Source organism: Grus americana, chromosome 27 (genome assembly GCF_028858705.1).
Source record: "Grus americana isolate bGruAme1 chromosome 27, bGruAme1.mat, whole genome shotgun sequence".
Taxonomy (NCBI): domain Eukaryota; kingdom Metazoa; phylum Chordata; class Aves; order Gruiformes; family Gruidae; genus Grus; species Grus americana.
In genome coordinates, this window is record NC_072878.1 from 511,837 (window position 1) to 576,953 (window position 65,117).

A 65,117-nucleotide genomic window follows, 5' to 3' on the forward strand; every position below is an offset into this window, starting at 1 on the left:
CCTGAGCACCACGTCTATGTGTCTTTTAAATAGCTCCAGGGATGGAGAGGAGGGGACAGGAGGGACCTGTAGGACAGGCAGGGACCTGGTGGCACCTTTGACTCGTCACAAAGCAGGAAGCAGGGGGGAAAAAAAAGGAAGAAGAGGGAAAAAACCCTGTCTCTTTCCTTTGGGAAGCGACATCGCCATCCCACCACGCTGGCAGGAGCTTTTGGGGTCTTGCAGAAGGTGCAGAGTGAGGTCCCTGTTGGCAGCAGTTCCCCCGGGGGGAGCTGAGCCCCTTCCTTAGGTCCTGACTCAGCTCGGCTGAACCAACTTCTTTTTTTCCACCCAAAAAGTTCTTCTTAGAGTAAAAGGCTGAGGGGAGACCTTGTTGGTCTCTACAACTACCTCAAGGAGGTTGTAGTGAGGTGGGTGTTGGTCTCTTCTCCCGACAGGACAAGAGGAAATGGCCTCAAGTTGCATCAGGGCAGGTTTAGGTTTGATATTAGGAGAAATTTCTTCACCGAAAGAGTGGTCAGGCATTGGAACAGGCTGCCCAGAGAGGTGGTGGAGTCCCCATCCCCAGAGGCATTCAAAAACCACGTAGACGTGGCACTTTGGGACGTGGGTTAGTGGACATGGTGGTGTTGGGTTGATGGTTGGACTTGATGATCTTGGAGGTCTTTTCCAACCTTAATGATTCTATGATTCCTATTGGTTTTCTTGGGCTGGCCTTCTGAAGTTACCTCATTCTCTTGGAATTGTTTCCTTGGTCCTTTTCTTCCTCATCCTGCTTGCATCTGCCCGTTTCGGAGAGTTCTGTGTTAGCAACACCAACTTTATCAGAAAGTTTACTCTTGGTCAGCTCTTGCGGCCTTGGACTAACTCCTTTACGTCTGGTGCTAAGTGAGGTTATTAACCCTAACGATTCCCAACACACGTCATAGAATCATAGAATCATGGAATCACGGAATCATAGAATCATGGAATCACGGAATCATAGAATCATGGAATCATGGAATCATAGGATCATGGAATCACAGAATCATAGGATCATAGAATCATGGAATCTTAAGGTTGGAAAAGACCTCTAAGGTCTTTGGGGTCAACCCACCACCACCACGTCCACTAAACCATGTCCCGAAGTGCCACGTCTACACATTTTTTTAACGGTGTCACTGCAAGCTGTAACGGAGCAACTCTGAGAGAGCGGACAACATCTGGGGGGCATCTTCTTGGAGGTTGTTGGGAAATTCCTTTGGTCCATCGAAATAGCAGCAGATGCCAGAATTTAGGGCAACTGAACCTTTTGCTTCTCCTTGTGTTGAGGGCTTCCAACAGTAACGTGGAAAGACAAACGCCATAGCCTCAAACATACACCCGCCACACTTTGCTCGTTCTTTCCTCAACTTTTATTGCTGAGCATGATGTCATATGGTATGGAATGTCCCTTTGGTCCTTCGGGGTCAGCTGTCCCGCCTGTGTCCCCTCCCAACTTCTTGCCCGTCCCCAGCCTACTCGCTGGTGGGGGCAGGGTGAGAAACAGAGAAGGCCTTGACGCTGCGTGTTTTGGGTTTGCGTGGCAAGGTTTTGGTAGCGAGGGGGCTACAGGGGTGGCTTCTGCGAGAAGTTTCTAGAAGCTTCCCCTGTGTCTGATAGAGCCAATGCCAGCCGGCTCCAAGACGGACCCGCCGCTGGCCAAGGCCAAGCCAATCAGCGCCTCTGGGATAACATATTTAAGAAGGAAAAAAATAAAAATACCGGCAGCTTTTGCAGTCGGAGAGAGGAGTGAGAAGATGTAAGAAACTCTGCAGACACCCAGGTCAGTGCAGAAGGAGGGGCAGGAGGTGCTCCAGGCGCCAGAGCAGAGATCCCCCTGCAGCCCGTGGTGAAGACCATGGTGAAGCAGGCTGTCCCCCTGCAGCCCATGGAGGAAGGATGATGGTGGAGCAGATATTCCACCCGTAGCCTGTGGAGGACCCCACGCCAGAGCAAGGTGGAGGAACCTGAAGGAGGCTGTGGCCCGTGGGAAGCCCACGCTGGAGCAAGCTCCTGGCAGGACCTGTGGACCCATGGAGAGAGGAGCCCACGCCGGAGCAGTTGGTGAAGGACTGTAGCCCGTGGGAAGGACTCACGTTGGAGAAGTTGGTGGAGGACTGTCTCCCGTGAGAAAGACCCCACGTTGGAGTGGAGGAAGAGTGTGAGGAGTCCTCCCCCTGAGGAGGAAGGAGCAGCAGAGACAAGGTGTGATGATCTGACCACAACCCCCATTCCCCGTCCCCCTGTGCCGCTGGGGCGGGAGGAGGGAGCAAATTCGGAGTAAATTTAAACCCGGGAAGCACAGAAGGCTGGGGGAGGTGTTTTAAGATTTGGTTTTATTTCTCATTCCTCTGTTTTGCTTGGTAATAAATTGGATTATTTTTTTTTTTTTCTAAATCAAGCCTGTTTTGCCCATGACAGTAATTAGGGAACGATCTCTCCCCGTCCTTATCTCGACCCACGAGCCTCTCGTTATATTTTCTCTCCTCTGTCCAGCTGAGGAAGGCGGGGGGGGGAGTGATGGAGCAGCTCCGGTGGTCACCCCACCACATTGGGAAGCACTGCTGAGCGATAACTATGACGTTGGTGTGTTATCAGGACTGGTTTGGTCACAGATCCAACACACGGCACCGTACGGGCTGCTACGGAGAAAATTAACTCCATCCCCGCCAAAAGATGTTGGTGCAGGGGGCAGACGGGGATTTTGGAACAGGACTGGGGAGAAAGAGTTGAATGTTTCCCAGGACAAGAGGCGAAATCTCTCTCTCTCTCCCCAGCTGTGCTGTCTCCTGCCTGATGTCATAATGCACCTTCAAATGATGCGGGCTGATGTCACAGGGGGATGCCCCACATCACAGGGAGGTCTCCCCAGCGCCACGTGGGTGCTGGCATTTCCCGGCGAGGCCTGGGAGCTGCTGGGCACTGCTCAGGGGCTCTCCACTGCTGCCCTTCGGAGCTGCTCCACAGCCAGGAGCAGGGTCAGGAGGCAGCGGGGCTGTGCTGGGGGACCCTCGCTGACAGGCAGAGCGGAGGCACGTCAGAGAGGAGTTTTGGGAGAGGAGCTGCGAAGAGCATCCCTTTCCCTGAGCTGAGGGCAAGCAGCCAGCGCGATGGAGGGCTGCTGCACCGTGGCCGTCAGCTTGGAGCTGAGCAGCTCGTTCCCCACGCTCCTGCGGCTCTCCACCAAGGGTAAGGGGTTTGGGAGCTCCTTCCCCAAGGGTTGCGCTGGGGCTGTCCACTGCCAAAAGCTGCGGGGGGTGGCTGGACAGGGCTGGGGGCTGCCACAAGAACCCTGCCCGAAGGTCCCACAGGGCTCGGGGGACAATGTAGCAACCAGAACTCCCGGCTGCCCGCAGCCCCCAGGCTCCCATGGGCATGGCTTGGTCCCCTGGCGAGGGGGGCCACCCAGGGCCAGCTTTTCCTGGGAGCTGGTACCTCTTGGGGTTCTGGCTCTGGGATGAAAAGGGGTCCTGCATCCCAGGGGCTGGGGTGTCCTTCAGCTCTCACAGGGCTCTCGTGAGGCAGCTGGAAATGCCTCTGCTGTAAATCAGCCCTCGACTTTGAACTAGTCTCCTCTGGGAGAACCTCTGTTCCTTCCCTCTGGAGCCTCTTGTGCTGCCAGGCTGGCAGATCACATCCTGGGCTCTGGGGTGCCATCCCTTTCTGGGGGTTAGGTGGCCACAGCCCTGATCCGGAGCCCTTCCCACGTCCCCATTTCTGCTCCAGCCCTGCCCCGGGAGCAGAGTAAGGCGGGCAGTGTGAAATGGGGGCACAGCCCCCTTGCCGAGAGACTGTGAGCTGGCTGGCCTGGAGCCTGACCCCTCTTTCCCTTGCTTTCCAGAGGTTGTGGCTATCTGGGACGCTGTGTCCGCGTACATCCTGACACAGATGAAGCTGGACAAGGTGGGTTGGCCTCTTGGTCTCTCTTTGTCCTGGACAGCCTGGGCGCTGGGGAGCGATCCCTCCCTGAGCATCGTGGCCGCACACCGAGACGGCCTCGTGTACCCACAGCTGCTGCTTGGTCAACCAGGAGAAAAATCAAGTCTGGACCTAGTCTGAGGAAGTATTCAGTGCACGATGGGGCTTCACTCTTCCCTGTGGTCAGAGTGGAGAGACCAAGCAGAGAGACAGGGGATTATGCTGGGTCCATACCGAGGGTAACGGCTGGGAATCAGTCCCAGGTGTATTCCCTGGGCTGGAAATGTCTGGGATTTTCTCTGGCCAAGGGATGTGAGCAAGTATTTTGAGGAGGGGAAGAAAACAAATGGAGAACATGGGCCTGTTGCAAAGTTTTCACTTTACCCATCTCTGCAGTACTCACTCATCAGCCTTTGGTCTTTTTTCCTGGGCAGGGTGTCCTGCTCACAGGACTTGGGACCTTCGCTGTGCTCCGAGAGCAACTCCAGGGCAAAGAGGCGGCGTATGAGGTTCGAAGACCAGTCTTCCAGCCGGACATTGATGCATTACATCTGGAGGAGCTGGTGTTCCCTACAGTGGTTATCCCTGGTGAGAAGGCAGTGGCCACCCTCCACTTTCCCCCTCCACGTCCGGGGGAGGATGTGTGCTCTCTGCTCTTTGGCAAGGGCTGGGAGATGTCGGGAATGGCCTCCAAAGGTCGGGGGACAGCTTGAGCTCCCCCAAAACAAACCACTCCCCGAGAGCTGTTTTATAAACGACCGTTTCCCTGGCATGTTGTTACGAATCTTACACGGAAATTTGGCCTGCTGTGGCAGTGACGATGTTCCTCCTCCTTGCAGGCAATGTCAAGATCCAGCCGCTGAACTACAAGTGGCTGTTGCGAGCCACCTGCTTCCCGCAGCACGTGGTGGCGGAGTGCGTGCGAGAGACCGTACGCTTGTACTCGTTCCAACTGCAGAAGGGGCGGCGCCTCGCCTTCGCCTTCAAGGACATTGGCATTCTGTCCTGCAAAGACGACGTCCTGTGCATGCGGTTTTATTACGACTGTGTCACAGGGCTGGAGAGGAAGGCCAGCCGGATTGCGCTGCTTCGCACGGTAAGTTGCTCAGGTTTTGAGGGCTGCTTCCGTTCTTTGGGAGCTTATTGAAGGGCGAGCAAGCCAATCGCCCTCGGCCAGCCTGGACGTGGCAGGCCAGTCAAACACCTCTCCCCACGCTCGCCCCTGCTGACTTCTCCATTAGCAAAGAAAGTTTCTTCTGAGTTTCTGGGTCCTTGCCCTGCAAAAAGCCCGGCACTGTTATTGCGCAGTCTCAGCGTTTGCCGTGCAGCTTCTCCAGAGCAGAGCAAGGGCTAACGCTCATGGAGGAGGATTTGGAAGACTGGTTTGGAGAAGTGGCTTTCTTTTGGAGCGGGAGACAGGTCTGCTTCCTTTGGGAGCCAAAAGAGAACTGCCTTGGAAACCTTCTGACAGCTCCGTGTCACTTTGCAGAGGCTGTGGATGCCAGGTGCAGAGGTCTCCGGTGGAGCAACCACCGCTCGGGGGATGCAGGCTGCGCCTGCCCAAGCGTTCCCGAGGTGAGTGCCTTTCCTCTGCAGCCCTCGACCAACCAAAGTCCTGAAGCGACTGGTTTCTGGTTAAATAACGCTGATCTGGGGCTACGCGTGTGTTCTCCTGGACCGACCGGGCATTGTGATCGCGTTTCTCACGCCCAGCCTGCCGTCCTTCCCATCAGAGAGAACCAGCTGCACACGGAGAGGACCTTAAGCTACATTTTCTGGTGTTGGGGGCAGATTGCCAAGAAAACCTGTGCACGGCCACCAAGGAAAAGGGATGCCGTGCCTCGCACGACAGTCAGGAGGATTAGTGCTGGGGAGCTGCAGAGGGCAGGGGTCACCCTTCTTCAAGCCTGTGTCCCCATTTGCTTTCCAGGTTTGAGTTCCTTGTGATCAGCAGATCGGTGGCCAAGGCGTTCTCCACCTGGCACAAGAAGGCTGCAGGAAAACACAGGATCAGCAGAGGTACGGGAACAGGTCCCGCTGTCCAGGTGGGCCCTGCCCCACACTGGGTGACCGCAGCCCCGTTAAAACGCACTCCCCACGGGGCTGCTCTGAAGAGCTTCCTTCTTTCCCAGCTTCCCAGGGGTGTCCTGACAAGCTGCTGCAGAGGCGCGTGAAGCTCTCCCTGCCTGTACTGCCAAGGCAGGGGCCAGGCACCAGGCAGCCAGACATGGAGAAGAAGACTTCTGCCAGGTGAGACCCTTGTGGGAAGAGATGAAAGGGGTCCTTGCACCCATGTAGGAGAGACATCCCGTTTGGACACTGGCTGTAGGGACTCGGGAAGGTCCCTGGCACAGGCCCCATGCTTTGTATGAGCTTCTTTGCCCCATCGCAGGCCCCGTAGTGGGGAAGGTGGCGGACGTTGAGTGCTCCCCACATCACTTTGCTTGCCCTTACAACAGACCTGAGGTGCAGTCCTCTCCCATCTGTCCGATGGGGCTCAGGAAAGGCTCCCCCTTGCCATGGGAAACGGCCCCACCTCCCCCGCTTCTTCTGCCAGCCTGGGGAGCTTTGATACCCGATGAAAGTGGGAGACCAAATTGCCCCGTGCTCATGCCGACTCCTCCTGGTGTCTCTTTGCAGCGTGCTCCCGCCATGTCCAGGCAGCTCCCCCAAGACGAAGGAGGCAGGCAGGCAGGAGCCATTTCCTCCAGCCAGGCCCACCGCTGCAATCCCGTCCTCCGAAGGCTGCAAGAGAGCGCTGCAGGTACGTGCTGTGCCTTGCTGTAACTACCGTGCCGCTGAGACTCGGCTAAAGCCTCTTTGTGCAGAGAGCCGATCTGAAAGGATCCCTTGGCGTGCGTTCCTTGTAACCTGCCTGTCACCCCCTTCAGATCTTCTTCACAAAAAGGAAGGTGCTACACACCCTTCTCGCCTGTTATTGCCCCGGGGGTTCATAGACTCATAGAATCATTAAGGTTGGAAAAGACCTCTAAGATCATCAAGTCCAACCGTCAACCCAACACCACCATGCCCACTAAACCATGTCCCAAAGTGCCACGTCTACACGTTTTTTGAACACGTCCAGGGATGGGGACTCCACCACCTCTCTGGGCAGCCTGTTCCAATGCCTGACCACTCTTTGGGTGAAGAAATTTTTCCTAATGTCCAATCTAATCCTGCCCTGACACACCTTGAAGCCATTTCCTCTCGTCCTCTCGCTAGTTACTTGGGAGAGGAGACCAACACCCACCTCACTACAACCTCCTTTGAGGTAGTTGTAGAGAGCGATCAGGTCTCCCCTCAGCCTCCTCTTCTCCAGACTAAGGTTGCCATGAAACACTTTATTCTGGCCAGGGGCTATGGAAAATGTCCAAGTCCTTCCTAGGCGCTTGGCAGTGGAGGTCTTTGGTCACTCAGCCGGGCTCACCATGCGTTGGCGTGACTCCACGGCCCCTGACCTGGTAGGGGCAAAGCGCTGCCAACCGACCGGCTGAGGCAAGGGGCACCACCACGGGTCAGAGCCGAAGGAAGCTGCTGCAGGAGCTGAGACTAATCCTGCCTGCTGCTGCGTTTCCATCCCCTCCAGGAGGTCTGGCAGCTGTCTGCAGAGTGGGAGCAAGTGAAGACGCGGTGGCAAGAGCGACGACAGCAAGCGAAGGCAGAATGGGCGGCGTGGGAAGCCTGGGCTGCAGGGGAGGATCGCCAGCCACCCCAGGTACGGGCAGTGATTGACACCGCTGAGAGCAGCAGCAACCCTCTGTGTCGGGGGTCTCCAGGGGGTTGGAGCAGGACTGACACCCAGCTACAGGGCAGGGGTTTGCCTGCTCATCCCCGTGGGGGAGAGATGGGCAGCAGGATCCGAGGGGCAAAAGCAGCCATCAGCCGTGGTGACGGGCACGTGGTGCTTAGTCTGCCGGCTCCCAGGTCCTGCTGCAGGCTCCTTTCCAGAGGTCCTCTGGGGAACGGCACCTCTGTCTGCCGTCTGGTTTGCTGAGAGCATCTCCTCCTTGGCAGGCACTCAGCACTGGAGGCCCTTGGATTCCCCACCCTCCGGCCCAGCCCAGGAGAAAGGAGGTCAACGAGAGGTGGAGGAAGACGGAAAACCCTCTCCCAGCAGAGGAGATGGCAGCAGCAGCCCAGCTGAAGAGACTCCAGCCTGAGTAAGTGTGCGCTGGCTCTGGACACAGCCTGGGGCAGTCGAGCAGCCATGACCCCGCAGAGATGTCCAGGTCCCCCGTCCCTGCATCTGGGGCTTGCGTAGGACAGATGCTGAGGGACGATGTTTCCCTGTTGTTGCAGCCACCTTTCCCCACGAGCGGTCCAGGTCCTCAACAGGCTGGAGCCGCACCAAGCGCGGAGGAACATTTTCAGGCACGTCGCTGAGAACAACAGGCGGCGTCAAGAGCGGCAGAGGCAGCTCCCCTGGTAACTATCTCCAAAAAGGCACGGTGCTTCCTCCGGCTGCAGGGCCCATCCCTCCACGGAGGGCAGCCCTGGAGGGAAAGAGGGCATTTCTGACACCCCTCGTGTGGCAGAAGTGGGTTTTGGAGGGTGGGTTTGGGCTGGACCTCCCTGACACCCAAGGGGCACTGCCTGGGCACCCAGAACTGGCTTTCCACGTGGGATGTAAAAGTCCTGTCTGAAGACAGAGGGATCCCTCTGATGGCTGGCTCTCCCCTTTCCAAACAGAGAGCACGTCCTTCCCTTGCAGAGTCCTGCCCCAAGACACCTTGCCCCGAGGGGGGACACCTGTATGGGACATCCAAGGTCTCAGCTCCACCTGACTCAGCCCCAGGCTGACCAGCTGCACCTGGGACCTTCTCCTGGGCTTGGGCATCAGGGGCCTCTCCCACTGAAGTGACCCCTTGAAGCTTCATCGCAAGCAGATGCCATCATGGGTGGCCTGAGCTACGCCTGCAGGATTTCTCTGCCTTCTCTCCGTCCACACAATCATTTGCTTTTCTTTCTTCCTCCCTACAACTAGATGCTGGTACCGCAGCAGAGGGGAAGGTGCCGGGAGCGGTGGCTGTTAGCGAAGGCGCTTGGAGGCTTCTCAGCTGCCAAGATCCACCTCTAAAGACAAAATAAAGAGGTCTGGAGCTGTTCCCATCTGGACCGGCTGGTCTGTGCCTGGTGATGGATCCATCTAAAGGGATTGCACACACACACCCCACGGGTGATCCCAGAACTGCTCGCAGGGGCAGGAGGGAATAAAGTCCACGCACACCCCACAGCGCGAACACGTGCACATCCCAACACACAGGCAGGACGATGCAGGTGGTGCTCGCGCTCTCCCCGGGAAACCAGCACAGAAAGAACCAGTGAGAGAAGCCTCCTGTTCACAGCTCTGGTCCTCGTGGGGGACCTGAACCACTCTGGTGCCTGCTGGAAGGACAAATCCAGCAGGGATGGAGCGATCCAGGAGATTTCTAGTGCACATTTCCTGGCAGGGGTGGTGGAGGAAGGAAGGAGGAGAGGTGCTCTGCTGGGCCTGGCACTGGTGAACAAGGAAGAAGTGGTTGGGGATTTGAAAGGCAGCGGCAGCCTTGGCTGCAGTGACCCTGAGGTGGTAGAGTTGAGGATGCGGAGGGGAGGGAGCAGGGCAAAAAGCCAAGAGCACAGCCCTGGCTTCCAGGAGAGCAGAGTTCCACCCCGTGAGAGACCCCACCTCTGCTCCCTCCTCTGGCCAGGCCCAGCCTTGGGAACCAGCTGGTGGCCACAAGGAGACAAAACAAGGTGGGGGAAGAGTGGGGTGGGGAGGCACGGCAAGCATCCGTTCAGAAAAATTGGCTGCTGGGCTGTCTGCATCTTCCCCAGACAGGGAGATTCCCTGAGCCGTGGTTGACAGCTCCGAGCGATAAGGGTGTAAATCAACTTTTGCGAGAAACTCCCTCAGCGCTAAAAACTGTAATGCTGCCTTTTTGAGGTCCTCCTTGAGTAAGTTCACGGGCAGACCTGTTAACACGTGCTGTTACCTTACTCAAAGTTGGAGGATTTTTGCAGGGAAGCACCCAACAAATGAAAACACGTCGGGGCTCTGGGCAAGTGTCTCGTAAAGAACTGTTTCACTAAGCCTTAAAATTGGGGGTGCCCCAACGCCAAATCGATGGGGTACCCTATGCTCAATTAGCAGCGATAGTCCAGCAGAAAAGCAAGGAAAGAGCGGGAAAGGAGGGGCTGCTTAAGCCGCAGGAACAGTGTCCTTACAGTCCCCTGAGACAGGAACTGAGAAAAATGGATGGACAACATCAGGAGCAGGGAAAGGTGTGGCAGGGACCATACAGGAGCCAGCAGGGTCCCTAAACCAAGACCGGCTCTCCTTAAAGAATAACAACCTTTTAATCTCCCTTAAGGCCCTGAAAGCAGAGTCCCTCGACTTTATCGTGGATACGGGAGCACAAATGTTCCCCCAAAAGTACTGTAGAAGCAGGGGGATTCAATAGCGCAGTTTAGGTAACTTTGGGCTCAGCAATACCCACTTAGGGAGCTTTGGGGCTTAAAGCCAGTAATTCAGCACGGGGTTTTTTGTGATCAGACATAACCATTTAGGGAGATTTTGGGCTCACATGCAGCTATTTTGGGAGATTTTTGGAGCCCAGGGAGCTTTTGGGCTGAGAAACAGCCACTTAAGGAGCTGTGGGACCGAGAAACTGCCACTTGAAGCCATTTTGCATTCTGAAGCACTGATTTAGGCAGCTCCTGGGCTCAGAAACAGCAATTTGGTGAACTTTTGGGCTTCAGGAAACCCATTCAGAGAGCTTTGGGGTCAGAAACACTCAGTTTGGGAGGTGTTGGCATCCTGATCTTCTTTTTAGGGAGCTCTGGGGTTCCGAAACACAACATCAGGCACTTTGTTGCTCAGAAGCATAAATTTAAGGAGCTTCTAGCCATTTTTTTGTAATCAGAAATAACCATTTAGGGAGCCTTTGGTCTCAGAGGCACCCATTTAGGGTGATTTTGGGCTCTGAAACACCCATTTAGGGAGCTTTTTCACTCAGACACACCCACTTGGGGAGCTTTTAGTGTGAGAAACATCCACTTCAGAAACTTCTGGGCTGAAAAACAGCCCCTAAGGGAGCTTTTGGGGTCTAAACCAGTGATCTAGGGAGGTTTTGGGGTCTAAACCACTGATGTATGAGGAGACAGTGGGGTAGCCCTGTATGTTAGGGAGTGCTTTGACTATGTAGAGCTTGACGATGGTGGTGATAGGGTTGAGTGTGTCTGGGTAAGAATCGGGGGGGAGGCCACCAAGGTAGGTGTCACGGTGGGAGTCTGATATAGATCACCTAAGTAAGACACACTTACTTAGGGGCCTTGTTGCTCAGAAGCATAAATTTAGGGAGCTTTTGAGGTCAAACCCAGAAATTTAGCAATTTTTTGTGAAGAGACTTAACCATTTAGGGAGCTTTTGGTCTCAGATACACCCATTTAGGGTGATTTTGGGCTTAGAAACATCCACTTAGGAATCTTCTGGGCTGATAAACAGCCACTTAGGGAGCTTTTGGTTTCTAAACCACTGATTAAGGAAGCTTTTGGGGTCTGGAAAACACAGTTTGGGAGCTTTCAGGATCTAAAACACTGATTTAGTAAGCTTTTGGTCTTCAAACCCATGATTTAGGGTAAGAATTGGGGGGAGGCCACCAAGGCAGGTATCACAGTGGGAGTCTGTTATAGACCACCCAAGCACGATGAAGAGTTGGCTGACATATTCTATAAGCCACTGGGAGAAGTCTCACGCTCGCTAGCCCTTCTTCTCGTGGGGGACTTCAAGTCAGCAGATGTGTGCTGGAAATACAGCACAGCAGAGAGGAAACAGTCTCTCCTCCTCACCACCCGGGGGAAGGCGAGGCCTGAGGAAGGCCCTGGGTGCTGGGCTCAGCACGGGCGGTGTGACCGGGGGCAGAGCCCTGTCTCCTGCCAGGTGCCGGCCCGGCCGACGCCAGCGGCTCCGGTCACGCAGCTCGTGCCGCCCAGGGCTGTGGCTGGAGCGCAGGCAGACCCGCATTTTGGGAAAGACTTGCCAAGGCAGAGAAAATCCAGGGCAGCTCCCTCCTGTCCCCTCCCCTCCTGTCATGTCCTCTGCCTCCCCTCCCTCCCTGAGCGGGCCCAGCCCCCAGGAGCGGACCGAGGGAGGGCAGAGCTGAGAGAACAGCTCCAGGTGAAATGGCCCTTCCTGAAGGCCGTGTCTGCACCGGCACAGTGTCCCGGCTGGCTGAGGAGTAGCTGCGGTCAGGGGGCGAGATGCCATGGCCGGCGGGCTGCGTTGGGTGAGCGCAGCAGGACGAGGCCTGTGCCCCGACAGGGCCCTTCCCAGGGCGGCCTGACTCCTCTGGGAAGGGCCTGGACAGAAGCTTCTGGCGTTGGACTTTCTTGCTCTGAAGGTGCCCGAACTAAACCCCCAGAAAGCTACAGGATCATGACAGGCAGCTCTTCCTGCCCAAAATCACCCCCCTCCATCAGCGGGACCCAGCCCCGGGGTCTGTGGCAGCACGGGGGGCAGCAGGCGCAGGGCAGCTCCGTGAGGAGAGGCCCGGGCTGCCCCAGAGCCTTGCGGCTCACAAACACCCATGTAGGGATTTTTTGGGCTCACAAACAGCAAATTAGGGAGGTTTAGGGATTCAAAGAAGACATTCATGGAGCTGTGGGATCAGACACAGCCTTGTAGGGAGATTTTGGGTTCACACACACCTATTTAGGGAGATTTTGGGCCCAGACAGCGCCACGCAGGGAGCCGTTAGGCTGAGAAACAGAAACTTAGGAATGTTTTGGGCTGAAAAACAGCCACTTAGGGAGCTTTTGGGGTCTAAACCACTGATTTGTGGAGTTTTTGGGCTGAGAAACAGCCACTTAGGCAGTTTGGGGCTGAGAAACTGCCACATAAGGAGCTTTGGGGCGGAGAATCTGCCATTTAAAGTGATTTTGCAGTCATTAACAGTGTTTTAGGTAGCAAATGAGCTCAGAAATGGGAATTTAGTTAGCCTTTGGGCTTCAGAGGACCCCTTCATGGAGCTGTGGGATCAGAAACACCCATGTAGAGATTTTTTGGGTCAGAAACAGAAATTTAGTGAGCTATTGGGCATACACACACCCACTTAGGGAGCTCGTAGCCTGAGAAACAGCCACTTAGGGAACTTCTGGGCTGAGAGACAGCCACTAAGGGAGCTTTTGGGGTCTAAGCCACTGATTTCGGGAGCTTCTGGGATCTAAACCATTGCTTTATGGAGCTTTTGGGCTGAGAAATGGCCACTTAGGGAGCTTTTGGTTTCTAAACCACTGATTTAGGAAGCTTTTTGTGTCTGGAAGACACAGTTTGGGAGCTTTCGGGATCCAAAACACCGATTTAGAGAGCTTTGGGGCTCAGAAAGAGCAATTTAGTGAGCTTTTGGGCTTCACAATTTAGGGAGCTTTGGGCTCAGAAACAGCAATTCGGGGAGATTAGGACTAAACCGACTTCTTTAGGGAGCTTTTTTTTCTGAGAAACACCCATTTAGGGGTTTTTTTTTGGCTCAGAAACAGCAATTTAGGGAGGTTTTGGGGTTCAAAGAAGCCATTCATTGACCTTTAGTACTCAGAAACACCCATGTAGAGGGTTTTTTTGGGTCAGGAACAGCCAGCCACTTAGGGAGCTGTGGGGCTGAGAAACTGCCACTTCAAGCTATTTTGCAGTCTGAAGCACTGATTTAGGCAGCTCCTGGGCTCAGAAACAGCAATTTCGTGAGGTTTTGGGCTTCAGAAAACCCGTTCAGGGAGCTTTGGGGTCAGAAGCACTCAGTTTGGCAGCTTTTGGGATCCAAACCCACAGCTGAGGTAGCTTTGGGCTGAGGAATACCCACTTAGGGAGCTTTGGGGCTGAAATCCAAGAATTTAGGGATTTTTGGGGGTTCAGACACACCCATTTTGGGAGCTTTTGCACTCAGACACACGTAAGGCGATTTTGAGCTCAGAAAAAACCCAAGTGAGGAGCTCTTGGGCTCAGAAAAAACAATACAAGACGCTTTTGGGAGTCACAACAGCAATTGAGGGATCTGTGGGGCTTAACCCAGGAATTAAGGGAGCTTTGGGCTCTAAAAACAGATATTTTGGCAGCTTTGGGTCTCAGAAACAGGGATTTAGGGAGCTCTTGGGCTGAGCAACACCCACTTAGGGAGCTTTTGGGCCTCGAAAACACTTATTTAGGGAGCTTTGGGACTCTGAAACAGTGTTTTGGTAGCTTTCGAGATCCAAAACTTTGATTTAGGGAGTGTTGTGGCTCAGACACATCCATTTAAGGAGTTTTGGTGGTCAAACCTCTTATATGGGGAGCTCTGGGTCTCAGAAACACTAACATAGGGTGCTTGGTGGATCAGAAGCATAAATTCAGGGAGCTTTTGAGCTCAACCCCAGTAATTTAGCAAGTTTCTTTGTGATGAGAAGTAAGCATTTAGGGAGCTTTTGGTCTCAGACACACCCATGTAGGGCAATTTTGAGCTCAGAAACACCCATTTAGGGTGTTAGCCCTTGTCTCAGACACACCCACTTGGGGAGCTTTTAGTGTGAGAAACATCTACCTCAGAAACTTCTGGGCTGAAAAACAGCCACTAAGGGAGCTTTTGGGGTCTAAACCAGTGATTTAGGGAGGCTTTGGGGTCTAAACCACTGATGTATGAGGAGGCAGTGGGGTAGCCCTGTACGTTAGGGAGTGCTTTGACTATGTAGAGCTTGACGATGGTGGTGATAGGGTTGAGTGTGTCTGGGTAAGAATCGGGGGGGAGGCCACCAAGGCAGGTGTCACGGTGGGAGTCTGTTACAGGCACATTCTGGGCTCTGCCTTTCAGGACTGGAACTGGTGGTGACAGCCCTGTCCTGTCCCCCTCCAGAGGCAGGAGGAGATGATCATCCCTGGATGACCCCCCCCTACCCCCTGGGAGCCCTGGGCCATTTCCCTCTAATGATCAATAAACCCCTTCAGCAAAGCTATGCTCTGGGGGGGTGTGTGTCCCTGTCCATGTCCCCTCTCCTCTGCCAGTGCCCCGGGTCCTCTCTGGCTGCACCACTGCCATGAGCAGAGTGGCTGAGGGAGCCCGGATGCCTGGGGTGTCTCTGTAAAGGAGATCCCCTTCCCACCCACCACGTGGCCCCCAGATAAGGGCAGATTAGGGCAAACTGGAGTGTCCCCCCAGGAGGCTGGGAGAGGCAAGGGGCAGACGGTGCCAGCCCTTGGGGCACGCGGTGCTTTGGAGGCACAGCGGGAAACAGGTTCTTACCAGGGCTCCAGTGAGCACCATCCCCCACATCGCACAACGGGGTGTCGGGGCAGGAGAGGAGCACAGAGAGGCAGCCTGGAGCTCCCCGCTCTGGGAGGGGTGGTGATTCCCTGCCCCATGGACTCAGCCCTCCTGGCTTCACAGGGGATTTCAGAGCCCCACGCTGGGCCCATGTGCCTTCCTGGACCCCCAGCCCCACACCCTTGTTGGGGGCACCCCCCATCACAGACCAGGAAGGCAGGTCATGGGCTCCAGACACTGGATGGACCTCTCCCCGTGCCTCGCCATGTGTGGCCCAGCTTTGTGGGACTTTGTGTTCATTATCTCTCAGCTGTGGTTTTGTCTCTCCAGGCAGGCACTGAATTACCAACTTTTACATTAGGAATTGTTCCCTCACCCTGCATTTTTTGTCACATTTTTCCCTGCATGTGATGATCTGAAAGGGTCTTTTCCAACCTCAATGATTCTCTATGATTTCATGTCTTCAGCAGGGTTGACTGCAGGGGAATATTTCCCAGGGGGCTGGGGGGACCTGAGAATCTCCAGGGCAGCAGATTGCAAGCGGGGCTGATGGGCAGCATCATCCTGTTGCTCATCCCTGGGCTGTGGGGTTGGGGCAGGAGCTGTCAGCTGGGAAACCAAAAAAGGGTTTCCTCTTTTTTGGAAGAAAAAAAGAAAAAGCGGAAGCCAGAACCCAAAATTTACCAAGGCACAGGCGTGACAGAGCAAACATGGAGCCAAGGAGAAGAAACGAACCTCGCTGCTCACAGTAATTGGTGGGCCATGGAGAAAGCACAGGCACCACTTCCAGGAAGGTCAGCCTGGACTCTGCAAGAGTGTGATCCAGGGGGACCCTGGCCTGGGAGGGATGCAGGAATCGATAGAGCTGTGTGAACCCGTGAGCGATGTGCAGGGGAAGGGGGAGCAGGAGGAATAAAGATGGGGATTGACAGAATCACAGAATCATCATCGAATACCAGGTTGGAAGGGACCTCAGGGATTCTCTGGTGCAACCTTTCTTGGCAAAAGCTCCGTCTAGACAAGATGTGCCAGCACCCCATCCAGGGTTCCTTTTGTTCCTGAAGCCATGAGAGCCCTCCACATGCTTCTGATCCACAGAGATTCCAACAAGAGATCCTCGACCTCACTCACCTTGTGAGTCAGTTAGAAGCAGCTGCTTCACAGTTCCAAGGTTATGGTGCTAAGCTTTCTATCTCTGCTGTAGGAGTGTCCAATTTGGGGATCTTTTGGAACAGAGAAGAAATAGGTGGAGTTCTGGAGTCCGTGTCTCTGGAACTGTTCAGACAGCTTCCATCGGAAGAAGTCTTTTTGCACTGAAGCCCACTAGCATTTTGACTAACATCTGGCATGGTTTGCTGATGCAACAGCTAAAAAAAATAATGACGCCTTCAAGTAATTACAAAAGCAAAAAAAATACTGCCAGACGAGCCACATTTTTATTATACCTTCTTTCTTTTCTGTCAGGTTTCTGCAGGCAACAAATGGTGCAGATGTTTTCTTTTCACATGAGCTGCCTCAATCTTCGTGCCTTCCTTTAGTACGCTTAGGTTATTAGCCTGCCTGTAAACTAATACGAAATTTAGTGTTGTAGCTCTTTTTTTTGCCACAACGTTGAAACACAGCGCCAATAGAGTCCACTGTTCAGAACTCTTTCTGCAAACACACTTGTCCCTTTAGAAGAGTTACCCGATTTCCTTAGCTCTTCACGGCGATAGCTGGGCAAGAGCCTGACAGCACACGTGCCCGTCTGAAAGGCAGAAGAGCAGCCAGCTTGGGAAGAAGTGAAGAGGTGATGGAAAAGACCTATGGGGGCTTTCAAACGCCTCCTCACCCCCACACCCCTTTATTCTAGCATCATCTGACAACACTTGCAATATTACTTTATTTCTACATCTACCAAAAGCAGTAACGGAAGATGAAGGTTTACATTCAAGACTGCGTGTAATTACAACATGACAACTCCTAGACGGTCAAAGTTCTGGGATGACATCATACACAAACTGTAATTTTGGAAAAATACTGTCAACAGGCAACACCAACTTCTTTTAGAGCCTGATCCAGTTAATTCCCACTTGCAAAGTGCAGCAACTGACAAGCGTTTTGGACAAGCGTATCTACAGGCAGTACATGGACATCTCCTGGCTTCACATCGGACTGTCCACTTCATGAAACACAGCTCCTTCGTGAGTGTGTTTACTATGAGCTGCAGAACTGTTACTTCACATAGGGTATATGGTGTATGACTGTAGTACACACACACTTTTGGTTCCAGATGGACTTCCTTTGACAAAGTGTCAAAATAGTCTGTTTTTAAAGCTCATCTTCTCTCTGTTGCTCTCTATAGAAAGAGCTGAGAGCTAATACCAGAGGGAAGCACAACTCACTGTGCGAAGCTACTTCCATGAGAATAAAAAAAATGAAACCCTACAAGCCTAGAGGAAAATACAGGCTTACCTCTTTCTGTGAATGACCGTATAGCGTACGTGAAATCAATGTTAACGCTTCCTGCATTTTCTGCTTTCTTAAAGACAATCCCAAGAACCCACATTGTCACATAGCCTCTCCTAGCCGTTCCGCAGCACGGCTGTTTCCTTCCAAGTGTAACGAGGTCTTGACCTAATTTGCCTTGCCTTGTTCATAGGCATTGTCAACTTCCCCGTCACAAGTAAAAATATTCATAATTAGTATTTCCCTTCTTATGATATCATTTCCGTAACAAATACAGAAGGAAAGCCTATGTTTAATAGCTTTGCATTACATCTAAATCAAAACAGCAACTTCCTACATCTTTTCCCTATTGCATTGTACAACCTGCGCTTGAGAAAGTTTGCACAAAACAAGAATGGCTTTTAGAGCTTGCTAGCATTCGAGATCTTTCCAGTGCACAGAAGGCCACCATCTGCCTTTCACTGCCCCATTCTCCCGACAGAGGCGATAACTGGAGAGTGACATCAAGGACAATGTCCGTTGGATCTATCGGATATTACTAATATCCAATTCTTTTAGTCAACACTAGATATTTCTCAGTTGCCTGCATGTATTACTGAAAATTGGATCTCCCAACTTCAAAGGTGAGGAAAATGGCACTTGGAGAGTTTTACTGAAAGAGTGATTATGTGCAAAAGAATCTGTCCCCCTTTTGGAATTTAAGAGAAATGAATGAAAATCTTATTTCTCTCTCAAGTGTAGCAGACTGCCAGGCATATACCAAGAAGGGCTGTTAAGAGAGAAAGGAGCACACATGGCATGCTACCTCTTCATCCATCAGCCTTCTGTTGAAATGAGAAGTCTGTTGCAGGTTAATGTTTTGCCAAGTCTTGCTACGATTTGTCCACCACAGTGAACAGCTCCAACATATTTCTGTTCTGAGAGATCCTAATTTTATACAAGAAGTTAACTGAGGTGGATTTGTTCTGGGTTTTGTTACTTATTCTTAGCTTTACAAAGCTGCAAGCCATTTCCCTGGCATGTGCTGAGAGACAACGGGTAAGTTTACACAATTCCAGTTCAGGGAGTTGCCTTCAGCCATCAGGGCAGTGTAGGAGCATTCACTGTGAATGCATTTCTCCAACTCATGAGGTCAGCTTGTGTCATGGTTTTACCCCAACCAGCAACTGAGCACCACACAGCCGCTTGCTCACTCCCCCACAGCGGACAGGAGACAGAATCAGAAGAGTCACAGTGAGAAAACCTGTGGGCTGAGATAAAGACAGTTCAATAAGTAAAGCAAAAGCCACACGTGCAAGCAAAGCAAGACAAGGAATTCATTCCTCACTTCCCATGGGCAGGCAGGTGTTCAGCCATCTCCAGGAAAGCAGGGCTCCATCACGCGTAACAGTGACTTGGGACGACAAATACCATCACTCCAAACACTACCACGCCCCTGTCCTTCCTCTTCCCCAAGCCCTTTATAAGCTGAGCATTGTGTCATATGGTATGGAATGTCCGTTAGGTCAGTTGGGGTCAGCTGTCCTGGCTGTGTCCCCTCCCACCCCCAGCCATCCATTGGAGGGGCGGTGTGATGAGCAGGAAAGGCCTTGACTCTGTGTAAGCCCTGCTCAGCAACAACAAAAACATCTCTGTGTAACAAAAACATCTCTATGTTATCAACACTGTTTCCAGCACAAATCCCAAACACAGCCCCAGACTGGCTGCTGGGAAGACAATTAACTGTGTCTCAGCTGAAACCAGGACAGCTCATGATCCAGCCTCTGGTCCACAGCAGCAGCCAGACCGACCCTGACCGAGTGGAGATTTTCCAGCAGTGGCCAGAAGGGTGGTCGGGGCCTGGAGCACGTTATGTCCAAGGAGAGGCTGAGAGAGCTGCCCTGTTTTGAGAAAGCCCTCAGAGCCAAACACTGGAGCCAGGGCCCGGGGGAGATGGTGGGATCTCAGCCAGTGGAGATATTCCAAGTTTGCTGAGACAAGGCCCTGAGCACCTGATCTATCAGGAGCTGTCTGAGGAGGGGTTTGGACTAGAGCCCAATGAAATGATTGTCCTTTTTCAAATAGTCTTTCTGTGTGCCAGCCTTTCTGCAACACTGGCAGCTCCCACCCAGGTGAAATCACTTTGGGAGACGATGGTTCCCCTTTTGTACCCAGAAGAACCATAGTGTGAGGACATCCCCCAAGGCTCACATGTGCAGCCAGCACAGCGTGAGGCACTCATCCCCAGGGAAGCATTCCTGGGCTGCTGCTCAGAACCTGCTGTGGGCTGAGGACCATCACAGCCCATCGCCAAGGGCAGCCTGTCCAGGATCTCCTGGGACTGTGCAGGCAGGCCATGGTGGCCAGCTCCAGCAGAGACACCCACAGCAGGTCCCTGCATGGGCTCAGAGCAGGGCACATGGCGATACCCAGCAGCCAGCGCAGAGGCACTGTGGCAATGCCTATAGGCTGACAGTGGGCTGAAGAGCGTGGGGCAAGGAGACCTCCTCAGCTGGGCTGGCCAAGCCCTGCTGCCCAACATGGCCCCCCGGCCCTGCAGTGCAGGCACTAGATAGAGCAGGGTGCGTTCTTGGGGTGGGGAAACGTCTCCAGCAGCACAGTCCCCGTGGCAGCCCTCCATTTGGCAGCCCCCCACCAGTACCTGCCCCTGCACAACCTCGGTCGTGTCCCATGCAGGTGTCAGCAGTCAGCCGTGCGGTGGGATCTGCAGGGTGTGGGACAGAAGAGAGACGGCACCGGGCTGGCCGTGCCCCAGGACAGGCACTGAGCCCAGCAGGAGGACGGAGCTGGCCCCACAACAAAGGTCCCTCCCCAGGGCTGGGTGTATGGCCAGAGAGGGAAATGGACGATGCGTGGGGCGGTTTCTCCCAATTGCCCTGGGGCAGCTTCCCCAGCGTGTCCAGGGAACATGGCACAGAGCAGCTCCTCTCTCCTGCACCTGTGATGACTTGCTTCCTTCTCGAGGAGATCAGGCTCTGCTCCACAGGCCCACTGGAGCGGGTCCTCCCCCTGGAGGGTCACACAGCTCCGATAACGTCAGGCTGTTCCTGTCCTGGGCACTTTCCAGTCCAGCCCATCCCCTCCCCGGCTCTCCCCCACCTTCCCTGCCCTCTCCCCAGCGCAGCCCAGCAGAGCAGCCCAGTCTGGGCTGGCAGTCTGGGCTGCTGCAGAGCTCTGGGCACTCAGCCCACAGCCCCAGCCCCTCGGAAGGGCACAGCAGCTGCTGGGAGGCAGAGGGGGGGCTCAGCCTCCCCATCGGCCCCAGGCCTGCAGCTGGCCCCAAGTGCCAGCGCAGGCCACTCCCTCTCGGCCTCTCCTGCATTGATGCTGCAGGGGATCCCCAGCCCTGACCGCCTTTGCCCCACTCTGCCTCCCCGCCAGCCCTGCTCCCCAGGACACCAGCAGAGTCCTGGCCCTGCGGCTCCTCAGGCACCTCCTGCATCTCTCCACTCTCCTGCCCTGTGCCTGCTGCATCTTCACGGACTCCCACAGCACTGCAGAGTCTTTCTGTGGGGGTACCTGGAGTGAGTGCTCTGCCCTGGGGGGACTTCATCTCAGGGTCTTTCGCCTTCTGAGTCTCCATTCACTTCCCACCCCAGAGTACCTGCAGTGTCCCCATCCTCTCCTGACCACGCCAGATTCCTTTCCACTCTGCCATCAGCCCCGTCATACCTGCGACAGCCTGAGGAAGGTGACTGGGAGCTTGCGCACCATTTCCAATGCCCCTGGACACCAAGACGAGAGCCTTCAACTAAGTGCTTGGTGTCTAACAGTGATACCATGAGATTATTTCCCCAAAGAGAAGGAGAAAACCAGGCGGAAGAGACTTGGAAAGTCCAATTCCTCTGGCTTGTTCTTAGCCACAACTGTATCAAGGAGAGCCCAGGCTGCAGGCACCTCCCTCAGGAGATCCCCTTTTATTGCAGAGAGGCTATTAGGAAGGCAAAAGGTGACACATGGTTCTTCAAGGATCAGACACAACAGGACAGAGCCTCAAGAGAAGTGCTATGAACCCAGGCAATTACCTCTAATGATGATTATCAGAGAAAAAAAAAAAAAAAAACGAGGAGATGCATAAAATATACCCTGGGCACTCTGCAGAGAAGGGGAGACAAATTACAGTTGGTGGTGCAAGTTCCATTGGATTAGTGTCCTCAGGGCTTTCTTGAGCTCCTTGTTCCTCATGCTGTAGATGAGGGGGTTCACTGCTGGAGGCACCACCGAGTACAGAACTGCCACCACCAGGTCCAGGGATGGGGAGGAGATGGAGGGGGGTTTCAGGTGAGCAAATATGGCAGTGCTGATAAACAGGGAGACCACAGCCAGGTGAGGGAGGCACATGGAGAAGGCTTTGTGCCGTCCCTGCTCAGAGGGGATCCTCAGCACAGCCCTGAAGATCTGCTCATAAGACAGCACAATGAAAACAAAACAGCCAAAAACTAAAAAACAACTTAATATAAGAAGCCCAACTTCCCTGAGGTAGGTGTCTGAGCAGGAGAGCTTGAGGATCTGGGGGATTTCACAGAAGAACTGGTCCAGGGCATTGCCTTGGCAGAGTGGTATAGAAAATGTATTGGCCGTGTGCAGTACAGCATAGAGAAACCCAGTACCCCAGGCAGCTGCTGCCATGTGGACACAAGCTCTGCTGCCCAGGAGGGTCCCGTAGTGCAGGGGTTGGCAGATGGCAACATAGCGGTCGTAGGCCATGACAGTGAGAAGGGCGTACTCAGCTCCAAGCAGGAAGACAATCAGAAAGACCTGAGCAGCACAGCCTGCATAGGAGATGGCCCTGGTGTCCCAGAGGGAATTAGCCATGGCTTTGGGCACTGTGGTGGAGATGCAGCCCAGGTCGAGGAGGGAGAGGTTGAGGAGGAAGAAGTACATGGGGGTGTGGAGGTGGTGGTCACAGGCTATGGCAGTGATGATGAGGCCATTGCCCAGGAGAGCAGCCAGGTAGATGCCCAGGAAGAGCCAGAAGTGCAAGAGCTGCAGCTCCCGTGTGTCTGCGAATGCCAGGAGGAGGAACTCAGTGATGGAGCTCCTGTTGGACATTTGCTGGCTCTTGGCAAGAGGTCTGGTTGAACAAAATGAAAGGACAGGGAAAATTAGGACATCTTCCTCTGAGCAAAGCCACTCCATTTCTCATATAAACACCCCCCAATTGAAATGCATTTCCCTTCTCTGGTTTGTGCTGGCTGAGTGTGTTGTGAGGAGCTGAGGAGTCAGCTGTGCTCAGCTGCAGTGGGTACGTGGAGCTGGTTTGTGACACCTCCAATGTTTAAAACCCATGTCAGATGCAATCCACCTTCAATGGAGAAATTAAATCTCTGCACTCATGACTCAGAAGAGTGCAGGCTGCCGAAGACAGGCTTAGCATTTCCTTAGAAGAATTTTGTCTGTGGTTTTTATTTTCCACCATTACATCTGGGGAGAGCTCTTGTGAGGGGTAGAAATACTCATTTTAGGATGGAAAAATGGGAAGAGGACAGCAATGGGAATGTGACAGGACAGGCAAAAAGGCTCAGCTCTTTGTAGCTTAGTGCAGAGTCAGGAGAGATGCAGTGTCCATTAGACTGTCACCCAGCTGCCCTGCACTTTTGCTTCTGCTGCCTTGAAGATGACGACAAACAGAAATTACTCTCTAAAACATACCACAAAACAAGACTGTGATGAGAGCAGGGGAGTCCTGGTTGAAAGGAGTCCAGATCTGCAAACTGTTCTCTTTCCCAGCCCAGAGGTGGAGTTGTGATTGAGAGAGAAGGACACAGCCCCTCTCAGAGGGAAGCAAAGGCCTCTGAGAGGAGAGAACTGACCTCCAAGGGAAAGCTCAGCACTCCCTGGGATCCTACAGCACAGCCGTGCTCTTCTGGGGCAGCTCCCAAGTCCAGCAGCACAGGCAAAGCAGACAGTCCGATGTCCTGAAGATGGGATGTCCTAAAGGCAGAGTCAGCTCATTGCTCAGCAGACAACGCCCAGCAGACATCTAGAGTGAGGGACCACAAGAGAGCAGCCTGAAGGCAGCCTAGCCCAGGGCTTGGCTGCAGTTTCCTCCCACTCCCTGCCCATGTCTCTGCTGCCTGGAGCTGTCCCTGCCAGGAGCTGGTGCTCTGCCCACACCTCTCCTCCCTGTCCCTGCTCACAGAGCCCATCCCACCCTCTGTGTGCTCAGCTCTGCCCTGCAGACCCCTCCTGGCAGCAGGGCACTGCCCAAGGGGATCCCAATGCTCCTTGAGAAGTGCCATGGCAAATGTCCCAGGGGCAATCTTAAGCTGTAATCAGCCCTCACAAATAAAGCACCCTCTCAAGATCAGAAGGACCCTGCCCTGCCCTTCCAGGGGGTCGCTCCTTCCACCCACAGCTGCTCCCGGCAGTGGCCTGGGCAGCTCCCCGGGCAGGCTGAGGGCTGACCCTGGCAGACGGCAGAGTCCCTGCACCGGCACACAGCCCCTGGGCTGCAGGGACCCTGCTCTGAAGGACACAACTGGGCACCCCTGCCTGCACACCTGCATTCCCAGCCACTCAAACTTGCCTCTGCACAGGGAGTCCACCTGGCACATCCCAGGAGCTGTGGGCTCTGCCAGCTTGAGGAGATGCCTGCAGGAACCACATCGGCATTGCCCTGCACCCAGAGACTTACCGTGTCAAGGGCTCTGAAGATTTCTCCTTCCCTGAGCTCTCAGCAAGCCTCCCATTTCCAACTGCCTTTAAGCTCTCTCTGCCTCGCTGTTCTCCCCTCGGTGCCTGCAGGCAGAGCCCTCAGCCCTGCTGTGCTCTGCAGAGGAGCTGCTCCTGGCCAGAGATGTCTCTCTGCAGCACAGCCCACTTGCCATGAGCTCCCTTTGTCCCAGGAGAGCAGCAGCAGAAGACCAGCCCAAGGCGGCATGTTAATGACCCCTCTGGTGGGTTTGGGGATGAGTCCATGAAGCTCAGGCCCTGAGAGGAAGCTGATGAAACCTCTCCAGAAGTCACAGTCCGATGCAAACTCCACAGTTTCTTGGAGCATTAATGGGTCCCCCTGAGGGCCATCCCTGACAAAGCAACTCTGGGGCTGGTTAGAGCAGGCAAGTGGAGGCAGTGATGACAGGTAGGCAAAGGCAATGGCAAGGTGGCTCTGATGCTGAGTAATCCTGGATGCGTTTCATCAAGCCAAAGGGCCAAGCTGTGACCCCCAGCCCCTGGGAGGGGAGACCCTGTCCCTCACACGTGGCTCAGGGCTCTTCCTGGGCCTGTGTGATGTGGGGATGTGCAATGCCTAGAGCAGGACTACCACACACTCTTTCTCAGGCTCACAGGTTGTGACAAGGGGGCGATGAAGTCCTGGTGCTCTAATGAGAAGATGTCTCCTCACAGGCATCACCTGCAGAGAGAACAGCCACAGCCCAGCAGAGCAAGACCTTGGCTGTGTTGGGGGCTTTCAGCCTTGCCACTGCCCCCTGATGTCTCCACCACAGCATGTCCTACGGTGTCCCACACCTGCACCTCTTTCCCTGCAGGCTCTTGACACCCAGCCTGCTCACCAACTTGGGTCTCACCTGAGCGTCTTCCCACCCTTACTGATATCTCTCCATCCTCACAGACTGCTCATTGCAATGCAAAGCTCTGGCTAATCCAGACTCTTGCTGGGTGGCCTCTTGTACCATAGAACTGCACTTGTAGGGACATTTCTTTCTCCTCGTGTCCCATCTCAACCTCCCAAGATGCACTTGGTGGCATCTCATGATGTTTCCCAGATTTAAGAAAAGTTCCACCATCTCTGAAACCACCTTTCAAGCAGTCTCAGGCTACTCCTAGACTGCCCTGAGCCTCCCCACCACTGGGCAAAGGGGCCAAAGAAGCCCAGGTCTCTCAGCCCCTCCACACAGCCCATCTGCTTAAGGCCCCAGACTCCACCTGGCCACATCTCCTCTGGCCACTCTCCAGCTCCTCCCAGCTCCAGCAAAAGAGGGAGCCGAGAACTGGGACAAAGCCATGTGTGGGGGTCCCTACCAGTGCGGTGTCAAGGGCCAGAAGAACTGCCCTGCTCTGGGGGACCATGCTCATCCTAACGCAGCCCTGTATGCAACTGGCCTTCTTCACAGTGAGCAGAAACCGCTGGCTCGGATGGTGTCCCTCGCAGTTGCCAGGCCCTTCTCCTCCTCAGAGTCCCTCCTCAGCACAGCAGGTCCCAGCTGGCCCTGATGTACACGTTGGTTCTTCTCCCTGAGGCCAGACTGGCCAATTCTCCTTGTCAACATCATGAGGTTTCTTTGGGCCAAATCCCCGAGTTTCTCCAGGTCCCTCTGGACTGAAGCTCCATTTGGTCAGCGGTTACTGTTTGTGTGTGGGTGGCTCACCCTGATGGTGGTGTAGTCTCACAAGAGAACAGCGTGAGGAGTTGCAGATCTCTACAGACCCAGGTAGGAATTGCCATGAAGAGAGTCTGCAAAACACCAAAGGCGGGTACAAAGCAAGCCAAACCAGGGTCAGCGGAGAAAGGAGAAATGAGGGTTGACCTGTTTGTATGCAAGGTACAAACTGACTCTCCTTCAAATATTTCTGCAACTCATCATGTAAAATGCCATACACTAGCCCACAACTTCCAATGTTTTCCCACAATGCGAGAGGACCCATCAGTGAACAGGGCATATGTCCTCTCATTTTCTGTTAGTTTATTACACTGTGGAGTCTCTTCAACCCGTGTCACCTTCTCCTCTGGAGAAATTCCAAAATCTTATCCTTCTGGCCAGTCTGTGGTCACTTCCAGAATTCCTGGGCGATTGGGGTTTCGTATTCGAGCCCACTGTGGGATCAATGCAACCCACTCACTCCACGTAGCTTCGGTTGCATGATGTGTAGAAGGAGCCCTCTCTTTGAACATCCAGCCCAGCACTGGCAGTCGGGGTGCCAGGAGGATCTGTGCTTCAGTACCAACCACTTCTTCATCTTGAACCCTTCATAGGCTGCCAATATCTCCTTTTCAGTTGGAGTGTAGCGGGCCTTTGATCCTCTGTATCCCCGACTCCAAAACCCCAGGGATCGACCTCGAGTCTCCCCTGGAACTTTCTGCCAGAGACTCCAGGTAGGGCCATTCTCCCCGCCTGCGGTGTTGAGCACATTTTTTACATCTGGTCCTGCCTGGACTGGCCCAATGGCTACTGCATGGACAATTTCCTGTTTGATTTGTTCAAAGGCTTGCCGTTGCTCAGGGCCCCATTTGAGATCGTTCTTCTTCCTGTTTACCTGACAGAGAGGGCTTACAATGAGAATCTAATTTGGAAAGTGCGTTCACCAGAAACCCACAATGCCTAAGAAAGCCTGTGTTTCCTTTTTGTTGGTCGGTGGAGACATGGCTGCTATTTTGTTGATCACATCCATTGGAATCTGATGATGCCCATCTCTCCATTTTATTCCTAAAACCTGGATCTCCTGTGTAGGTCCTTTGACCTCACTTTGTTTTATGGCAAAACCAGTTTTCAGCAAGAGTTGGAATGTTTCCTTCCCTTTCTCGGAAACTTCTTCAGCTGAGTTGCCCCATACCATGATGTCATCAATGTCTTGCAGGTGCTCCGGGACTTAAGCATGTTCCAGTGCAGCCTGGACCAGTCCATGGCAAATGGTGGGGCTGTGTTTCCACCCCTGGGACAGTCGATTCCAGGTGTCCTGAACGCCCCTCCAAGTGAAGGCAAACTGTGCCCTGCACTCTGCTGCCAAAGGGATCGAGAAAAATGCATTAGCTGTATCAGTTGTGGCATACCACTTGTGTTGGGTTTGCGTGGCAGGGTTTTGGTGGCGGGGGGGCTACAGGGGTGGCTTCTGTGAGAAGCTGCTAGAAGCTCCCCCTGTGTCTGACAGAGCCAATGCCAGCCGGCTCTAAGACGGACCCGCCGCTGGCCAAGGCCAAGCCAATCAGCGCCTCTGTGATAACATATTTAAGAAGAAGAAAAACACTTAGCGAGCTTTTGCAGCCGGAGAGAGGAGTGAGAAGATGTAAGAAACTCTGCAGACACCAAGGTCAGTGCAGATGGAGGGGGAGGAGGAGCTCCAGGCGCCGGAGCAGAGATCCCCCTGCAGCCCGTGGTGAAGGCCATGGTGAAGCAGGCTGTCCCCCTGCAGCCCATGGAGGAAGGATGAGGGGGTGTAGCGATTCCACCTGCAGCCCGTGGAGGACCCCACGCCGGAGCAGGTGGAGACACCTGAAGGAAGCTGCGGCCCGTGGGAAGCCCACGCTGGAGCAAGTTCCTGGCCGGACTGGTGGACCCATGAAGAGGGGAGCCCACGCCAGGGCAGGTTTGCTGGCAGGACTTGTGACCCCGTGGGGACCCCACGCTGGAGCAGTTTGCTCCTGAAGGTCTGCACCCCGTGAGAGGGACTCCATGCTGGAGCAGGGGAACGATGAGAGGAGTCCTCCCCCTGAGGATGAAGAAGCGGCAGAAACACCGTGAGATGAACTGACCATAACCCCCATTCCCCGTCCCCCTGTGCCGCTGAGGGGGGGAAGGTTGAAGCCGGGAGTGAAGTTGAGTCCGGGAAGATGGGAGGGGTGGGGGGAAGTGTTTTAAGAGTTGATTTTATTTTCTCATTCCTCTACTCTGTTTTGCCTAGTAATAAATTAGATGAATTCCCTCTCTAAGTTTGGTCTGTTTTGCTCGTGACAACAATTAGTGAGTGATCTCTCCCTGTCCTTATCTCAACCTGCAAGCATTTCGTTATGCCTTTTCTCCCCTGTTTAGTGAATGAGGGGAGTGAGAGAGCGGCTCTGGTGGGCACCTGGCCCCCAGCCAGGCTCAACCCACCACAGTCTTTTTGGCGCCCAACGTGGGGCAGGAGAAAATCGAGATAAGGACAGTAATTGGAAGAGGTAATGAGCAAAACATTGACTGAACGTAGATTGAGAGTGAAATAGCGGTGAAGGGACGAGAGGTGGATTCTGTGTGTATTGTCTACTCTTGTTTAGTGTTGTGATAGTGTTGCTTTGATTCTGGTGGGGGGAATTTTTTTTCTTTTTCCTTGTTGATGTGATTAGTGTGTGTGTAGTTTTTCTGTTGAATGTATGTTTTAATAATTCTTAAATATGTGATTCACAGAGGCGAGGGGTGGAATGTGTTGGGTTTGCGTGGCAGGGTTTTGGTGGCGGGGGGGCTACAGGGGTGGCTTCTGTGAGAAGCTGCTAGAAGCTCCCCCTGTGTCTGATAGAGCCAATGCCAGCCGGCTCTAAGACGGACCCGCCGCTGGCCAAGGCCAAGCCAATCAGCGCCTCTGTGATAACATATTTAAGAAGAAGAAAAACACTTAGAGAGCGAGCTTTTGCAGCCGGAGAGAGGAGTGAGAAGATGTAAGAAACTCTGCAGACACCAAGGTCAGTGCAGATGGAGGGGGAGGAGGAGCTCCAGGCGCCGGAGCAGAGATCCCCCTGCAGCCCGTGGTGAAGGCCATGGTGAAGCAGGCTGTCCCCCTGCAGCCCATGGAGGAAGGATGAGGGGGTGTAGCGATTCCACCTGCAGCCCGTGGAGGACCCCACGCCGGAGCAGGTGGAGACACCTGAAGGAAGCTGTGGCCCGTGGGAAGCCCACGCTGGAGCAAGTTCCTGGCCGGACCGGTGGACCCGTGAAGAGGGGAGCCCATGCCAGGGCAGGTTTGCTGGCAGGACTTGTGACCCCGTGGGGACCCCATGCTGGAGCAGTTTGCTCCTGAAGGTCTGCACCCCGTGAGAGGGACTCCATGCTGGAGCAGGGGAACGATGAGAGGAGTCCTCCCCCTGAGGATGAAGAAGCGGCAGAAACACCGTGAGATGAACTGACCATAACCCCCATTCCCCGTCCCCCTGTGCCGCTGAGGGGGGGAAGGTTGAAGCCGGGAGTGAAGTTGAGTCCGGGAAGATGGGAGGGGTGGGGGGAAGTGTTTTAAGAGTTGATTTTATTTTCTCATTCCTCTACTCTGTTTTGCCTAGTAATAAATTAGATGAATTCCCTCTCTAAGTTTGGTCTGTTTTGCTCGTGACAACAATTAGTGAGTGATCTCTCCCTGTCCTTATCTCAACCTGCAAGCATTTCGTTATGCCTTTTCTCCCCTGTTTAGTGAATGAGGGGAGTGAGAGAGCGGCTCTGGTGGGCACCTGGCCCCCAGCCAGGCTCAACCCACCACACTTTGACTCCAGTTCATATTGAAGTTCCAGCATGTCTGGCATGGCAGTACTCATCGGCAGTGTGACTTCATTCAGGCCATGATAGTCTACCATCAGCCTCCACTCTCCATTGGACTTCCTCACTGGCCATATGGGACTGTTAAAGGGTGAGCGGGTTCTGCTGATCACTCCCTGACTCTCCAGTTGACGAATGAGCTTATTGATGGGAATCAGGGAGTCTCGGTTGGTGCGATATTGCCACCGGTGCACCATTGTGGTAGTGACTGGCACCTTTTGTTGTTCGACCCTGAGCAACCCCACAACAGAAGTGTGCTCTCAGAGACCGGGCAAAGTAGACAGCAGTTCAATTTCCTGCGTCTCCAAGGCAGCTATGCCAAAAGCCCATCTCTACCCTTTTGGGTCCTTGAAATACCATCTTCGGAGAGAATGTATGCCAAGGATGCACGGTGCCTCTGGGCCAGTCACAATGGGGTGCATTTTCCAGTCATTCGCAGTTAGATTTACTTCAGCCTCCAGTACAGTCAACTGGATCCCTGCTTCTGCTCCTTCATGGTTCGATGGCATTACACTATGCACCAGTGTCTACTAGAGCCTTCTACTCTTGTGGGTCTGACGTGCCAGGCCATCGGATCCACACAGTCCAATAAACCCGGTTGTCCCTCTCCTCCACCTGGCCGGAGGCACAGCCCCTCTAATTCTGCTCATTGTATTTGCTACTCACTTCTTGCAACTTAGAGGTCCCTTCAAGAGGATCGTACGTATGGGCAAGCCTTCCACTCGGTCTGGGAGACTGCCCACTGGAAACTGGAGCAGCATTTTTCCTTTTATCCCCTTTTATGAGCCTTGCAGCTCATGTACTTGTGCCCGTACGATCGAGCGAGGTTTTTCCATCCCACTTCCTCATGTCCCCTCTGTGGTCACACAGGTAAAACCACAGGGTGCCTCATGGTGTGTTCCCTCTATATCCTCTCTCTCGAGCAGAGGAACGCTTACTCCTAGTAGCTGAGATACTGGTCTGTACAGGTAGGGATTAGGTCATATCCTCTCTGAATTGCTGGAACTCCCGGGACAGTTTCTCCACAGCCGAGACAAGGAAGGAAGAGAGACTTTCTTCATATTGCCAGAGTCGGCCAGCCACTTCATCCACTGCTGGTGCCTTTTCACCTTTCTAGTCCATTACTGCCAATGAGTTGGCATACAAAGATGGTGCTCTCCATACAGACTTTTGCCACGTGGGTTGGATACATTGGACTTAATCAGGATCTGTGGGTACCTGCGTGATGTCTGGGTGATAATAAACTATCTCCTGCACAGCTAATTCCCTCAAGTACTGGATACATCTCTCCATGGTGGTCCATTTGCCTGGGTGACATATAACATCTTCACCAAAGGGATACCTTTCCCTCACACTTGAAAGAAGTCACCTCCAGAGGCTAAGGGCTTGTGCCCCTTTTCCAATCACCTTCTTGATGTCCCCTTCCCTAGACAGGGATCCCAGCTGCTTGGCCTCCCTGCCCTCTAATTCCAGGCTCCTGGTCCCATTATCCCAGCATCAGAGCAGCCAGGTAATGATGGGCTCGCCTGGATGGTGGCTGAAATCTTTTCACATATCTCACAGCTCCCCCAGGGACAGGGATCGGGTGATTACCTCTGTTTCTGCCTCTTCCTCCTGTTCTCGTGATGGTCCTGGTTCATCATCATCCCTAACTCTGCGAACTGATTTTTTTGTGTATTTCTTCTTGTGTAGGGGGGTGACTGATACTGGTGCAGGTTGATTTTTTTGGTTCTGCTACAGTGCCTGTCACTGGGGTTTGAGTACTCATGGTGCCTGTTGCCCGGGTTAGGGTAGCCACAGTGCCGGTCGGTCTGTTTTCCCTCTCTTCCCCCTGATGGCACTGCCTACTATTGAACAGTGTTTGGTAGATAGTGGCCAGGGCCCAGCACAGTGCGGTAAGTTGTGCCTGTTTGGAATAGCTATAGCATTTTCCTTTCAAATAGTCTGTCACTTTCTCAGGGTCCTGCAGTTGTTCAGGAGTGAAATTTCAAACCATTGGAGGTGAGAAGGTCTCTAGATACCTGCCCATATTCTCCCACATGCCATGCCACCCCTGACTAGTCAGCCTTGGGGCAGATCTCTCGATGGTATTCTTAAAACAATGTTTTGTAACCCTGAACAGGGCTTGAAACACATTCAGGAGACCTAGCAACAGGAATATGCTGTCTTGAACATCCCAAGGGTATACACACCTCTCAAAAGCCTCTCTAACCAGCCTGAAAGAAAAAGGGAAGGTGAAAGAGCAAGAGAAAGTATCCCCCTTTGTCTTCCCCATAGACTGGGCATGATTATTAATCAGTTCCGAGAGATGTCGTCCGAGGTACAGACATGACAGCAATGCCACATACAAATACTAGCTTAACCTCATGACCAATGATGTTATCATATCATAAGTCAATATCACACAGTACAGCAAAATGAGAATCCTGACCCCTCTCCCAGAGGTGATAAACAGCGCTGCAGGGACGTACAGCAAGTGAGGGTTTACATACCACAGCCACATGAACAAACAAAACACCATTGTGACCAGCGACTGTTTAAATAACTTTATAAATACTTACAACAATTTTGTTTTATAATGCTCTGGTCAGATCTGTCGTTATCTCAACCCTTCATGCCCCACGTTGGGTGCCAAAAAGGACTGTCGTGGTTTAGCCCCAGCCGGCAGCTGAGCGCCATGCAGCTGCTCACTCACCCCTCTCCAGGTGGGATGGGGAGGAGAATGGGAAGACAAAGATAAAACTCATGGGTTGGGATAAGGACAGTTTGCTGGGACAGCAAAGGGGGAGGGAAATAACAACAGCAGCACATAGAATATACAAAACGGGTGGTACACAATGCAGTTTCTTACCCAACAACCCGACAATCATACATGACCAACCGCCACTCAGACTTTCCTGGAACTGCCCAGAACCACACCACCCCTCCTCGGCTAGCCCCCTTTTATGCTGAGCATGATGTCATACTGTATGGAAAACCCCTTGGGCTAGTTTGGGTCACCTGTCCTGGCTGTGCCCCATCCCAGCTTCTGGTGAGAATTAACTCTATCCTAGCCAAAACCAGGACAATAGCCAACAGAACATATAACCCTTTCCAGAAGAGATCACTTCCAAGGAGATGATTTTCTCCAGTGGAACGGCCCATTTGTTTCAGAAAATTATGGAATGATTAGTCTGAGAAGCGTGATACTTAGATAAAGAGGTCCTCCAGGGGTGATAAAGGAAGACTCATTGACTCCATTACACCTGTTCATTGCAGGTACTCAAATTGAACGCTACCCAAGGATTTGCTAATCACAGAGTAATTCTGTCTTCTTTAAATATTTTCAAACTTATCTGTCTGTGCCGGATTGACCTCAGCTGGTGACTAAACACCCACCAGGCATTCGATCATTCCCCCACAGGGGGCTGGGAGAGAGAATCAGAAGATGAAAGGTAATAAAAAATTTTGGGTTGAGATACAGACAGTTTAAAAAGTGAAGGAAAAGACAGGACCCCACGCACCCCAACACAAGTGGTGTAAAGGCAATCACTGACCACGTCTCACCTCTCACTGACTGATGCCCAGCCAGGCTCCCCTTGGAAAGACATCCCCACCCAGTTTTATCTCCAAGCATGATGTCATGTGTGGTGGAATACCCCTTTGGTCAGTTAGGGTCAGCTGTGTCCCCTCCCAGCCCCTTGCCCAGCCCCAGCCCACTCCCTGGGAGGGGCAGAGTGAGAGCAGAGAAGGCCTTGATGCTCTGCAAGCCCTGCTCAGTAATAGCTAAAGCATCCGCGTGTTATCAACACGGTTTTGGTCACAGATCTAAAGCACGGCACTGTACAGGCTGCTAGGAAGAAAAATAGTTGCATGCCAACCCCAGCCAGTACAGAGATGTTTCTAATGATCTGAAAGAAGATGAAAGAGTGCTTCCTCATAATGTTTCTGGAGGACATCAGATTAAGGAAGCAGATGCTACACTGCAGCACAGGGCTGCCATCCAGAAGGACCTAGCCAGGCTGGAGGGGTGGGCTGATAGGAACGTTATGATAGCCAACAAGGACAAATCCAAGGTCCCGCCCCTCAGTTTGGGTAGCCCACTGCAATGTCAAAGGCTACAGACTGCCTGGCTGGTTTTCAGCTCTGTGTACAAGGCTCTGGATTGTAGGTATCCTGGGTTGTATAAGCAGGAGCACAGCCAGTGGAAGTGATTATCCCCTTCCCCTTGGCTCAGCACTTGTCAGACCACATCCAGAATGTTTCCAAAGGTTTGACTTCCTCCAATGCAAGAGAGGCATCAATAAACTGGAGCCAGTCCAGGGGAGACCACCAAGACAGGAGACCTTGTCCTGTGAGGAGAGGTTGAGGGATCTGGGCTTTTTCAGCCTGGGAGGGAGAAGGTCTTGCAAGGGAAACACATATGCATTGGGTTTGTGTGGCAAGGCGTTGGTATTGGAAGGGGCTATAGGGGTGGCTTCTGTGAGAAGCTGCTAGAAACTTCCTGCATGTCCAATAGAGCCAATGCCAGCCACCTCCAAGACAGACCCACCGCTGGCCAAAAAGTGAGCCCATCAATGACAGATATAGAGCCTCTGGGATAACATAGTTAAGAAGTGGAAAAAGAAAAAAATGGGGTCCAATTACAGCCAGAGAGAGGAGTGAGATTATGTGAGAGAAACAACTCTGCAGACACCAAGGTCATTAAAGAAGGAGGGGGAGGAGGTGCTCCAGGCATTCCCCTGAAGCCCATGGATAAGACCATGGTGAGGCAAGCTGGCCTCCACAGCCCATGGAGGATCCCATGCTGGAGCAGGAGGATGCACCTGAAGGAGGCTGTGACCCTGTGGGAAGCCCTCACTGGAGAAGTTCCTGGAAGAACCTGTGGCCCTGTGGAGAAATGAGCCCATGCTGGAACAGGTTTGCTGGCAGGACTTGTTACCCCATGGGGGACTCACGCTTAAGCAATCTGTTCCTGATGGACTGCATCCCATGGAAGAGACCCATGCTGAATCAGTTGTGAAGAACTGCAGTCCATGGAAGGACTCACGTTGCAGAAATCTGTGGAGGGCTGTCTCCTCTAGGAGAGACCCCCCCAGTGGAGCAGGGGAAGAGTGTGTGGAGTCCTCCCCCTGAGCAGGAAGGAGCGGCAGAGACACCGTGTGATGAACTGACCACAACCCCCATTCCCTGTGCCCTCTGTGCCGCTTGGGGGAGCAGGTAGAGAAAATCGGGAATAAATTTAAGCCAGGGAAGAAGGGAGGAATGGGAGGAAGGTGGTTTTTTAGATTGTCTAGATGAAGAGGGGAGGATAGAGCGGCTTTGGTGGACGTCCAGCCAAGGTCAACGTACCACAGTGTAGCAGTGTAACTGCCTATGATAAGGTTTCCAAGACGACATTTTCAGGAAGTACAAAATACAAGTACAAGAGGCAATGGGAGACAAGAGAACATCAGGTCAGATGTAGGCAGAACCTTCTCCAAAATGAGGACAGTCACGTGTTGGAAGCTGTTTCCCAGAGAGTGTGCACCAGCTCCATCCTTGGATGTTTTCACGACGTCTAGACATAGCGCCAATTCACATGGTATGACCTTGCTTTCAGTGGGAGGTTGGTCTGCATGCCTCCTGAGGTTTCTTCCACATGGAATGACACTGTCATTCCTTCCCCTTCACATTGTCAGCATTACAGAAAGCACTCAGGCTCCTCCTTACCACAGATGTAATTCACATCAAGTGCAGGGCTGCCTCACAGGCACCCCAAACAGCCCTGACCACTGCCATGTCTTCTTTCACTCCCATTTATCCTCTTCTCCCCCTCTCACATTCTTCTGTTTTAACATCCTTATACACTCAGATCAGCCTACCCTGCTAACCCTTTCCCCATGCGCCATGCTCTTAATGTTTTGTATCCTCTTCCAATGTTTCTAAGCTGGTTGCTGTGGTACTTTCTACCCTGGGCAGCAATTCCTTTCAATGTATATGCCATTTATTGCCTGTAGTGCCCTTCAATTCCTGATGTTGTTACCCTGTTAGAGCCATCCCAAGGGAGGATGAGCCATCTCCCACTTGCTTTTAACAGCTGGAAAAGTGGATCTTCAGTCCAAGGGACTTGAAACACTTGAGGGTTTGGCCAACAGAAACCTCCTGAAGGTAAACAAGGTGAAGAGGGTGATGTCTACACAGGGGAAGACTAACTTCATTTATTTGGTGTAGGTAGCGGCGGTGCTGCAGGGGTCATCTCTGTGACAAGAAGCAAGGGGCTAACCCATGCTCTGCACAGCTGGTTCTAGATGCATTAGCAATGGACCCACTGCTGGTAAAAGCTGAGCAGATACTCCCTGCAGCCTTTTGGGTTGCAGTTCCTCAAACATATTCTTGAGTCCAGCTTTGGAAGTAAATGCCAAGCCTCAGGCGCTGAACTGACAAACTCCCATAAAATTAGAGAGGTGACACACAGGAGCCCAGCCGTAACGTGGTGACAGAAACATTTAGAGAGGGCCTCTGGGTCAGACAGACAGTGTTTGTGTCCCTGGAGAAGCGGGATGACTGCAGCCATTCGTGTATGACCAAGATTATCAATGACAGAACACCCAAACCATACCACATGTCTGGTGTCAATTGGAGGTCACGTGTGCATTTCACTGCTTCTGAAATACCACCAGTAGGAAGAGTTTCTTCAATGTGCCTTTGAGCTCCTTGTTCCTCATGCTGTAGATAAGGGGGTTCACTGCTGGAGACACAACTGAATACAGAACAGTAACCACCAGATCCAGAGCTGGGGAGGAGATGGAGGGAGGCTTCAGGTAGGCCAGCATTAAAGTGCTGATAAACAGGGAGACCACGGCCAGGTGAGGGAGGCACATGGAAAAGGCTTTGTGCCGTCCCTGCTCAGAGGGGATCCTCAGCACGGCCCTGAAGATCTGCACATAGGACACCACAATGAACACAAAACAAGCAAAGATAAAAAATGCAGTAACCACAATTAGCCCAATTTCCCTGAGGTAGGCATCTGAGCAGGAGAGCTTGAGGAGCGGGGGAATTTCACAGAAGAACTGGTCCAAGGCATTGCCCTGGCAGAGAGGTATAGAAAATGTATTGGCCGTGTGCAGCACAGCATAGAGAAAGCCACTGCCCCAGGCAGCTGCTGCCATGTGGACACAAGCTCTGCTGCCCAGGAGGGTCCCGTAGTGCAGGGGTTGGCAGATGGCAACATAGCGGTCATAGGCCATGATGGTGAGAAAGGAATATTCTGCTCCAATCAAAAAGACAAGCAGAAAGACTTGTGCAGCACATCCCCCATAGGAGATGGCCCTGGTGCCCCAGAGGGAATTGGCCATGGCTTTGGGAACAGTGGTGGAGATGGAGCCCAGGTCGAGGATGGAGAGGTTGAGGAGGAAGAAGTACATGGGGGTGTGGAGGTGGTGGTCACAGGCTATAGCAGTGATGATGAGGCCATTGGCCAGGAGAGCAGCCAGGTAGATGCCCAGGAAGAGCCAGAAGTGCAAGAGCTGCAGCTCCCGTGTGTCTGTGAATGCCAAGAGGAGGAACTCAGTGATGGAGCTGCTGTTGGACATTTTCTCCCTATGGACTCAGTGGCCTGTGCAAGGAGGAAAAGACAGTGACAAGCGAGGACAGACTTGTCTGAGAAAAACCGAACACATTTCTCACAGACTCTTCTCCCACCATACACCCACCCTTTTTCCTGCTTGGCAGGACCTTCATGCAGATCCCTGGATGGATCTCTGGTTTGTGCTGGCTGAGTGTGCTGTGAGGAGCAGGGCCTCTGCACCCCCAGTACTAAACGAAGGGGGTTGCAGAAAGGGGTTTAGGCTTTTGTTTGTTGGTGGTTTTGGACAGCCCTTCCCCATATCTCCTGTCCTCCCTTGGGTGTCTTCTCTGAAGTCAGAAATCCTGAGTATCTCTGCTGCACTCGGGCTGAGCAGCTGCTAGTCCTGAGAGGCAAAAGGATTTGCTGTGGCTTAGTGCACAAGGATGATTTTCTTTGTGTTTTTTATTTTTCACCATCACATCTGGTGAGTACTAGTCTTAGGGGGAGAAAACCTGTTTTATATCACTGAAAGTGTGTAGTCTTAGGACAAAACAGGCAAAAGATCTCAGTTCTCTGTGGCTCAGGGCAGAGTCAGGACAGCTGCAGTGTCCATCAGTCTTGTTCCCAGATCTCCTGTGCTTTCGCTTCTGCTACCTTGAGGATGACTGTGCATAAAAATTACTCTTTAAAAAAAAGAAACAGGACTCTAATGAAACCAGGGGAGTGCTGTTTCAAAGGGCAGATCTGCAAACTTCTTTTTCCAGCACAGAGGTGAAGCTGTGATGGAGAGGGCAGGACATGACCTCTCTCAGAAAGAAGCAAAGGAATCTGAGAGGAGATGGGCAACCCATGAGGGACGGCTCAGCACTCCCTGGGATCCTACAGGAGAGTCGTGTCATTCTGCAGGATGCAAACCCAGTGGGATGGACAAAGCAGAGAGTCAGGTCTCCTGAAAATGGAATGTCTTAAACAGAGAGTCAGCTCATTGCTCAGCAGACAACGCCCAGCAGACATCTAGAGTGAGGGACCACAAGAGAGCAGCCTGAAGGCAGCCTAGCCCAGGGCTTGGCTGCAGTTTCCTCCCACTCCCTGCCCATGTCTCTGCTGCCTGGAGCTGTCCCTGCCAGGAGCTGGTGCTCTGCCCACACCTCTCCTCCCTGTCCCTGCTCACAGAGCCCATCCCACCCTCTGTGTGCTCAGCTCTGCCCTGCAGACCCCTCCTGGCAGCAGGGCCCTGCCCAGGGGCACCTCTGTGTTGGCAGGTCTTAAGGAGAAGAGCAGATCAACCCTGAAGAGACCACAAAGGTGATGTTGATGCTTTCTGTAGGCAGAGGAAAGGGTGAAGTGACTTTATGAGGTGCCTTGAAAACCATATTCATCACACACTAATTCTGTAGCAGTTTGACTCATGCAAACCTGACAGCTCAATTACCATTTCCACCTTCACAGCAGGAAATTCAAAGCACCAACCCTGGGAAGCACCTGTACTCCCAGGTAGCCCCTGCCTTGATATCCTTTTTAAAAAGTCATCTGTAAAATGTTCCATAGTTGATCTGGAGCTGTGAGCAGCCTCGAGGCACACAGCATCCACTCGACAGCAGAATGACCCTGTCCTGATCTACTGGGGTTGCTCTGTCCACCCACAGCTTCTCCCCATAGTGCCATGGGGAGATTCCTGTGCAGGCTGAGTGTGTACCCTGGAAGGCAGAAGAGTCCCTGCCCCACCACACCGTCCCATGGAGTAAAGGGACTCTAATCTGAAGTGTAGTCCTGGACACATCCAGCTGCACACTGTAGCTTCACAGCTATTCAAAATTGCCTAAAAATAGCCCCCTTCTTACAGATCACATAATCTGTGGGCTGTGCCAGCTTGAGGAGATGCCTCCAGGAACGACAGCTGCGTTGTCCTGCACCCAGAGACTTACCATGTCAAGGGCTGCAAAGCTTTCTCTTCTTTTCCGCTCTCAGTCATCCTCCCAGTCCTGACCGCCTTTAAGCTCTTCACCTGCCTTGCTCATCTCCCTGAGATACCCTGGCAGTGCCCTCAGCCTTGCTGTGCTCTGCAGAGGAGCTGCTCCTGGCCAGAGATGTCTCTCTGCAGCACAGCCCACTTGCCATGAGCTCCCTCCATCCCAGGAGAGCAGCAGCAGAGGACCAGCCCAAGGCAGCATGGTAATGACCCCTCTGGTGGGTTTGGGGATGAGTCCATGAAGCTCAGGCCCTGAGAGGAAGCTGATGAAACCTCTCCAGAAGTCACAGTCCGATGATGCAAACTCCACAGTTTCTTGGAGCATTAATGGGTCCCCCTGAGGGCCATCCCTGACAAAGCAACTCTGGGGCTGGTTAGAGCAGGCAAGTGGAGGCAGTGATGACAGGTAGGCAAAGGCAATGGCAAGGTGGCTCTGGTGCTGAGTAATCCTGGGTATGTTTCATCAAGCCAAAGGGCCAAGCTGTGACCCCCAGCCCCTGGGAAGGGAGGTCCTGTCCCACACCCAGGTCTCAGGGCTCTTCCTGGGGCAGGGTGTTGTGGGGATGTGCAATGCCAAGTGCAGGATGATGATACAACACCTCCCAGGCTCTTGGATGGAGACAAGGAGGCCATGAGGCCCTCGTGCTGTAAGGATTAGGTGTCTCCTGGTACGCCTTGCTGACACAGACAACAGCCACAGCCAATGGGAGCAAGACCTCAGCTCTGTTGGGGGCTTTCAACTTTGTCATCTCCCTTGACCATCTCCACCACAGCTTGTCCTATGGTGTCCTAAGCCTGCACCTGCTTCCTTGAAGGCTCTGGACTTCCACTGTGCTTGCCAACCTTGCTCTCACTTGAGCATCTTCCTACCCTTACTGATATCTCTCCATCTTCATGGGCTGTGTGTTGAAATACAAAGCTTTGGCTAATCCAGACTCTTTCTGGGTGGCCTCTTGTACCACAGCACTGCACTTGGAGTGATGTTTCATGTAATTCAAAGTTACGTGAAACCTTCCTATCCAGTCTCAACTTCCAAAGCTTCACTTTGTGCCATTATTTCTTTCTCGTGTTGTTTCCCAATGTTGAGAAAAACTCCACCATCTCTGAAAGCACACTTCAACCAGTCTCAGGATGGTCTGGGTGGCCATGGTCGTCCTAATGCAGACCTGTATGCAGGTGGCCTTGTTCATGGCTTGAGCCATGAGGAGTTGCAGGGCTCTACAGACACAGGCAGGAATTACCATGAACACAGTCTCCAAAACACTGAATGTGATTTCAAAACCTGCCAGACCAGGATCACCGGATGTATTCAGTTTTCATGGCAAGGTTTTTATAGCAGGGGGAGCTTCAGGGGTAGCTTGTGTGAGAAGATGCCAGCAGGTTCCCCTATGTCCAATAGATCCAATGCCGGCCAGCTCGAAGATCGATGCACCACTGGCCAAGGCTGAGACAATCAGCCATGGTGGTAGCACCTCTGTGATAACTTATTTAAGAAGGGAGGGAAAAGAACCAAACGACCAGGAGCAAATGCAGTCAGAGAGAGGGGAGTGAGAAGATGTGAGAGGAACAACTCTGCAGACACCAAGGTCAGTGAAGAACGGTGGGAAAGAGGTGCTCCAGGTGCTTGAGCAGAGATTCCCCTGAAGCCCGTGGAGATGACCATGGTGAGGCAGGCTGTCCCCCAGCAGCCCATGGAAGTTAGCAGTGGAGCAGCTATCCACCTCCAGCCCATGGAGGACTCCATTCTGGAGCAAGTGGATGCACCTAAAGGAGGCTGTGACACTGTGGGAAGCCTATGCTCCTGGCAGGACCTGTGACCCTGTGGAGAGAAGAATCCACGCTGGAGCTGGTTTAATGGCAGGACTTGTGACCCCGTAGGGGACCCACGCTGGAGAAGTCTGTTCCTGAAGACTGCACCCCATGGAAGTGACCCACACTGGAGCATTCCATGAAGAACTGCAGCCCGTGGGAAGGACTCATGTTGGAGAAGTTCGTGGAGGACTTTCTCCCATGAGAGGGACCCCATGCTCAGCAGGGGAAGAGTGTGAGGAGTCCTCCCTCTGAAGAGCAAGGAGCAGCAGAGACAATGTATTGGGACAAATAGACAAACTGCTTGGGAGGGGAAGGAGGTCGAGAATATTGGGAGTGAAGTTAAGCCTAAGAAGAAGGGAGAGGCTGGGGAAAGGTGTTTGGAGATTTCTTCTTACTTCACATCACACTACCCTGATTTGATTCATAATAAATTGAAGGAATTTCATAGAAACATAGAATCATAGAATGTTTTTTGTTGGAAGAGACCTTAAAGATCATCTAGTTCCAACAGCCCTGCCATGGGCAGGAACACCCTGCACTAGCCCAGGCTACCCAAAGCCCCATCCGACCTGGCCTTGTCCAACCCTGCTCATTGTGATTCTATGATTCTATGACTCTGTGACTCTGTGACTCTATGACTATGATTCTATGATACTATGATTCTATGTTTCTGTGTCCTGTGCAAGTTGGTGTGACCCTATAACTGTGAGCAGTGAGTATGACCCTCCTGTGAGCAGGAGGTTGGACTAGAGCCCTCCTGAGGTCCCTTCCAGCCCAAAGGATTTTGTGTTTCCCTCCACTACAGGGCTCTTCCCTTGGTAGTGGTAGGGAAAGCACTCAGGTTCCCTGTCACCATGGAAAAAAGTCAGACCTAAGTACGGTTGGATCAAGTGCAGCTTTCTTGTCCCACTCCAGTCAGTCTCTCTCAAGCTGAAGGCCATTTGGCAAGTACCTCCAAACAGCCCTGATCATATCCTTGAGCCAAAGGGCCTTCACCTTGTATTTTCTTTTTGGCCTCTTTTGCCCCTCCCAGGTTCCTCCCTTTGATCACCCTCTTGCCCTCCCATTCAAACAGCCCACCTCTGGTTGCCCTTTCCTCATCGGCCCTGGTTTTGCTTGCTTTGTACCCTCACTTGGTGTTTCTGGGATGGTTACCATGTTAACACCGACCTTGGCTTGCTCTTTCATTTAAGTGAAGGCCCAGGGAAGGACAGCAGTAGCTGGAGAAATCCAGAAAGTTGCTCTCAGAGATGAGACAGAAACACCAAAGCATTCAGGCCAGAAGGGACCTTGGGAGTACTCCAGACCAACCTCCCGCTCACTTCAGGATGAACAGTAAATTCCCACCATGTTCCTCAGGGCTTTCTTCAACAGTGTCCTGAAAATGTTTCCTGGGGATTTTGTCTGAGATCACTGGGGGCCTCCAGGGAACTCTCTGAGGAAGCTGCGGGTGCCTTTTGCTGCCAGGTCAGGAGAGTCACAGGATTCCTTGACTCCCAGCAAGTGGCTAGTAACCTTGAGTAGCTTCTAATAAACTCTGTCCACTGTCCTTGATCAACAGGTGCATTGCTGAGAGGCTGATGAAGCTTTTCTGGCCTTTGGACTATTACCCCCTGCTGTTCTTCCATGTAGGTACCAAGGATGCATCCAAACTGGGAAAGTATTGAGCATCACTACATGGCTCTGGGGGTGATGGACAAGGGCTTGGTGGCCCAGGTGGTGTTCCCTTGGTGGCCCAGGTGGGAATTTTGGAGGAGTGAGAATAGTCAACAGTCATGTGAGGCAGTGATGGATGGAATAGGCCAGCAAAGTGTTTGTTATGTGAACAAAAGGAAGATAACCATCAGGAAATCAGGGCTGGAGTGGAATCACCTCAAGCGAATGCACCCAAGTCAGACAGTGCCATTGGGACAGCCTTGTGGTGAACGATCTCATTCCCTTTCTGGACAATCAGCATGGCTGGGCACCTCTCTGAAGTGCCTGTGCACTAATGAGCACAGCGTGGGGAACCAAGAAGAGGAATTAGAAGTTTGTGGGCCATTATGGAGCTGTGATCCCATTGGGAAAAGAGACATTCTGGGATACCTCACACAGCTGGAGTGCTAGGAGGGAGGGATGGAGGGAGGGATGGATGACACATCTTCAGGATGACCAGGACAGCTTTTTGCAGAGAAGAAGTTCCCCTTTAAGTGAGAGAACAGTGGGAAGGCATGGAGCTCTGCCTTGGGATAAATGATGAGCCAGTCGAGAGCTTATGGGTCAGGATTAGCAGGCAGACCAACATGGGTGACCTTTTAGTGGGTGGCTGTTATTGAGTGCTTGATCAGGAAGAAGTGGACAAGGCCTTCCTCAGACCACTGGAAGAAGCCTCATGTTCTCACACGCTGGTCGTCATGGGGGAATGGAACCACCTTGGTAGTTGCCTGAGGGGCAACATAGCAGGGCACAAGCCATCCAGAAGGCTTCTGGAGGACATGAGTGACAACTTCCTAAGGATGCAGAGATGGGATTAGGAAAACCAAAACCCATCTCGGGTTTAATCTGGTGTCCTGGTTTCAGCTGAGACAGAGTTAATTGTCTTCCCAGTAGCCAGTCTGGGGCTATGTTTGGGATTTGTGCTGGAAACAGTGTTGATAACATAGAGATGGTTTTGTTACACAGAGATGTTTTTGTTGTTGTTGTTGCTGTTCTTGCTGTTCTTGCTGTTGTTGTTGTTGTTGTTGTTGTTGTTGTTGTTGTTGTTGTTGTTGTTGTTGTTGTTACACAGAGTCAAGGCCTTTTCTACTCCTCACACTGCCCTGCCAGCAGGATGGCTGGGGATGCACAAGAAGTTGGGAGGGGACACAGCCGGCACAGCTGACCCCAACTGACCAAAAGGACATTCCATACCATATGACGTCATGCTCAGCTTATAAACGGCTTGGGGTAGAGGAAGGACAGGGGGGAGCGGCAGCATTTGGAGTGATGGCGTTTGTCTTCCCGAGTCACTGTTACATGTGACAGAGCCCTGCTTTCCTGGAGATGGCTGAACACCTGCCTGCCAATGTCTTGCTTTGCTTGCACGTGTGGCTTTTGCTTTGCTTATTGAACTGTCTTTATCTCAACCCATGAGTTTTCTTACGTTGACACTTCCAATTCTTTCCCACATCCCGCTGTGGGGGAGTGAGCGAGTGACTGCGTGGTGCTCAGCTGCTGGCTGGGGTAAAACCACAACAGTCCTTTTTTGGCACCCAACATGGGACACGAAGAGTTTGAGGTAGTAACAGATTTGATTGGAATGTGCTGGATTGAATTTATAGCTGTTATTGCTGTTTAGCTATTAATTGGCAGGCTCCTGTGCTTGTCATGGGCTTGCTTGCCTTACTGTGTAGTAGAGTCCTGTGCTCGTTAGTGGCTGCTTTTTGCTTTTGCTGCTCGCTGTGCTGCTGTACTGCTTATCATCTTACTCTGCTGTGCCTGGGAGCAGTTTGACAACAGCAATGGCAATGTGTCTGGGCTGGCAGATAGCCAGGGCATTGCTGCTGTTTCTGTGCCGCTGTCCTGGACAGGCTGGAACTCCTGTGTGCACTCAAGTTGAAGGCACTGTGACCTGTGGATGAGTCCACATGGGAGCAGGACACCCCAAAGCATCTATGGCCACGGTTATATCTGCGCCGCAGCAAGAATAGCTCTGGAGGGATTGTGAGCCAGGGATAAGTCCATGCTAGAGAAGGTACACCGGGGAAGCATCTGTGTCTGTGCATGGGGTCATGCTGGAGCACCTCGAAGTGTGTGGCCGTGGATGAGCCCGCGACATCGTGGTGCTCAGTTGCCAGCTGGGGTAAAACAATGACATCTGGTGAGGGACCTGAAGAACAACAAGAAAAGGCTTCTACAGGTACAGAGAGAACAGATGCAAGACCAGGGAAAATGTGGGCCCACTGGTACATGGGCCACAGGCCCTGATGACAAAGGATATGGAAAAGCCCAAGACACTCAGTGCCTTCCTCATCTTAGTCTTCACTGCAAAAAGTAGCCATCAGGCATCCCAGGGCCCTGAGACCAGAGGGGAATCTGGAGCAAGGAAGACTTAACGCTTGGTGCAGGAGTCTCAGGGTAGGGACCAGTTAAACAAACCAGACACACATAAGTCCACGGGTCCTGAGGGGATGCCCCCATCAGCAGTGTGCCCTGGTGGAAAGGAGGACAACAGCCTCCTGGACTGCCTTAGGAAGAGCAGTGCCAGCAGGTTGAGGGAGGTGATCCTTCCTGTCTACTCAGCTCTGGTGACTCCACTTCTGCAGTGCTGCGTCCAGTGCTGGGCTGTCCAGGACAAGAGGGATATGGGCTTCATGGAGTGAGTCCAGCAAACAGGGCCACAAAGACGATTAATGGACTGGAGCGTCCTTCGTACGAGACGCTGAGAGAGATGGGACTGTTTAGCCTGGAGATGAGAAGGCTGCAAGGGGGTTCTTGTCAATCTAGATGAATATCTGACGGGAGGAAGTGAACAAGAGGGAGTCAGGCTCTTCTCAGTGATGCCCAGCCATAGGACGAGAGGCAATGGGCACAAACTGAAACACAGGAGGTTCTCTCTGAACATCAGGCAACACTTTTTGACTGATCACTAGAACGGGTTGCCCAGAGAGATTGTGGAGTTTCCATCCATGGAGATACCCAAACACTGTCTGGACATGGTCCTGCACAACCTGCTCCAGCTGACCATGCTTGAGTAGGAAGGGGTTGTACTAGACAGCCTCCAGATATGGGAAAGTGTGGGGCATGGCATGAGAACTGCCAGAGGTGACAGAGAACAGTGTGAGAAGGGAACACAGGTACAGGCAGCACCGTGTGTCCCGGCTGGGTCTCACAGGCGGTTGAAGAGCAGAGACGTGAGAAGTGACCGGACTGCAGAGATAACTGAAGGGGAGCATCAGGGATCTTGTTGTCGGTCAAGTCTTGCAAGGCCTACAGTGCCCTGGGGAGCCATCAGAGAGGCCATTGAAGGGGCCAGGTGACGCAGGCAATGGTATAGGAACTAGCCAAGTTGGGGATGGGAACAGCAACCTTGGGATCAATGGGGCAGAAGTAATTGCTGAGGGTTGTTCAGTGGGGAGGAGAGTGGGGCAGAGAAAGGGAGGGATCCAAGTGGACTGGGAGGAAGAATTGTGTGGAAGGGGAGAGGAGAGGGATGCAAGGAGCCAGCTGCATGTGAGACAGGGTCAGGTCAGTGCTGGTTCAGCCCAACCCTGTGCCTGCTCACTGTGGTCTGTCCTGCCGCCTTCTTCAACTCTGCTCCTGGCTGTTTGCTGTGTGACTCTTCTCACCAGCGTGTGTCTGTTTGGGGGTGAAGATATGTACGTGCTTCTGTGGCCAGGCCAAGCGGGGCAGGCTGGAGGAGGAGGACAGCAGGATGTGGAGAGACCCAGGGCTGGAGCGGCCTGGTGAGGAATGGCGCCAAGGCTGCGCAGGGCACCTGGGCAGACCCAAAGCCCAGGCCCACACTGGAGGGACTGTGGCTGTGTCTGTTCTGGTGGGTACGTGCTGCAGGGGATGCACAGACCACTTGTCACCTTCACACCAGACCAGCCGGAGAGGGGACCGGGAGGGGTCTGTTTGTGGTGGTCATGGTGGTGTGTGTGCTGCTGGAGGTGTGGTAGCTGTAAAGGTGCTGTCCCTGGTTGGAGTTGGTCTGTGATGGGTCACCTCTGTCCATCTTTGTTTCCTTGCAGATACCGGGATTTAGCACTTTCTCTATGGGTGAATCCAGCTTGGGCCATCGCTCACCTTGGGGTGGGTCCAGTCACTGCCCACCACAGACATCTGCAGGCAGCTGCAGATTCCCCTCTGGGCGGATGTCCTCAGCACCATCACATATGACATAGCCCTGGCTATGACCCTCAGTGACCACTCACCATCTCCACTCTCACCACACACCAGTGGTTGAGTCCAAATTCCACCCCTTGGTCTCTAACAGCTCCCAAAGTGACAGTGAGCTTTTCTCTCCAAAATGCAAGGAGCAACAGGCCCTTTTGGGGTGAAATTCCTTGGGCCTGATGTTGACATCAGCGTTGGAAGAACAGCTCAATCATGAGGAACTGAATTGAGGAGATGCCACTTTATTACAGAGGTGTGATGAGAGAGTCTCCTCTGACCCAGGACCCCTTTTATACAGGTGAGACAGAGCAAGTTCATTCCTCAGTAGAAGTCAGATGAATCTTAACATTTACTTAGGAATATAAGAGACAGAGAATAAAAAAACCCACAGATAATACTGACGATAATGATAAACAGGCAAACAAACTAAAGGCCTGCTATTGGATACCCTGGGAGTCATTTGTGAAGAGAGATAGGAAGTTTATCACAACTGAGAAACTTCCATGAAATCACATTCCTAATGGCCTCCTTGAGCTCCTGGTTCCTCATGCTGTAGATGAGGGGGTTCACTGCTGGAGGCACCACCGAGTACAGAACTGCCACCACCAGGTCCAGGGATGGGGAGGAGATGGAGGGGGGCTTTAGGTGAGCAAATATGACAGTGGTGACAAACAGGGAGACCACGGCCAGGTGAGGGAGGCACATGGAAAAGGCTTTGTGCCGTCCCTGCTCAGAGGGGATCCTCAGCACGGCCCTGAAGATCTGCACATAGGACAGCACAATGAAAATGAAACAACCAAGTGCTAAAAAGGCACTAACCACAAGAAGCCCAGCTTCCCTGAGGTAGGCATCTGAACAGGAGAGCTTGAGGATCTGGGGGATTTCACAGAAGAACTGGTCCAGGGCATTACCCTGGCAGAGTGGTATAGAAAATGTATTGGCCGTGTGCAGCACAGCATTGAGAAAGCCACTGCCCCAGGCAGCTGCTGCCATGTGGACACAAGCTCTGCTGCCCAGGAGGGTCCCATAGTGCAGGGGTTGGCAGATGGCAACATAGCGGTCATAGGCCATGACAGTGAGGAGAGAATACTCTGCTAATGCCAAGAAGATAAGAGAAAAGAGCTGTGCAGCACATCCTGCATAGGAAATGGCCCTGGTATCCCAGAGGGAATTGGCCACCGATTTGGGAACAGACGCGGAGATGGAGCCCAGGTCGAGGAGGGAGAGGTTGAGGAGGAAGAAGTACATGGGGGTGTGGAGGTGGTGGTCGCAGGCTATGGCAGTGATGATGAGGCCATTGGCCAGGAGAGCAGCCAGGTAGATGCCCAGGAAGAGCCAGAAGTGCAAGAGCTGCAGCTCCCGTGTGTCTGCGAATGCCAGGAGGAGGAACTCAGTGATGGAGCTTCTGTTGGACATGTGCTTCCGCTGTCCAGGGAGGAAAGTCATTGAAGAGCTAGGGGAGACTTCTATGAGGAAGAGGCTTAGTGATGAGTGAGGAGAGCCGGTCAGTCCATCAGCCCTGGTCTCAGCTGCCCTGTGCTGGCACCTTTTTGAGCTGCAGGATGATCGCACCCGGACGTTCCCCCCAGAAGGAACTGGGCACTGCTGAGAGCAGAGGAATCCATTTCCCAAGTGCACATCTCCAACCCCCTCAGCCTGTCTCACTCTGCCTGAGCAGGATCTCAGCCCTCCCCTCCCAGCCGGGAACACAGAGGGCTCTCTGCAGCTGTCCGCAGGCAGCCACCCAGCAGCGTTTTCATGGCCTTAGCACTGAGGGGTCTTCTCCATGGGGCTCCTGGGGAACACCGGGATGCCATGGGAGAGCTGTGCCCTGGGGGAGGGCAGCCTGCAGCCCAGCAGGACCCCCTCAGGGAAAGAAGCAAATGTCCTAAACATGGGGTGTCCTAAAGAAGGAAGAATGGGGTCATTTGTATCCCCTGCAGCCCGGGCATTAGGCGGGGACTTGGACACTTCATTCCCATGGACACATCTGCATGGCAAGACCCACAGGGCTGGTCTCTGAGCTGCGTCTGAACCCCACCCCCTCATCCCAGCAAACCTGGTGATACGATCAAAGGGAGCAGAGACAGGAGGGGAAACCCAGAGAAATGCCACAGTGCTGCTGCCGATGGAGGCACTCGGGTATTTGGTAATGTCCGCTCCTCAGGGGTCAGGCTGCCGAGAAGGTGACCTCCAGGGCAGAGGCTCCGCTGGGTGGGAGAGCAGAGCAGGGGGTTTCTCCGGGGAAGGTGTCTGCACTGCAGGGGATGGCAGGGAGGTGCCCCAACCCCCCTTCCACAGCATTTCTGGGAACAGCTGCCTCTCGCTCCCTGCTCATGTCTCTGCTGCCTGGAGCTGTCCCTGCCAGGAGCTGTTCCTCTGTGCTCAGGTCTCCTCCCTGCCTGTGCACACAGAGCCCGTCCCACCCTCGGTGTGCTCAGCTCTGCCCTGCAGACCCCTCCTGGCAGCAGGGCACTGCCCAGGGGCACCTCTGTGTGCAGGGGCTAAGGAGCAGCTCAGACAAGTCCTAATGGGAACTGGGCTCTCAGTGCCTTCTCCAGAGCACAAAAAGAAATTCCCATCTCCCCCTGCCAACCCCGTTGACAATGATGAGACATCTCAAAGCACAGACTCCTTCCTTTCAAGTAAATTCTGCCATTTTTCCTCCTGCACACAAACATCCTCCCAGAAGATCCCACAAGCTGTGGGATGTACCAGCTTGAAGAGGTCCCTCCAGCAACCACAGCTGCTTTTCCCTGCAGACACAGACTTACCACGTAGGGGGCTGTGAAGAGTTCTCTTTGAATCAGCTCTCAGCACCCTCTCACCCCAGGCTGCCTTTAACCTCTCTTCTCCTCCCTCCTCTCCCCTCGGTGCCTGCAGGCAGTGCCCTCAGCCCTGCTGCACTTTGCACAGGAGCTGCTCCTGGGCAGAGATGTCTCTCTGCAGTGCTGCCCGCTTGCCATGAGCTCCCTCCATCCCAGGAGCCTGGAGCAGCTCAGCAGCAGAGGACCAGCCCAGGGCAACATTTCTCTGCCCTCCCACACTCCCTGCAGATGTCCCTGGGGCTCCAGGGCTGAAGCTTCTCAAAGGCATCAGGGTCTCTCCTGGGGAGCGCAGGCTGACACAGACTGAAGTCATCACTGACTGTCCCTCTCTGAGCACTGGAGAGATGGATTTCAGAAGTGGGATTTTTCCTCCCGTGGCATGGTGGTCTATGAGAGGTTGAAATGTTCCCCTCCCTTAACCCCTCTCCCTGTCCCATGGCCAGGCAGGACACCGCAGCAGTGACAGGCAGGGATCATTTCCTTTGCTCTTCCTTTATTTTATGGCAAAACCAGCTCTCAGAAGAATCTAGATCCCTCTTTTCCCTTTCTCAAACACTTCCTTTTCTGTCTTGCCCCACACAATGATGTCATCAATACACTGCAGGTGCTCAGGAGCTTCACCCTCTTCTAGTGCAGTCTGGATCAGCACATGGCCAATGGTACCTGCTGTTCTTGAACCCGCAGCAACCCCCCAACTGAAGGATCCTCTGAGGGACTGGCAAGCTAACAGCTAAACATCTTCTCTGTACTCAAGGCAGCTATACCAAAAGCCCATTGGTACCCTGTTGGGTCTTTGAAGTACCCTCTCTGGAGGTGGTCTATGCCAAGGATGCTTCTGGACCAGTCCCAACGGGGTGCTTTTGCCACTCTTTCCCAGTTAGGCTTTCCTCAGCCTCCAACACAGACAGTTCTTGGGATCCTCCCGTCACTCCAGAAATACAAATGGGTTCTGCACCTTTGTCACCTAATGGCATTAGAGTACATGCGCACCGGTGTCCCCAGAGCTTTATACTCCTATGGGGCTGATGTGTCAGGCCATCCATCCCACACGGCCCAGTAAACTCGGTTGTCCCTTTCTTCTGCCCTGCTGGAGACAGGGCCCCTTTATTCCAGGTCAGCATATTCATTCCTTGGGTTTTGTCACTGCAAAGAAGAAGTCCCTTCATCGGGGCTGAAAGTAAGATCAGCCTTTCTACTCTGCCCAACAGAACCTGGAGCAGTAGTTTCCCTGGGTGCATGCCCTTTGGCTGGTTCTTTGTCTGGCAGTTCCAGTACCCAAGCTTCTAGTCTCCAGGTAGGTTCACCATCCCACATCCTCATGCCCTCCCCCTGGTCACACAGATGGAACCGCAGGATGGCATGTGGTGTGTGCCACCAGTACCTTGTCCTCTGATCAGAAAAAGGCTGAGTCTTAATAGGTGAAACCTTGGTGTCTGTGAGAGAGGAGGGCATCTGCTTTTAAATGCAGGGACAATTGCTAGGACAGTTTCACCACAGCTGAGAAGCAGGCCCATAGGGAGGAAGCGAGATTCTCTTTCAGTTCCTGGAGGGTGCTGGCCAATCCATCCACAGTTGGTGCCTCTGCCTCTGTCCAGCTCTTTATCACTGGGGTGTTGGCATATGTTAAGTGGCTATCAAATGCCATCCGCCTGATTGGCACTTGCCTCAAAGGCATCCTTGACCTCTGCTAAGCCAATATTCCTCAATTATGACAGTGCGTACAATTCATCAGTTCCTTCCAAAATAACTTCAGAATACAAATCATGTCACAGCATATTTAAACAAGTCAAAATGTTTAAAAACATTTTTTTTTAAAAAATTTTTAAAAAATTTAAGCAGTCAAAATGAACATCTTCCAGGTGACTGCCTGCTCTTTGGGCAATTTCCAAAGCAAATATTCAAGACAGTTGCCTTCAGTCTTTTCACAACTGATCCACAACAGGTCTCTTATTTATAGTTAGTGTCCCGTAAAGATACAGCCATATCCATAATCCTTAAAAATGACATATAACGTCAGTGAAGAATCTGAGCCAGGTACAGTTCTCGTGAACCACTTCTCAGTCTATTTTTATTTCTTTGAAGCCGCGACGGCAGCCCGTATCATCATGGGAACAAAACCAGTGACACCTTGGTTTCACTGAAACTCGGGCAAACCCCCCACTGCCTTCAAAACCTAAACCAGATTTTTACCACCAGCCTTTGATTCCCGCCTTGTGCCTCATAAGAATGAACTATCCTCAGACCCTCATAGCCAGAGGACTAAAACAGAGCACTATTTCAGTGTCAGACATGTGACATGGACTGCTGGATGGTTTGGGAAGTGAATGGTGATGGGGAAGCACAGCGTGGTCGCTTGAATTACTGTGGCACATAACAAAGAGAGGATGACCTTACAGAGGAACGTGCCAGCCTGACAAAGGATTCGTGGATCTGCTATCATAATGGTGATGTCCCATGGACTCAGTACAGGCAAGGAGTCCAGTGCATTCAATGCTGCTGTTGCTGAGTGTGGCTAGTGGATTTGCTGGTCATTACACATGGTTACTTCTGACCCTCACCTACCGAAAGAGACAAGTAAATACGTGCTGCATCTCCTGACTGAGACCTTACTGGCCCTATCTCCTGCCAGTGCTAGCTCACACCACCAGTAAAATTGCTGGTCTTCTCATCATGCAGAAATAAATAAATAAATAAATAACTATCTGTCCTGTTATCTATCTCTTCTGATAGCTGTGGGCATCTACGGGGAGGCAAAACAGGGGTGCCTGAGCTCGTTGATCCGGAATATGCCCGTCTTCATTATGAGTATGTCCCTGCTAACAGAGGTGCCAGCTATTCCCTCTGCTCTTTGGGGCACGTGCATCCTTGAAGAGAGCAGTGATGGCAGATGGTGTGAGTGTCACGACTGGAAGGAATGGGTGCATCGATGCCGGATTGCTGGAGAAGGTCTTGCTTGGCTTGTGCGAGCCAGGCCAGCAGCTTCCCCCAGCAGCTCTCCCCACTCAGAGGGCAGAGCTGAACCACTTGCGTACAATGCCACAGTGCTCCTGCCCCACACTGGTGAGAGGATGCTGCCCAGGGCCCCCAGGATGGTGATGTCTGGGTCAGGGGTGCTGTGAAGGAACCCCCCCTGGAAAGCCAGGGAGAGCTGCAGGGCAGGCAGGGGGGCAGAGGGAAAGGGACACAGTGCCCCTGGGGAGACAGCTCCATCACCCAGGCTGCTCTAAGCTCCACTCCTGCAGGACTCCCCTGCCACCAGGCTTTCCCGAAGGACAGTGACACCCCGGCTGTCAGGCTGCTCCCCCGGGACTGCCCCCACCTCTGGGCTCCAGCCTGTCCCCAGGGGCGACCCAGGCGTGCAGGGTGCCCCAGGACCTGCTCTTCCCCGGTCCCTCAGCACTGCCCTCCTCTGTGGGCTCTGCCCACTGCCAGGGCTGGAGGGAGCCCAGGTGTCCAGGCTGCTTTACCCCCCCCAGACTCCCCCCGATCAGGCACTCTCGTGAAGCACCACGATTGCTGAAAGGGTTCCTTGTCCTACGGGCCCAGGGCAAACATGGCTTATCAGAGATGCTGTGGGGACAAACATCCCTCCTCTTGCCAGGGGAGCTCTGTCTCCGTGATTAGCTCCGAGTCACTGCCTGGAGACAAGTGCGCACTTCATCGTGTCCCTCTGGATGGCCACATCCTGCTCAGGGACAGCGCTGGCCTGGGTCAAGGACAAGGGCATTGAAGGGACACTACATGGGGACAAGGGCCTTTGGTGAGCTGCGACCAAGTCCCAGCCAGGGCCAGGGCTGGAGCCAGAGCCTTCTTGGGAACGGGGTCACAGGGACCCACTGTCCAGGGGCAGCTCTGCAGAGTGGGACCCATGTTGTCTGGCAGGGCATGGTGGCCCCAGGCAGTGGCAGGGGGAGGGCCAGGGCAGGGGATATTCCCCTCTGCCCTCTGCTCCGGGGAGGCCGTGCCTGGGGACTGGCCCAGTTTGGGGCCTGCAGTACAAGGGAAATGGCGGGGGGGCTGGAGCTGGGCACTGCGACCACCCCAGCACTGCCCCCGAACTGAGCCATCGTCTCCCGGTGCCCAACATTCATCAGTGCTGCCCATTGCCTCCAGCAACTGAAGATCCCAGTCACCTGGCTGTGCCCACTGCCCATGTCCCCAGTTGTCCTCTCACCTCCCAGCGTTCCCTAATCCTGAAGTCCACGATGCCCCAAGAAGAGGGATCAGGCCCAGCCCCCATTTTACCCAAGGGGCTGGAGAGGGGTCAGAGACAATCCTGCTTAGAGACCCCTGGTTTGAGGCTGGCGTCATCTCTGGGGGAGTCCTGGAGGGAACGACTGGCCTGAAAGGTGAGGAGCACGGGGAGATGGCAGTGCTGGGAGGTGAGGGGCACTGGGAGATGGGGGATCTGGCTTTGGAGAGCTGTGGGAGGAAGGTTTTGTGTTAGAGCAGTGGGTTGTCACCGTAAGGCTGTCAGAGGCGCACTGCCCACCCCCCTCTCGCCACCCGCAGATGCCTGGGCCCTTCCCTGTGCACCTGCCCCATGCTGGAAGCTGGACTGATGCCGAGGAAAGGGGCTGGATCAGAGCCGGAGGCAGGGGTGACTCTGTGCCAGGCTGGGCTGGTTGCCAGGGCTGGTGTCTCTGCCAAGCCTGGTGTCTCGGCCAAGTCTGGCTTTGCCCCGGGAGCTCTCAGGTTGGGGAGGGGCAAGGAGGAGTCCTGGGAGGGATAAATCTGCCCCTCACCTTCTCCAGCTTCACCCAGGACTCACCACACTGCAGAGGAAGATGAAGGTTGCAGTGCTCAGCGTGGCCCTGCTCTTCACCATCCTGCTGTGCACCCCGGGAGATGCTCAGGTGAGTCCACAATGCCACGGGGAGGGTCTCAAGGCTGGGGATGGGCCATGGCTGCAGGACATCAGCTCTCCTGCAGCACGAAATTGTAGTGGAGAGCCCAAACCCCCTTGAGCTGGCCTCTCCCCTTCCCAAGCAAGGAGCTCCTCCAGGCTCCCCCGCACCTCCAGCCCCAGCCAAGACAGCTTTCTCCCTCCCACAATTCTGCCTGTTCCCTCCACAATTCATCTTCTTGTGCCCAGAGCCTGAGTTCCTCAGTGAATGGCTGGACCTGCCCCCTCCCTGGGAGGGTCCACCACAAACTCCTGTGAGGGCCCCTGCTAGTTTCTTGTCTTGGTGGCCACACATCTCTCCCTTTGGGCCTCCCCATCTCATCCTTTTGGTCCCCTCAGACATCTCCTCTCCAGGATCTCCTCTGTGTCTTACCTACAGTGCCCAAATGCCCTCCCTTTGATCATTCCCAATGCCTTTCTTTTGGTCTTTCCCCTCAGTCCTTTGCCTTTCCACTGCAGTAGTGTCCCCAGATGCCCTTCCTTCAACCCCCACTTCCAAACACTCTCCCAATCCCCTTGTTTCTGTCCTCTGCAGTCCTCTTCCTTCTGTCACCACCAACCACCTCTCCTGAAGTCCCCAAATCCCCTCCACTTCAATTCCTTTACCCCTCACTTGTATCCCATGCAGCCCTGTCCATTCAACACCCCCAGCCCAGTCCCTTGGGGTCCACTAATTCACCCCAGAGCCCTGTATTGGGTTGTGTCCCTGCCACACACACCCATTCTCTTTGGATGCCCTGAATTCCCCATGCGATCCTTGTCTCCATCCCCACCCCTGGTCCCTGCATGACCAGGTATCCCAGGTGACACTTGGAGGAATGATCCTGGGGGGGGAGCAGAAGGGATTTTTCCCCTCAGACCAGGTGGAAGCCATGGGCCTGGGGGGACTGGGGACACCTGTGTCCCACCCACAGCCCCACGAAGGTCCAATTCAGACCACCCCTTTGCTCGTCTTCCCTAGGTTCTCTTGGATGGAAGCGGAAGTAATAGCCTGGATGTAAGTAGTGGGGTGGACTTGGAGGGTCTCCAGTCTGGGGAAGTGGAGGGCACCTTGGTCCTCCCATCCCTTGCTGGGACCAGGGACATGCCAGTGACCAGTGAGGTTTCATGGTCTCTCTGCAGGTGGGGTTAGTGAAAGACGGGCGAGTGAGGAGCACTGAGGTGGGTACCATGAGTTCTGCTGGCCCCAGACTCTCCCCTCCACGGCCACGACACTCCAGGGCATCCCAGTGTGCCCCAGTACACCCCAGTGCACCCCAGAGAACACCCCTGCACCCCAGTGTTTTCCCAGAGAGGTGCCCTTCCCCAGGGCTCCCACTGCATTCCCATCCATCCCATTACAACCCAGTACACCCCAGGATGCCCCAGTACACAGCCACGCACCCAGGTGGGCCCCTTCCCCAGGGCCCCCACTGCTTCCTGTGCACCACTACACAAACTCCTGTACCCCATTTTTCCCCAGAGGCACCTTCCCCAAGGGCCCCATTGCTTTCCCCTGCCTCCCAGTACACCCCAGTGCACCCAAGCGTGTCCCTAACCCTCCCTTTCTCCCCAGCCCCATCTGGCTGACGCATTGGAGAGGCTTTTGCGCCAGAAACGCCTGGTTGCCTCTGTTGATGTCTAGGTGAGCAGCACCATGGTGTCTCCAGCCCCACAAAGGATCCTGGGCCCCGGGGGATGCCTGAGCCCTTTGGGGTGGGCAGAATGTGGGTATGGGAGAGGGAAACAGAGGGGACTGTCCATGACCCATGCCCCAGGGTAGGCTGGACACAGCTGCCCCCCTGCCTTTCCTTCTACCTAGTGGGGCTCTACAGACCCAGAGGGTCACCGTGCAGACCAGGTAGGGGCTCTGGTGCCATACAGACGCCCAGGCCCACTGTGAGGGCTGAGTAGGGCTCTGGGGGATTTAGGGGCATCCCTCTGGGTGCCATATTGATCTCAGGAGAGCCAAGTGCTGTCCTGGGTGTATTGGGGGCTCCAATTCCCTTCTCCTTCCCCAGGTCTCTGCAGACAGAGATGGTGGGGGCAAGGCCCCTCTCATTGTTCCAGCTGACACTGGGGGTCACATTCTGGGCTCTGTCTTTCAGGACTGGAACTGGTGGAGACAGCCCTGTCCTGTCCTCCCCCTCCAGAGGCATGAGGAGATGATCATCCCTGGATGACCCCCCCCACCCCCTGGGAGCCCTGGGCCATTTCCTTCTAATGATCAATAAACCCCTTCAGCAAAGCTATGCTCTCGTGTGTGTCTGTGTGTCCGAGTCTCTATGTCCCCTCTCCTCTGCCAGTGCCCCGGGTCCTCTCTGGCTGCACCACTGCCATGAGCAGAGTGGCTGAGGGAGCCCGGACGCCTGAGGTGTCTCTGTAAAGGAGATCCCCTTCCCACCCACCACGTGACCCCCTGATCAGGGCAGATCAGAGCACACTGGAGTGTCCCCCCAGGAGGCTGGGAGAGGCAAGGGGCAGACGGTGACAGCCCTTGGGGCATGTGGTGCTTTGGAGGCACAGCGGGAAACAGGTTCTTACCAGGGCTCCAGTGAGCACCATCCCCCACATCGCACAACGGGGTGTCGGGGCAGGAGAGGAGCACGGAGAGGCAGCCTGGAGCCCCGGGTCCTCTGCCCAACTTTGGGAGGGGTGGTGGTTCCCTGCCCCATGGACTCAGCTCTCCTGGCTTCACAGGAGATTTCAGAGCCCCACGCTGGGCCCATGTGCCTTCCTGGACCCCCAGCCCCACACCCTTGTTGGGGACACCCCCCATCACAGACCAGGAAGGCAGGTCATGGGCTCCAGACACTGGACAGATGTCTGATGACACCGATGGCACAGCTACAGGAGGTAGCTTCTCTCTATTGTTAGCGCCATCAGATCTCCGATATACAGTGTTTCTGTAAAACTCAGATGCTAGAGTTATAACATGCTAGTTTGTGAAATACTGTACATTTCATTTCCAGAAAGTACACACAAGAAAACATCTACCTTCTTAGCTCAATTGTCACAGCTCTACTACACAACACAAACTCGCAGGCAATCTGGTACGAGATCTTTGTTGAGCTGAACTTCAGACCGCCAATGTAAACGTAAGCATTTTCTTCAGTGAGTCTCCATGTACTGGTGCTGTTTTCCAGCTTGGTATATCCAGCGCTCTCTGCTGCTTTTAGTGAATGTATCTGCTCTACCCATACGTGCATTGCCCAATATTAGTTTTCTTATCAAGCTTTTCTCCATTCTTATGTGCTCATGTACATTAAATCATTTTTTTCAGGGATTTCTTTAACCTGTCTCCTGTCACGTGCCAGCTTTGTTCCTGAAGCCATGAGAGCCCTCCACATGCTTCTGATCCACAGAGATTCCAACAAGCGATCCTCGACCTCACTCACCTTGTGAGTCAGTTAGAAGCAGCTGCTTCACAGTTCCAAGGTTATGGTGCTAAGCTTTCTATCTCTGCTGTAGGAGTGTCCAGTTTGGGGATCTTTTGGAACAGAGAAGAAATAGGTGGAGTTCTGGAGTCCGTGTCTCTGGAACTGTTCAGACAGCTTCCATTGGAAGTAGTCTTACTGCACTGAAGCCCACTAGCATTTTGACTAACATCTGGCATGGTTTGCTGATGCAACAGTTAAAAAAAATAATGACACCTTCAAGTAATTACAAAAGCAAAAAAAATACTGCCAGACGAGCCACATTTTTATTATACCTTCTTTCTTTTCTGTCAGGTTTCTGCAGGCAAAAAATGGTGCAGATGTTTTCTTTTCACATGAGCTGCCTCAATCTTCATGCTTTTCTTTAGTACGCTTAGGTTATTAGCCTGCCTGTAAACTAATACGAAATTTAGTGTTGTAGCTCTTTTTTTTGTCATAATTTTGAAACACAGCGCCACGGGATGTCCTGTACAGGACAAGCATCAGTACAGATATCAGTGCAAGTTGGAGGAAGTCACCCCACCTGGCCTGAAAGTCGGGCAAGAGTTGTGATGCATTTTCCTGGGCTTTTCTCATATGCCAAAGCACGAGCTAAAAAGGTGGGGTCTTCCTGCATTTACTCATGTTGTGTGAGCACAGCTCAGGCGGGTACCATGGATAAACTCTTCCTCAGTGCAAACCAACGTTTAAAGGAGACCACCGTTCAGAACTCTTTCTGCAAAAATACTGTCAACAGGCAACACCAACTTCTTTTAGAGCCTGATCCAGTTAATTCCCACTTGCAAAGTGCAGCAACTGACAAGCGTTTTGGACAAGCGTATCTACAGGCAGTACATGGACATCTCCTGGCTTCACATCGGACTGTCCACTTCATGAAACACAGCTCCTTCGTGAGTGCGTTTACTATGACCTGCAGAACTGTTACTTCACAATAGGGTATATGGTGTATGACTGTAGTACACACACACTTTTGGTTCCAGATGGACTTCCTTTGACAAAGTGTCAAAATAGTCTGTTTTTAAAGCTCATCTTCTCTCTGTTGCTCTCTATAGAAAGAGCTGAGAGCTAATACCAGAGGGAAGCACAACTCACTGTGCGAAGCTACTTCCATGAGAATAAAAAAAATGAAAGCCTACAAGCCTAGAGGAAAATACAGGCTTACCTCTGTCTGTGAATGACCGTATAGCGTACGTGAAATCAATGTTAACGCTTCCTGCATTTTCTGCTTTCTTAAAGACAATGCCAAGAACCCACATTGTCACATAGCCTCTCCTAGCCGTTCCACAGCACGGCTGTTTACTTCCAAGTGTAACGAGGTCTTGACCTAATTTGCCTTGCCTTGTTCATAGGCATTGTCAACTTCCCCGTCACAAGTAAAAATATTCATAATTAGTATTTCCCTTCTTATGATATCATTTCCGTAACAAATACAGAAGGAAAGCCTATGTTTAATAGCTTTGCATTACATCTAAATCAAAACAGCAACTTCCTACATCTTTTCCCTATTGCATTGTACAACCTGCGCTTGAGAAAATTTGCACAAAACAAGAATGGCTTTTAGAGCTTGCTAGCATTCGAGATCTTTCCAGTGCACAGAAGGCCACCATCTGCCTTTCGCTGCCCCATTCTCCCGACAGAGGTGATAACGAGTGACATCAAGGACAATGTCTGTTAGATCTATCGGATATTACTCATATCCAATTCTTTTAGTCAACACTAGATATGTTTCAGTTGCCTGCGTGTATTACTGAAAATTGGATCTCCCAACTTCAAAGGTGAGGAAAATGGCACCTGGACAGTTTTACTGAAAGAGTGATTATGTCCAAAAGAATCTGTCCCCCTTTTGGAATTTAAGAGAAATGAATGAAAATCTTATTTCTCTCTCAAGCGTAGCAGACTGCCAGGCATATACCAAGAAGGGCTGTTAAGAGAGAAAGGAGCACACATGGCATGCTACCTCTTCATCCATCAGCCTTCTGTTGAAATGAGAAGTCTGTTGCAGGTTAATGTTTTGCCAAGTCTTGCTACAATTTGTCCACCACAGTGCACAGCTCCAACATATTTCTGTTCTGACAGATCCTAATTTTATACAAGAAGTTAACTGAGGGAAAGCAGGGCTCCATCACGTGTAACGGTGACTTGGGAAGACAAATGCCATCACTCCAAATGCCATCACCCCCCTGTCCTTCCTCTTCCCCAAGCCCTTTATAAGCTGAGCATGACATCATATGGTATGGAATGTGCCTTTGGTCAGTTGGGGTCAGCTGTCCTGGCTGTGTCCCCTCCCATCCCCAGCCATCCCATTGGCGGGGAGATGTGAGGAGCAGGAAAGGCCTTGACACTGTGTAAGCCCTGCTCAGCAACAACAAAAACATCTCTGTGTAACAAAAACATCTCTATGTTATCAACACTGTTTCCAGCACAAATCCCAAACACAGCCCCAGACTGGCTGCTGGGAAGACAATTAACTCTGTCTCAGCTGAAACCAGGACAGCTCATGATCCAGCCTCTGGTCCACAGCAGCAGCCAGACCGACCCTGACCGAGTGGAGATTTTCCAGCAGTGGCCAGAAGGGTGGTCGGGGCCTGGAGCACGTTATGTCCAAGGAGAGGCTGAGAGAGCTGCCCTGTTTTGAGAAAGCCCTCAGAGCCAAACACTGGAGCCAGGGCCCGGGGGAGATGGTGGGATCTCAGCCAGTGGAGATATTCCAAATTTGTTGAGACAAGGCCCTGAGCACCTGATGTATCAGGAGCTGTTTGAGGAGGGGTTGGGACTAGAGCCCAATGAAATGATTGTCCTTTTTCAAATAGTCTTTCTGTGTGCCAGCCTTTCTGCAACACTGGCAGCTCCCACCCAGCTGAAATCACTTTGGGAGACGATGGTTCCCCTTTTGTACCCAGAAGAACCATAGTGTGAGGACATCCCCCGAGGCTCACATGTGCAGCCAGCACAGCGTGAGGCACTCATCCCCAGGGAAGCATTCCTGGGCTGGTGCTCAGAACCTGCTGTGGGCTGAGGACCATCACAGCCCATCACCAAGGGCAGCCTGTCCAGGATCTCCTGGGACTGTGCAGGCAAGCCATGGTGGCCAGCTCCAGCAGAGACACCCACAGCAGGTCCCTGCATGGGCTCAGAGCAGGGCACATGGAGACACCCAGCAGCCAGCGCAGAGGCACTGTGGCAATGCCTATAGGCTGACAGTGGGCTGAAGAGTGTGGGGCAAGAAGAGGAGACCACCTCAGCTGGGCTGGCCAAGCCCTGCTGCCCAACATGGCCCCCCGGCCCTGCAGTGCAGGCACTAGATAGAGCAGGGTGCGTTCTTGGGGTGGGGAAACGTCTCCAGCAGCACAGTCCCCGTGGCAGCCCTCCATGCCTCCACCCGCAGCAGCCCTCCATTTGGCAGCCCCCCCCACCAGTACCTGCCCCTGCACAACCTCGGTCGTGTCCCATGCAGGTGTCAGCAGTCAGCCGTGCGGTGGGATCTGCAGGGTGTGGGACAGAAGAGAGACGGCACCGGGCTGGCTGTGCCCCAGGACAGGCACTGAGCCCAGCAGGAGGACGGAGCTGGCCCCACAACAAAGGTCCCTCCCCAGGGCTGGGTGTATGGCCAGCGAGGGAAATGGACGATGCGTGGGGCGGTTTCTCCCACTTGCCCTGGGGCAGCTTCCCCAGCGTGTCCAGGGAACATGGCACAGAGCAGCTCCTCTCTCCTGCACCTGTGATGACTTGCTTCCTTCTCGAGGAGATCAGGCTCTGCTCCACAGGCCCACTGGAGCGGGTCCTCCCCCTGGAGGGTCACACAGCTCCGATAACATCAGGCTGTTCCTGTCCTGGGCACTTTCCAGTCCAGCCCATCCCCTCCCCGGCTCTGCCCCACCTTCCCTGCCCTCTCCCCAGCGCAGCCCAGCAGAGCAGCCCAGTCTGGGCTGGCAGTCTGGGCTGCTGCAGAGCTCTGGGCACTCAGCCCACAGCCCCAGCCCCTCGGAAGGGCACAGCAGCTGCTGGGAGGCAGAGGGGGGGGCTCAGCCTCCCCATCGGCCCCAGGCCTGCAGCTGGCCCCAAGTGCCAGCGCAGGCCACTCCCTCTCGGCCTCTCCTGCATTGACGCTGCAGGGGATCCCCAGCCCTGACCGCCTTTGCCCCACTCTGCCTCCCCGCCAGCCCTGCTCCCCAGGACACCAGCAGAGTCCTGGCCCTGCGGCTCCTCAGGCACCTCCTGCATCTCTCCACTCTCCTGCCCTGTGCCTGCTGCATCTTCACGGACTCCCACAGCACTGCAGAGTCTTTCTGTGGGGGTACCTGGAGCGAGTGCTCTGCCCTGGGGGCACTTCATCTCAGGGTCTTTCGCCTTCTGAGTCTCCATTCACTTCCCACCCTAGAGTACCTGCAGTGTCCCCATCATCTCCTGACCATGCCAGATTCCTTTCCACATGGACTGACCTCTGCCATCAGCCCCGTCATACCTGCGACAGCCTGAGGAATGTGACTGGGAGCTCGTGCACCATTTCCAATGCCCCTGGACACCAAGACGAGAGCCTTCAGCTAAGTGCTTGGTGTCTAACAGTGATACCATGAGATTATTTCCCCAAAGAGAAGGAGAAAACCAGGCGGAAGAGACTTGGAAAGTCCAATTCCTCTGGCTTGTTCTTAGCCACAACTGTATCAAGGAGAGCCCAGGCTGCAGGCACCTCCCTCAGGAGATCCCCTTTTATTGCAGAGAGGCTATTAGGAAGGCAAAAGGTGACACATGGTTCTTCAAGGATCAGACACAACAGGACAGAGCCTCAAGAGAAGTGCTATGAACCCAGGCAATTACCTCTAATGATGATTATCAGAGAAAAAAACCCCCAGAGTACTGGCTTAAAATATACCATAGGCACTCTGCAGAGAAGGGGAGACAAATTACAGTTGGTGGTGTAAGGTCCATTGAATTAGTTTCCTGAGGGTATCCTTGAGCTCCTGGTTCCTCATGCTGTAGATGAGGGGGTTCACTGCTGGAGGCACCACCGAGTACAGAACTGCCACCACCAGGTCCAGGGATGGGGAGGAGATGGAGGGGGGCTTCAGGTGAGCAAATATGCCAGTGCTGACAAACAGGGAGATGACAGCCAGGTGAGGGAGGCACATGGAAAAGGCTTTGTGCCGTCCCTGCTCAGAGGGGATCCTCAGCACTGCCCTGAAGATCTGCACATAGGACAGCACAATGAAAACAAAACAACCAAAAACTAAAAAACAGCTTAATATAAGAAGCCCAACTTCCCTGAGGTAGGTGTCTGAGCAGGAGAGCTTGAGGATCTGAGGGATTTCACAGAAGAACTGGCCCAGGGCATTACCCTGGCAGAGTGGTATAGAAAATGTATTGGCCGTGTGCAGCACAGCATAGAGAAACCCACTGCCCCAGGCAGCTGCTGCCATGTGGACACAAGCTCTGCTGCCCAGGAGGGTCCCGTAGTGCAGGGGTTGGCAGATGGCAACATAGCGGTCGTAGGCCATGACAGTGAGAAGGGCGTACTCAGCTCCAAGCAGGAAGACAAACAGAAAGACTTGAGCAGCACATCCTGTGTAGGAGATGGACCTGACGTCCAATAGGGAATTAGCCATGGCTTTGGGCACTGTGGTGGAGATGCAGCCCACGTCGAGGATGGAGAGGTTGAGGAGGAAGAAGTACATGGGGGTGTGGAGGTGGTGGTCGCAGGCTATGGCAGTGATGATGAGGCCATTGGCCAGGAGAGCAGCCAGGTAGATGCCCAGGAAGAGCCAGAAGTGCAAGAGCTGCAGCTCCCGTGTGTCTGCGAATGCCAGGAGGAGGAACTCAGTGATGGAGCTGCTGTTGGACATTTGCTGGCTCTTGGCAAGAGGTCTGGTTGAACAAAATGAAAGGACAGGGAAAATTAGGACATCTTCCTCTGAGCAAAGCCACTCCATTTCTCATATAAACACCCCCCAATTGAAATGCCTTTCCCTTCTCTGGTTTGTGCTGGCTGAGTGTGTTGTGAGGAGCTGAGGAGTCAGCTGTGCTCAGCTGCAGTGGGTACGTGGAGCTGGTTTGTGACACCTCCAATGTTGACAACCGATGTCAGATGTTCTCCACCTTTAATGGAAAAATTAAATCTCTGCACTCATGACTCAGAAGAGTGCAGGCTGCCGAAGACAGGCTTAGCATTTCCTTAGAAGAATTTTGTCTGTGGTTTTTATTTTCCACCATCACATCTGGGGAGAGCTCTTGTGAGGGGTAGAAATACTCATTTTAGGACGGAAAAATGGGAACAGGACAGCAATGGGAATGTGACAGGACAGGCAAAAAGGCTCAGCTCTTTGTAGCTTAGTGCAGAGTCAGGAGAGATGCAGTGTCCATTAGACTGACAGCCAGCTGCCCTGCACTTTTGCTTCTGCTGCCTTGAAGATGATGACAAACAGAAATTACTTTTAAATAATCCCCCAAAACTAGACTGTGATGAGAGATGGGGAGTCCTGGTTCAAAGAGCAGATCTGCAAATGGTTCTTTTTTCCCAGCCCAGGAGTGGAGTTGTGATTGAGAGAGAAGGACACAGCCCCTCTCAGAGGGAAGCAAAGGCCTCTGAGAGGAGAGAACTGACCTCCAAGGGAAAGCTCAGCACTCCCTGGGATCCTACAGCACAGCCGTGCTCTTCTGGGGCAGCTCCCAAGCCCAGCAGCACAGGCAAAGCAGACAGTCCGATGTCCTGAAGATGGGATGTCCTAAAGGCAGAGTCAGCTCATTGCTCAGCAGACAACGCCCAGCAGACATCTAGAGTGAGGGACCACAAGAGAGCAGCCTGAAGGCAGCCTAGCCCAGGGCTTGGCTGCAGTTTCCTCCCACTCCCTGCCCATGTCTCTGCTGCCTGGAGCTGTCCCTGCCAGGAGCTGGTGCTCTGCCCACACCTCTCCTCCCTGTCCCTGCTCACAGAGCCCATCCCACCCTCTGTGTGCTCAGCTCTGCCCTGCAGACCCCTCCTGG

At 53.3% G+C, this 65,117-nt stretch overlaps 3 protein-coding genes across 3 annotated transcripts; all 3 read right to left on the minus strand.

Moving 5' to 3' along the window:
- Positions 1-36,525: 36,525 nt before the first annotated feature.
- Positions 36,526-37,380, minus strand: LOC129197009 (olfactory receptor 14A16-like; the record flags this gene model as incomplete). The annotated part of the gene is made up of 1 exon (XM_054804977.1): positions 36,526-37,380. A coding segment is annotated over exon 1 (855 nt), but the record flags the coding sequence as incomplete, so codon positions are not given.
- Positions 37,381-47,448: 10,068 nt separating this feature from the next.
- Positions 47,449-48,408, minus strand: LOC129197000 (olfactory receptor 14A16-like). Its single transcript, XM_054804967.1, has one exon. It carries the CDS (start codon positions 48,406-48,408, stop codon positions 47,449-47,451), a length of 960 nt encoding a protein of 319 aa, XP_054660942.1.
- Positions 48,409-63,001: 14,593 nt separating this feature from the next.
- Positions 63,002-63,598, minus strand: LOC129196835 (olfactory receptor 14A16-like; the record flags this gene model as incomplete). Its single annotated transcript, XM_054804806.1, has 2 exons — positions 63,002-63,022; positions 63,137-63,598. Coding segments are annotated over 2 exons (483 nt in total), but the record flags the coding sequence as incomplete, so codon positions are not given.
- Between the last annotated feature and the right edge of the window lie 1,519 nt (positions 63,599-65,117).

Excerpts from the sequence above, each read along its gene's own strand:
- LOC129197000 (XM_054804967.1), bottom strand. The coding sequence starts at position 48,408 with ATGTCCAACAGAAGCTCCATCACTGAGTTCCTCCTCCTGGCATTCGCA.